Genomic DNA, 63673 nt, shown 5'->3' with positions numbered 1-63673 from the left:
GTACCAGATAAGGAGAAAGGTTAAATGTGAGCAAAGTATAATTGTTGGTACGAAAACAACTTTGTCTTTTTTTTTTTTAAGATATATTTATTTTATGTGTAAGTACTCTTATCTGCATGTACAACTTTGTGCCACAAGAGGGCATCAGGTACCACTAAGGTGGTTGTGAGTCACCATGTGGTTGCTGGGCCATCTCTCCAGGCCTAGAAACTCTAATCTCAAAAGAGGTGAGATAATTTATTCTGGAGTCAAATATGAGTGACTATGACCTGAGAACACAGATTCCAGATTCCCCAAATACTATGTTCCAACATGGTAATAGTACTGTGAAGATAAGACTTTTCAAATATGACATTGAAAACATTAGGTAGGTGGGTTATAGCAAAATGGAGAGAAATCTCTGTTTAGGCCTCAGATGCTATCTGATGACCTTATTCTTAGCCTTTGATTAATGGAGGTTACTGGTCTTTTAAATTTATATATTCCAAAAGGTTTCACCAGATAGCCACAAGGATGTTCAGACTCAGAGCCAGGCAAGGAATGACTATTGGGGTGCTAAAGGCAGCCCAGGAAAAATTGTGATTAGGTTCTGGACATTCCAAACCCTCTACAAACATTGACATTCTAGGTTGATAATTAGCCTTACAAAAGATTCAGTTTAAGGTTTGGTTTTGTAACCAGGCAGAAATGAAGATACTCTGAGGAGACATTTGTGCCTCTTGATCCACCAGACTCTTCAAACAATGGATCCCAAAGAAATAGGAATTTTCCCAGGAATCTCATGCTGGGAGAAGGAAAAGGTGCTAGCCACTGGGAGACCTTCCCTGCCAGAAAGAGATGTCATGAAATTCTGACACTTATCAAATCACCTTACAGGATGAGAATGAAACCTGGAGGATGGCTCAGTTGTTGGCAAGACCATACTTTGACCAGGACTGTTCAGATGTGCATATCCTTGGTGCTCTATAAACTTAAACCTCACTTCAATAGTCTGAACATGAACTTGGGTGTTCACTAGGTTTCTCTGTCCCTCTTCCCAATGTGGCCAAGTTGAGTATCTCTTTGTTTTGCTTTCCACTTTTAATTTGGCTATTTTAATAGACTGTTGATGACAGGTGACTGGGCCTGGCTTAGGACACAGGTTGTGACTGAATGAAAATGAGGACGTGTTAATCACACTGGGTAAGAGTAAGACCAGTACCACAATTTTGAGCCAAATTTGAAGCAAGCTTTAATTACATAATTAAAGGCAGGATGATGGATTCTGGCCAAGTCAATTCTAGAGTTTCCAGAAAATGGCCACAAGCTATGTTGGGCAGGTGCTTATAAAGGCAAACCCACAAGACTATGTACTTCCCACGTTCATCCAACCAAGGGCAAGCATACATTTTGATTTACTTTCTGCCTACATACCTCCTGCCTACATGTGATCAAGCACATCTGGTGTAGGTGGGTTAACCAAACAAGGAGCTTGTTATCTTACATAAACCACAGCCTCTAGCATCTCAGAAAGTGTCTGTCCTTAGGCAAGGGGTTTAGAGGCTAGAGACATTTTTGTTTTTTGGATCTCCTAGGCACATTAATTAAAACAACTCTGGCTCTCACACATGACCACTCCTAGGTAGGGTTGAGGAGAAGGGTTTTATTGTATATATGAAGAACACAGCCGGAGGCATCTGGAAAAATCCAGACTGAATATGGCCAACAGAACAGGCCCCAGGCCAGCCAGGAGCCAAGACAGCACGTAGGAACCAAGAGAGCCTGTAGCCAAAGTAGAGTTATATAGGGATTGAAAGTTAAGAGAAGGGAAGCAAGGGCTAACCTCTGGGATGAAGAGGTTTAGGGTTGTGGCAGAATGAGAAGGGCTAGGAGGAGTCACAGGTACTGAGTGAGACTTGTCACAGGTTTCTTTGGGACCTGACAGTGACATACACTCCCATCCCAAAATTTTGTAACAGTTTCTGTGAATTTTCATTCACAATATACTTGTATGAGATTGTCTAGCTAAAATATATACATAAACCACAAAGGTGGACAATGAATGGCTATTTGTCTTCAGACTTGCAGCACAATCAGAGAAATTTTTTAAAGACTTGTAGAATCTTTAACACAAGCATTTTTTTGGGGGGGAACCTTACTAACCAGCTGATCAAGCATCACATTTTGTGTTCTATGGCACTAGGAAGGCCCATTGTTTGGATTTTTATTTTTTAAAAAAATGCAGGCTTTAGGGCAGAAACCCTAAACCAAAACCTGAAAGACTCACTATCACAATTAACAAAGAATAAAGATAGCAGATGAAAGAAGCACATTTTAACCAGCTATACCCATGATCATTTTTAACTAATGTTTCCCAAGTGTCTATGTATCTTGAACTCTATGAAATATTTTGTTAGGGGTATTTAAATTATCTTTTTAGTTCTCTCTTTGCCACTTTGATTCAATTACTACCACTTCATATGTAGTAGTTAGGTTTTTTCCCCCTTTCATTGAAACTAGATACTTTTTTCTCATATACTATATCCTGATCACAATTTCCCCTCTCTCTACTCCCAGTTCCTCCACACTTCCCCTCCCATCAAAATCTACTTCCTTTCTGTATTTCCTTAGAAAAGAAAGAAGCTTTTAAGATAATATACTATAATGTTATACAAAACAATATATATAATTATATAATATAATACAATAAATATAACATGAAATGAAAACCACATTGGAATTGGACCAAACAAACAGAAGGAAAAAAGCCAAAAAAAAAAATAGGCACAAGAATCAAAGACCTGGGGGCTGGAGAGATGGCTCAGAGTTTAAGCGCACTGGCTGCTCTTCCAGGGGTCCTGAGTTCAATTCCCAGCAATCAAATGGTGGCTCACAACCATCTGTGATGAGATCTGGTGCCCTCTTTCTGACTTGCAGGCATACATGCAGACAGAACACTGTATATATAATAAATAAATCTTTAAAAAAATCAAAGATCCATTTGTTTGCATACTCAGAACCCCACAGGAACATTAAACTGGAAGCCATAACACATACTGCTAGCCCTGTGCTTGCTGCCTCAATCTCTGAGTCCATAGGAGCTTTGATCTTGCAGATTTAGAGGGCCTTGTTCTGGTGTCCTCCATTCCCTTTGGTGCTTATAGGTTTCTGAACCTTGAAGGGAGGGATTTTTGTGGAGACATCCCATTTAGGCTTGAGTGTTGCAAGGTCTCTCACTCTCTGCATAATATATCTATTTGTTCCCATCTTGCAGGAGGAAGCTTCTCTGCTGGTGGGTAAACAAGGCACTAATCTATGATTATAACAGAACAACATTAGGAGTCATGTTATTGCTACATTCTTTTAGTAGAACAGTAATCCTTGGTTTTTACCCTAGGTCTCTAGACTATCTAGTCTCTGTTCTTGGTCACTCTACCAATGTTACATATGGATTCTATCTTGTGGAGTGGGCCTTGAGTCAAATCAGATATTGGTTGGTTACCCCACCAGTTTTGTGCAACCACTACATTAGCATGTCTTGCAGTTAGGACACCATTATAGATCAAACTATTTGCAGCCAAGTTGGTTTTACGTTTCTCCATTGGTAGCATGCAGAGTACCTTCCTGTACTAAAGACACCAACTAGAACATAGGGTTGAAGACTTTGTAGGCACCAGCTTGACTTTTCCATATTCAATGAATTGTAAAGGTGTTATCTTCAGGAATGGGGCCTTTTTTTCAGCAACCTAGAGTCTTGGCAACAGCCTGGATTATCCAAAGGGACCCCTTTGGCCAACAAATTAATTATATGTAACCCAATCCCTAAACTGAAAGCTTCATTTGATATAAAGAGGTGGCCAGTTAGGGCTTTGTCTCTCCAATTATCTGGTGATTTCATTTAGATCACATTCATATATGTGTATATTTTAGGAAGTTTCTATTGTATTAGGTTTCCATACTACCCCTCAAATGGCCCTTAACTGTGTCTCTACATTTTCCTTCCCCTCCCCACTTGACACTCCAGCTCCATCCATCCATCCATCCATAACTATCTAGTCTATTTCTCTTTGCTAATGAGACTTAACTGTTCCCTGAGTCCCTTACTCTATACCTAACCTCTGTGATATAGACTGTAGCTTGGTTATCATTGACTTAAGAGCTAATATCCACATAAGCAAACACACACCACATTTCTCTTTCTGGTTCTGGGGTAACTCTCAGTGCCACAGTCTGACCAGCAGCTGGAGTTTAGGCCCTGAGACAGGGAAGGGGAATTGACAGAACAACTGTCCAATCACCCGATGAATTTCACATAAGTGGTTGACCCCGGGCTCAAGCCATCTTTATTTATACTTCAAAAATAAGCATGTTTTTTCTGACCTTCCAGGATTAACCTTAGGCAAAAAGAAATATATGAAATATGGGTTTTTCCCAATTTTTATTTCAAAACAGCTTTTAAACCAAAAACAACACTAAGAATTTTTCTAGCTTGGCTAAATATTAAGTCAGGCACAGCCTGTGCTTACAAACCTAAAAGATAAGCATAGGCACACATTCTCAAGAACAGTATCGTTCAAAATTTAACAAAGCATATTTACTTTAGTTTGTATTTCTCTGTTCTTTAGTCCCACAAAAGGGTTCTACATTATCCTCTCTATAAGAAACCTGAGAAGCATCAGTTCCCAAAGAATTTTAGGGGAAATTATTGGAGAAAAAAATGGGTTTCTGGGAATGATCAAATCTGTCCCATGCATGACTGACAAAGTGACACTAAAAACTACCAAGAGAATCAACATTATGAGAGAAAAGACTGTGCAGGCCATGCAGTCCCAGCAATATTCTACACTGTCCCAAGGTCTATTGATCCTTGTCCAGTGAGAGACCATCTCTGTGAGCTTTGCCTCATTGAGACCCATTGGACAAGTGTTTATATATGCTGATCTGAAACTTGGATACATGGGTCCCAACATCTAAGGATGATTTTATCTAGTTGCATCCATTTACCTGTGAATTTCATGATCTCACTTTTTTAAAGACTGAATGAATATTCTACCATTATGTTAATATACCACATTCTCTTTACCACACTTCAGGTAAGGGATATTTAGGAAATTGGTAAAGGGTTTCCAGTTTCTGGCTATTATGCCTGAAGCAGCAATGAACATGGATGAGAAAATGTCTCTTTTGGGATATATGCCCAAGTATGATTGAAAGGACCAGACCCTCACCCAGCCCCCTGAATAGAAGCCATGAAAAGATGCAGAAAAGACTCAGCAACTCGTGCTTGCTTGACCTTGCCCCTCCTCCCAGTCACTAGGAGGTCAGATACCCTCCAGGTGGCAAGGAACCAATCAGAAGTTAGCTGGAGGACTTTAGGTGCCCTTTACAAAGCTTGTAACAGTGCCTTGCAGAGCATAGCAACCACTCTGGGAGGGCCTCTAGGCCATAACAACCAGTTGACCAGTCAACACAGGACAGGTCACCTAATCCCAGAAGCACACCAATCCTGAGACTATTGCATACCCCTAGACACTTCCCTTGCTCTGCCCAATAAATTCCCCGCCAAGCGGCCCTTTGGATTCCTTCTCATTCTACCCACTGTGATGAATGGATGAAAGGCCTGAGTTAATAATAATAATTAACTCATTAATAAAAGACTCTTTGTGGCTCCTGCCCAACTCCCACCATCAACCCATTGGATCTCTCTAAGACCTGTGCCTGTCATAGAGTAGACACACTCAGACAAAGAGGATCTCCATGAGTCCAGAAACACCTCACTTTTCTTTCCCCCTCTGCCTTGACCTCTGCTGAGGGAGAATACCAGGAGAGGCAAGACCATTCAGAGTTGCAGACACTGAAGTCTTGACCCATGTCACCACTGGGTGACAAAAGGAGATAGAGAGACCCCCAACTGCACCCACTGGAAAAAGATAAGGGAAGAAGACAGAATAAAAACACAACAACAGAAAAACCAATATAACACCACCAAAATCTAGGGGCGACACACCAGCAAGATCTGAAGAGCACAACACAAGAAGAAGAAGAAGAAGAAGAAGAAGAAGAAGAAGAAGAAGAAGAAGAAGAAGAAGAAGAAGAAGAAGAAGAAGAAAAGACGATGATTTCTGGGCCTGGGCTGTGGAGGGCCCATTCGGCATTCAAGGCCCTGAGAGAGCCACAGTGTGTGTTTTTATGTCTGAGGCTCCTGATATCATTGCACGGTTAGCCCCGCCCCTCACTGACTGGAACACTAGGGAAAACTGTCCTGCCTTTCACTGGCTGAAGCACTCAGGAGAGAGTCCTACACCTACCCCATCTGCTGACCCTGTTCTGAGAGTCACGAGTGAGCTGGCCCTTAGGGCATGAGAATGAGAGAGCAGGTCGCACCATTTTGTGAGCCATGTGGAGGCATTGGTGAGGGAAAGAGTCCCCCCTCTCCTCATCCCTTGACACCTGCAGCAAGTTGGGGACCTGACCCAACCCCTCACCAGCTGCAGCACTAATATAGATTGTGTACTTCTTCCACTTAAATTGTGATAAACGTTATCTCCATTGTTATGCAGATAAAACAATCAGATTTAAATTTTTCTGCTTTTGTTTCCTTCTATTGAATAAGGGTCTCACTGTGTAGTCTTGTCTGGCTTGGAACTCTATGTAGATCAGACTAGCCTGGAAAGCAGAAAGATCCACCTCGCTCTCCCTCCGACGTGTTGCTATTAATGCAGTGCGCCACCATGCCCGACGCATTTTTTATACAGCGATGATTTTTAAAGGGACAAAGGGACTAGACTATCTCCACTCATCAGTACCTCCCGGTGACAGTCCATTGCAACAACTACACTTTCTCCTCCTGACCAGGAGACGGCGCGCTGTAGCCGGAGAGCAGCCCGAGACGCCTCTCCTTCTGCCTTTCTCTAGCCGCCCTCCTGACCTTCCTCCCGGAAGTGCTCTGCGGCCCGGGGTGCCGGCGTGACTTTGAGCGCTTCCGGCTCTGCTGCCGGTGCTGGAGCGGAGCAGAGCCGAGCCGGAGCCCTGGAAGTGGCTAATCCAGGCTTGCCATGCGACTGTTGAGGGTCGCCACGGCCCTGGGGCGTGGGCCCCTCCCGCGGGCCCCTGCGGTCCTGGGCAGGCAGGGGAAGCAGGTACTGGTGTCCGGCGACCCTTTCCCTTACCCGGGATCTTGAACGGCGCTGTCGGGAGCCCCGAAAGCCACTGGGTCCCCGCGCGCCAGCCCGGCCTTGAGAATTGCAGCCCTGCGCTGGGGTCCCCGGCTTCTTGATGGGTGTGCTCTACTTTAAAGAGAAGTGCCCCGAGTGAAGTCGGATGAAAAGTCAGTGGCCCCGGGGCTCAAGGAATTGGACTCGTTGTCCAGTGCTCTTCTGACTACTAAGTAGGGTTGGATGCTCTGAGAGGGCGCTGTATTCTTTGGTTGGCGCTCAGCTTCCCGGTGCTCTGCTCCAGTCACGTCTCCCACTTAGGTGTATAAATTAAACTCTGTAAGCCTTTGGAATGAGGTACTCCGGGCAGGGCAGCCACGGGTAGATGTGGTGCCTCACCTATCATGTAACAGGTGCCTTACCTCGTTTATTTTGTTATCACGTGTCTCTGTGGCTTAATCATCCAAACACTTGTCAATTGTCTACTTTTCCATGTTGTCAGTTTCCCTCTTCCCAGAAGTGGTTGCAAAGCGTTTGGGTGTGGAGTTTTGTTTTGATTCAATAAATACATCCTCTCTCCCCACTGTAAAGTTAGCAGGAACAACTGTCACCAGAAAAAAAAAAAAAAAAAAAAAAACTTCACTTTTTCGTGCAGATGAACTTGGGAACTTTTGGGGTTATCTTGGGCAGTTAATTGTGTATGTCCTTATATACCCTTGCTAGATGTGAACCACAGGAAGGGGGAAGACAGAAAACCCAAGGTGCATTTTAACCTAAAACTTGTATTTCTTATTAAAGGGGTCCTTGAGAGGTATCGTTCTGATTTTAAAACCAAGGTCTGGGGCAGACAAGATGTGCTCAGATGTAAGGGCAGTTGTCAAGCATGACAACTTGAGTATCGGTCTTGAGACTCACATATTGGAGGGGCCTCATCTGACTCCTTCAAATTGTCCTTTTGACCTACACGGAGCATACTTCACAGAGCAATAAAGCATACTTCCAGAGGAAGAGTTCAAGTCCCAGCTTTCACATGAGGCTCAGAATGGTCTATAACTCCAGTTCCAGGGATCCAAGGCTCTCTTCAGCTCTCCACCTGTACCAGGAATGCATGTGGTGTACAGAAAGACATGCAAGAAAAACAAAATAAATAGATCTAAGGAGTTTAAAACTAACATTTGACAATACCATTTCCCCCGCTTTTATTTTTTTGAGTATTATTGAGAATTAAGTCCAGGGTTCTGTATATAATACCCTTTGCATTGAGATTGAGAAAAAAAAATCCATAGTTCCCATTTGAACTTTAAAAACTGTTTTTCAGGCAAATTGGAAGGCCTACCGATGGTGTTCGTCAGGAATAATTCCCAATGAGAAAATACGAAATATTGGAATCTCAGCTCACATCGATTCTGGGAAGACGACATTAACAGAGCGTGTGCTATACTACACTGGCAGGATTGCTGCGATGCATGAGGTGTGTGGTCAGTGGTTGGTTCCAGAGTGACTAAGAACTTGATTTTTATTGTTTTGTAGTTACAGTTTTATAACTGTCACAAAACCTGGGTCATAGAGGATCGTTGGCCAAAGTCATATGTACAAAAAGGGGAGGTTAAGCTGGCTTTCTGTCACTGTGAATAATCTCCCTAGAAGAGAGAGGTCACCGTGAGTGTCCTGAGTAAATGTTGAGTCAGTGTCATGGACCCTTACACAGCTGTTAACAATAGCCTTAACTATGTAATGAAGGATACTTGCTTATAAAGTTACATGGGAAGTGAATTACAAAGGGTGCTGTCGACATTAAGAAACACAGCTTAATGGAAATACAAGTTTACTCTGGAGCCATTTTGAGTGAATGTGGCCCGGGGAACACAGATTTAATTTACCTTAAATTCTATGTTCTGACATGGAAACACTCTCATAATGTTTTAGTGTTAATGAACAAAGAAAGCTATAAATCAAGACAAGTTTAAAATGCACTGGTGGGTACCCCAGACAGGCAGGCTCGTGAGATGTAGGATACTCTCTGGTAACATTCTTTTTTTTTCGAGACAGGGTTTCTCTGTGTAACAGTCCTGGCTGTCCTGGAACTCACTTTGTAGACCACACTGGCCTTGAACTCATTGAAATCTGCCTGCCTCTGCCTCTGGAGTGCTGGGATTAAAGGTGTATGCCACCTCTGCCTGGCTCTGATAGCATTCTTAGCTTCAGAATTGGAAGAAGCTAGCTAGTGTCCTAAGTCAGTAGCTTCTGAGGGGTTTTATTTATTATTACAAGGTGTCAGGGCAGATACAGAGTGGGGCAACTGATGCCTGGATGTTCCAGAAGATTAAAGCTAGCCCAATGTAAGGTAAATAACTTCTGAACCTACAGAATTTCAGTCTCTCTACAGTAGTGAAATTCTGATTGGTTCAGTAGTCTCTGCAGGCACAGACTCCTTCAGCCACAGCCAGACACAGCTTCCCTTGGGGGATTTTTGTTCACAGTGTTGAGTAAAAGCTATATTAAAAACCCTGTCAGAAAAAGATTGTTTAAAATATTGACATTTGAAAGATACTGCCATACCATGGAGTGAGTTACCCCTCCAGTTTAAACTATTCTTCAGGTGAAGATCACCCAATAAAGCATACACTTAAAAGCTGAGCCCTAACTTTTTGTGCCTCAGAATCCATGTGGAACAGAGCTAAAAGGTCTGCTGCCTGAGTCTCTATTCAGAGATTCTGCAAAGCCCGCAGACAGCAGTCCAGAGGGAACCCGCCATCAGTTTATGAAATGATACGGTTAAACTATCGGGCTTACTTAACAGTAGTGTGTGTTAGCTTTGTTATCCAAATCCATTTCAGTAAAGATTTCTTCTTTGGGATAAAAGGAAACTCTGACTTTTTGTCTCATGTTTAGGTGAAAGGTAAAGACGGAGTTGGCGCTGTCATGGATTCAATGGAACTAGAGAGACAGAGAGGAATCACTATCCAGTCAGCAGCTACCTATACCATGTGGAAAGATATCAATATCAATATTATAGATACCCCTGGTAAGCGGCCCTTTGTTCCCTAGTTCCTTTGGGCAAAAGTATATGTAGTTCTTTCTTCTGCTATGACACAATCCATCTTCGAATATCACATTCTAAAAGTACAAAACTAGGATTCTTCTGTATGTTGCTTCTTTAAAAAATAACACAAGTAAGACAGGCTCTTGCCTTTAGCACATTCTAGCATTCCCTAATATCCTTTAGAAGCAGTCCTGTTGGGCCTTGAACCTGATGCTGGGTGCATAAAATTGGTGACATGAGGAGTCTGCATTACAATTTAAAGATGGGTAAAATGAGCATACATTAAAAACTTCGAATTGTGCCTGGTTAGTTTTTTGTCAATATGACACAAGCTAGAGTCAATAGGAAGATAAAATGCCACCATCAGATTGCCTCTAGGCATGTCTGTGGGGCCTTTTATCCATTGCTAGTTGATAGAGGGCCGAGCCCACTGGGCACACTCCCCAACCCCCTCCCCACATGTGCACAGGTGGGCTAAGCAAGCCAGTATACAGCCTCCATGATCTCTGCTTTAGTTCCTGTGTCCAGGTTCCTGCTCTGAGTTTCTGCATGGTTTCCCTCTTGGTGGTCTGCAACCTGTAAGCCAAATAAACCCTTTCCTCTCCAGGTTGCTTTTGATCATGGTGTTTTATCCAAAAAAAAAAAAAAAAAAAAAAAGGCGGTGGGGTTGGAACTGACTCATACAGATCTTGGGACAGGTTGTGGTTACTATTGTGACAGACCTGACCTGTTGTTTCCGAGAGAGGGTTGTGGGAGCACTGTGGAACTTTAAGCTGAGAAAGCCATTGAGTGGTTAGAACTAACGGGTTATTGTGGCTGCTTAGAAAGTAGGAATTCTAAAAGAGATGCTGATGAGTGCTTGTGAAGCTCCAGAAGGATACGAAGGCAGCATCAGGACCACTTATGGGATTTTTTGAACTAAGAATGCAGGGTCTGACAAAAAAAAAAAAAAAAAAAGAATACGGGGGGGGGGGGTCTGGTCAGCTGGGGATGAAGATTCAGTTGTGATTAAGACATATGACTGAGGTAAAACATTTGCTCTGCTGTGACAATCCATGCTGGTCAGCCGGAGGTTAGAACTTAGCAGTAATTGAGAAAAAGCCAGCATCCCTGAGGTGAAATCTGGGAGTATATCCCAGGGTCAGCACACAAAAGCTATAGTCCAGGGAGGACCAAGATTTCATGTCATGCTGGCACTGAACTTGCTAACGTGTAAGTCATCCAAGTAGAGCTGGTTTTGACAGCATGAAGGGGTATTGGAGAGCAGCTGGAACTTGGCTCTGTCAGAGACCATTGGTGTGAGTGCAGCTCCAGGTGCAGTAGAAGGCCCAAGATTGACAGGGTCATGGAGAGAGGTTGAGGCTTGGCGTCATGTGATAGGGTTAGCCCTGAAGAGATCCTTATGAGAGGCTGTGGGTGGGGATGCAGCCCAGTTTCAGTGGAGACCCCAGCATTTTGGAGGTGCCAATACTGCAGGATGACCCCAGGGACAGCAGGCATCTGTGGAGTGGAGCTGGCCTGAATCTAGGAGAGGAGCTGTGTGTGTTGTGGATGGTAGAGCCGGATAAGTGGAGCTGCCCAAGCTCTTTGGAACTTTTCTGCTCTTGAAGTTTGCTCTTGTTCTGACTTGATCGTGCTGTGTGCTGACTCTTCCCTCTTAGAATAAGAAAGTATTTGTGTTTTTATTTCACAGAACCCACAGTTAGGAGATGGTGGCTATCTTAGAGAGTCTTTAGACTTTTAAAGACTGGGACTTTTAAATTTGTAATGGTATGTCAGGTTGACAAGAGATCAGTTGTCTTGATTTGATTTTTTTTTTTTTTTTTTTTTTTTTTTTTTTTGGTCACATTGACATAAGCTAGAGTCAGATGGGAACAGAAACCTCATTTGTGAAAATACCTATGTCAGATTGCCTGTGGGAAATTCTATGGGGACATTTCTTAATTTCTGATGGAGAGGAAAGCCCTGGGGGAGGTCACCCCCTAGGCAGGTGATTTGGGGTCCTATAAGAAAGTGGGTGGAGCTAGCCACGAGGAGCAAGTGAGTAAGAAACCATGGTCTCAGCCTCCATTCCTGCCTTGACTTTCTACCTTGGCTCCCCGGGATGGTGGCCTATAATGTGTATGCCAGGTTAACCCTTTACTCTCCAGGTTATTTTTGCACAGTGTTTTATCACAGCAACAGGAAACCTAACCATGGCAAATAGTTTGTATATTAAGAATTCAAACTGTTCTTTAAAACCCTCCTCTTTTAGGCCATGTGGACTTCACAATAGAAGTGGAAAGGGCCCTGCGGGTGTTGGATGGTGCCATCCTTGTTCTCTGTGCTGTTGGTGGAGTACAGTGCCAGACCATGACTGTCAATCGTCAGATGAAGCGCTACAACGTTCCGTTTTTAACCTTCATTAACAAGCTGGACCGATTGGGCTCCAACCCAGCCAGGGCCCTTCAACAAATGAGGTACTGAAGCCTCCAGAGTGCTGATCTAGACAGCAAACCTCATATTCAGGACAATTAATTCAGTTATTCAGTTAAATCCTAAAGGTTTTTTTGTTTTGTTTTGTTTTGTTTTGTTTTGTTTTCTTGTTTCAGAAGTGTGTTTCTGTGTCTTAGTAAATGGAACAACCTCAGTGGTTTAATTTACCCTGTCCTTCGTCAGCTGCCTTCTCTGAGAAATGGGGAAAGCGTGTCATAGTTGATTCTGGGGTAGTTGATTCCAGAACACTCCAGCAGTTTCTGCTGCTATGCTCCAGCCAGGGAAGTTGTAGCTGCTAGAGGTACTTGCTTTATCTTTAGTTAAACCTGGGGAAGGTTTTGGTTTTAACAAATGTAGCAAACATTTTTACACAGTGGAGCTGACAGACCTAGCTGGAACTTCCGTGATGGCACATGGCTGAGAGTGGCACGTCTGATGACAAAAACCTGAGGGAGGGTGTATCTGCTAATGGGAAAGAGACATTTATATTCTCTAGGTGTTTGAAATATTTCCTTGGTAAAAATCTTTCTACCAGTTCTTTTTCTGTTTTTTGAGGAGCTTCTCCTTTCTTTCTACATTATTTAATTACTCTGGTCCTTTGACTTCTGTTTGTCTTTCTCATTTTGGAACTCTTGTGAAGCAGATTTGGGATGTAGATCTGGCCTTCATGTCTTGTCTTCTGTCATACTTTCTTACTTTCAAACATTTCCCTTTTATTATGCACTGGCTCATGGGAGACATTAGCGTGTGTATGTGGTGTGTGTGTGTATGTGGTGTGTGTGTGTATGTGGGGTGTGTGTGTGTGTGTGTGTGCCTGCGTGCGATGAGTGGGGGTGCCATGCCATTCACTACGCGGGCTCCAGTGTAATTGAATTCTGAGTTGTCAAGCTTTCATGGAGAGTATCTCTAGTAATTGAGCAACCTTACTGGCCTAAACAGAACTTTTGAGGTTAATTTTTTACTCATGAATTTGATAGTCATCTGTGACTTTTCTGTTACTTAGACTTTTGAAGATATCCAGCAGTTTTATAGCTAATTCCCATAAATTCTTCATTATTGTAGCATTATTTTTCTTAGAGGTACTTTACAGATCTCTAAGTTTGGTCTGGGGAAATAACTTAGTGGTAGAGCTCTTGCCTAGCATGTGTCAGGCCTTGGTTTAATCCCTAGTAAAAGGTTCAGGTTTTAAAGCTGACCGGCTCTACCTCTTTAAGAGACAGACCCCGCCCCCTGACAACAGTCAGGCACACACAGGCCATCAACAGCCATCAACACATCACTGGTCACGCATTAGGACTCTGTGCATGTGTGAAGCTTCAGTACGCATGCATGCGTGGTCTTCCCTTTAAAGTTCCAACTTCCCCCTGCCTCTCTCTCTCTGCCTCTTCTCTCTTCCTTCCTTCACTTCTCTCTGTACACACTCTCTCTTCTCTCTACTCTCTCTTCCCTGCTCTTCTTTTCTCCCACCTATGCACTCTCTCTCTCTATGGCGACTGGCCATGGTGGTCAGCCATTAACCCTGTTTCTCATCTCTCTTAGTTTCTCTACTCTGCCGGGCCTATAATAAACTGGTTAACATGTCTAATAAGTCTCATTTTGCGCTCTTTCTCTTCTTTATTTCTAATTTAAGCAAAAGAATAGCACCTAGCACTTCAAAAATCTTGATCTAAGTCTTATTTTCTTTCCTCTGGTAACTATCTTGGATATTAATGCATTTTAAAAAAATATATTTAGGTAGTTATTTTTATTTATGTGTCTGTGCAAGTGTATACCATGAGTGCCGGTGTCCAGGGAGGTGAGAAGGAGGTGTTAGACCTCCTGGAATTTGTTGTGGAGGTGTCCCCCCAGAATTCTCCTTGTCTCCTAGACCCACCTATCTTCCTGCCTCATTGGCGGAACAGTGTTTTATTCATCAACCAATAAGAGAAACATATATACAGAAGGACGACCCCCATCAGGAGCTGGAGTTACAGGCAGTTTTGAACTCGCTGGCAGATGCTGAGAAACCAGTTCAGGTCCTCTAGAAGAGCTTTTAACCACTAAGCCATCTTTTCAGCCCCAGATATTAGTACATGCCTTATGCTAACCCTTTTTCTGTAAGCTCCTGACCTCTTTCAACACTAGTCATGTCCTCTTAGCTCTGTCTTTAGTTACACATGGAGACCTAGCTTACACTAAATGGTGCCACCAGAATGTATTTCTTCTCAAGGTAGAGTCCCACTTGGTAACTGTGGTCACTTCAGTGCACATGGGCAGTAGTGGGCTGATGTTTGCCTCTGAGAACTCCCTCTCTGAATGGCTGAATGACTGTTTTCCTGTCTCTTGATTTAAGAGTGAGAACTAGGTTTCTATCCCACCATCTTTAGTTTCCTGGCTATTAGTTTTTGTGTCTTTCCCTTCTGCTCTGATTGAGCATATTCAGGGAGTCTGGGATAAAGGTTATTTTGGGTTCTTTGTTGTTGCGGGAGTGGGTGAGGCTCTTATTTTCTTTTTAGCCCCTGAGTTTAGCTGCCTGCTGCAGTTACTTTACTTTTGTTATTTCAAAATAATTTTGAGAGAAGAAGCAAACAAATACTTTTTTTTTTTTTTTTTTTTCAGATCCAAACTAAACCACAATGCAGCATTTGTGCAGATACCCATTGGTTTGGAGGGTGATTTTAAGGGTATTATAGACCTCATTGAGGAACGAGCTATATACTTTGATGGAGACTTCGGGTAAGTGCTAAAATACACTACTAAAATTTTATATTTTAAAAAACATCAAAAAAAAAAGGAAGACATAAGTTAAACACAGACTAATTATCTTTTTTACATGTGCCTGAATGTCATTCTTTAAGGTGATTTTAATGACCTAAAATTAATTTTTTAGTATTCATTTTAGAGAGTATATGTCACTTCTTTGGAATACACTCATAAAATACACTACTAAAATCTTATATTTTAAAAAAATAAAAAAAAGGAAGACATAAGTTAAACACAGACTAATTATCTTTTTTACATGTGCCTGAATGTCATTCTTTAAGGTGATTTTAATGACCTAAAATTAATTTTTTAGTATTCATTCTAGAGAGTATATGTCACTTTTTGGAATACACTCATATATTATATCGTGCATTCATGAGCCTCTACCCCTGTTTTTGGGGAGGTATTCCTACTTACCTCAGGCTTAGCTTGGGCTTACTATATTGGGCTAGGAATGTACCTCAGTGAGAGAGCACAGGCTAGACTTCAACTCATTATCCTCCTACCTCAGCTTCCCAAGTGCTGGGATTACAATCTGGAGTAAGAAATTAATCAAGCATAATGTATTCTTCAACCTTAACACCAGTTCTTGACTCATCTAGATCCATGGTTCTCAACCCTCTTAATGCTGCAACCCCTTAATACAGTTCCTCAGGTTTTGGTGACCCCCAATGATGAAATTATTTTGCTGCTACTTCATAACTGATTTTGCTACTATTATGAGTCATAATGTAAATATCTGATATGCAGGCTATTTGATATATGACCCTCTGAGCAAGTGGTCATGGCCCACAGGCTGGGAACTGCTGCTAGTCTAGGAGCTGAAAAGGAAAGTAATAAAACACACCAGCTGTAACAACTGGAAGGTCTAACATATTTGATTCTCAAAGTATTTCAAGCTATTTATTTTAAAATAGAAAGCTATACCTGATGGTAGAAGCCTATCAGCCTAGCCCTTAAGAGCTGAGACTGGAGCAAGCTTAGGCCAGCTTTGGCTGCACAAGCAAGATTCTGCCTCAGGACTATTTTTTACTGCCATCTAACTGGAAAACAGGCAAAGAAAAGAAAACACCATGTGTTTACTACCTGAATTATAACAGCATGAAACTGCTGCTGATACCATGAGAAAGTTTCTAACATCTGCACTTTAAATGAGAAAGCTGGTTTAAACACGCCAAGTCAATATCAGCCAGCTTTCAAGCTAACCTGTTTGAAACTTGTATAATATCAGGTTTTTAGAAATTCTATTAGCAAGGGACCTTAAGCTTTTGAAAATTCTATTAACAAGGGACCTAAGATTTGAAGGCTGAATTCTTTAAGATACTAAAGCCTTTTTGTCTATTCTGAACCGCTACAACCTGTCCTAATGGGGTGGGGTGGGCTCTGAGGCAGAATCTTGCTTGTGTTGCTCTTTTTGAGACAGGGTCTCTCCCGGCTGGCCTGGAACTTGTCATATATGTAGACCAGGCTGTTCTCAAACTCATAGAGATCTGACTGCCTCTGCCTCCTGAGTACTGGGACCAAAGGCATGTGCTACCACACTCAGTTCCCAAGTCACTGTTTTGACATCATGTTCTGTGGTTCATTTTAATCTCTGGAATAAGATAAGCCATTTGGTATTAAATTGGGAAGGGTTTATATTTCATCATGTGTCTATCATTCTGAAAAACTTGATATGCAGAAAAATAGGACATGATGCCTTATAACATCAAGGAGACTGCTTTGTTTCCCTCATAGTGGACAGTGTTGAGTTTAGGCTTTTCTGTTCCCTGCTAGTACATCCTTGAGCAAATGACTCGGTCCGTTAAAATGGTTTTGCCCACTGTTTTGTCTGAATTGTAAAGAAGTGGCTGACATCTTTGCTGTTGGAATGCCTCAGAGCTTTTGTCAGAACAGCAACAAAACACTTTAGCTGTTGACATACCTTTGATGTTTTATGTTTGACTGAACATTCCTAGAGTTACTACAGTAAAACATTCTTTTTCTTAGTCAGATTGTTCGATATGGCGAGATTCCAGCAGAATTGAGGGCTGCAGCAGCTGACCACCGGCAGGAACTAATTGAATGTGTTGCTAATTCAGATGAGCAGCTTGGTGAGCTGTTCCTGGAAGAAAAAATCCCCTCGGTTTCTGATTTAAAGGCAAGTAAGCTCAAAATAGATCTTTTAAAAAACATTTTTAAAAATGTATGTGGGCTTTTTTTTTTTCTTTTTATTTTTTTTTGCCTGCATGCAGTTCCTATGTAGGCCAGAGGAGGGCATTGTATTCCCCAGAACTGGAGTTGCAGATGATTGTAAATGGCTTTGTGGATGCTTGGAATTGAACTCTGGTACTTTGGAAGAATAGTCAGTGCTCTTAACCAATAGGCCATCTTTCCAGCTCCTTGAGTCTTATGTAATGAAAAGAGGTTGATGTGGGAGCAGGGGACATGATTCTTTTGTTAATGGGCTTTATTAATGAAATCTGATTTAAAAAATTAATATAATTGACTTCCATAAAAATGAAGATTCTTGCCAGAGACTTTTGAGTAAACATTTCCCCGAAGAAGATATTCAAGTGTTGGTGCATGAAAAGTTGTGACAGCTCCTGCAGATCTACCAAGGAAGCTCAGGCTGTCTGATGTAGACACTGGTAATCCCAGCCCTGGGAGACTGAGACAGGAAAACCCCAAGTTTGAGGTCAGCCTGGGCTGCATAGGTAGGCCATGGTTCAAAAAATCTAAACCAAACTGAACAAAATGAAAGTGAGAGAAACTCACTGCCCAAGATGACTTTTGGGGTCTACTCAGCATGTACTCAAGTTTTGGTCTCTCGAAGGAAAGCGTTTAACACCCACCATATTGTGCAGAGCATCAGCTGAGCAAACAACTGCTACCCACTCACAGTGATGCAGATCTTTCAGAGACCCGTGCAGGCCACGCTGTGGAGGGTGCAGGCCTGCATTTCCTCAGGTCTTGTGGGCATGTGTTAGCTTCTGTGCTGTGGCTATGGCTGGATGCTTACTGAGGTGTTGGAAAAGAGCAACTTTAAAGGTGAAAATGATTGTTATGAAAACAAGGGAAATCTTGGAAAATGGAGACTTTGTTAGACTGTTTTGTGGGATGGGTTTGATTTATCCTACTTTCCCCTTATTTACCACCCTCATATGATTCTGTGTTTTATGGGTGTAGACTAAGTGTCCTAATGGTACTGAGTCCCTATTTGCATATTAGAGAAATGGTGAGACATTATATGAAATGACTTGATAGCCTAATTGCTTGTCCCATAGTCATATCTGAGTACTAGAAACAGCACAAGTGTTGAAGTAATTTCAAGCAGCACCTGTTTACTCTATATATCTCTCCCTTTTTATATCCCTGTTCATGTGCTCAGTTCTTATCTGACTTTTATTATAGTGATATTTAAAAATTGTGGCTATGAATGTTTTGTTCTAAGGTTTTGTGCTCATTTGGGAGTGCATGGGTGTGCTCCGGTGTTTGGTAGTGGTTCTAAGTCTTGAACCACTTGGTGGTGCAGGCTTTTTATTGCCCTTGGGAACAGAGGCAGGCAGATCTCAATGAGTTTGAGGCCAGCCAGGAACATCTAATAAGACCTAGTCTCAAACAACAACAATAGCAGTTTAAGGGACAGAGTAGTTTATCTGCTGACAATTTCAGGTTATAGTCCCTTCTTACTGGGAAGTCAGCTGGAACTTGAGAGCGCTGGTTACAGTACATCCATTCAGAAGTGAGCAGTGGATCTCACAGTACATCCATTCAGAAGTGAGCAGTGGATCTCACAGTACATCCATTCAGAAGTGAGCAGTGGATCTCACAGTACATCCATTCAGAAGTGAGCAGTAGATTGCACAGTACATCCATTTAGAAGTGAGCAGTGGATCTCACAGTACATCCATTCAGAAGTGAGCAGTAGATCGCACAGTACATCCATTTAGAAGTGAGCAGTGGATCTCACAGTACATCCATTCAGAAGTGAGCAGTAGATCGCACAGTACATCCATTTAGAAGTGAGCAGTGGATCTCACAGTACATCCATTCAGAAGTGAGCAGTAGATCGCACAGCACATCCATTTAGGAAGTGAGCAGTGGATCGCACAGTACATCCATTCAGAAGTGAGCAGTAGATCGCACAGTACATCCATTTAGAAGTGAGCAGTGGATCACACAGTACATCCATTCAGAAGTGAGCAGTAGATCGCACAGTACATGCATTCAGAAGCAGAGAGAGCAGTGGATCGATGCATGCATGCCTATATTCAGCTCAGTTTTTCTTTTTCATTCAGTCCAGGACCCAGCCTATGAGATGGTGCCTCCCACATTCAGTGTGGGTCTTCCTGCCTCAATTAATGTTATCAAAATAATCCCCCAAAGACATTTTCGGGGGTGAGGTTTTACCCCTCCCGTGATTCTGAACTGTGTCAAGTTGACAATTAAAACTAGCCTTCACAAAGAAGGATGACAGTAAATTCTCCCTTATCCCATAAGACTATTTCTCTACCTTGTTCTAAAACATGTTTCTGATAAGTCCAGAGATTAGATTCTTGCTTTTGTTTGTTTTGTTTGTGAGACAGGGTCTTACTATGTAACCTTGACTGGATGGCTTTGTACTCATAGAGATCCACCTGCCTCTGCCTCCAAGTACTGGGATTAATGGCCTATGTTACCACACCCAGCTTTGTTTGTGTTTCTGTGTGTACACCTCTTTTAGTACCAAATAAAAAGGAACAATTTTAGGGCTGTCAAAAGTAATTATTCCATAAATCACTACTTGGCCCTAAGAAAAGCAATTTTCTCCCTGGTTTTCAATATGTTGACTGAGTTATTGAAATGTTACCTTATTCCTTCCCTGGAACCAGCACTCTGGAGTATCAATTCATTTTATTTATTTGTTTGTTCATAATTGACCTGAAGCATAAATTGTTATGTTAACATGAATCATTTTCTCTGTATTCTTAGATGGCAATCCGAAGAGCGACTCTGAGTCGATCCTTCACTCCTGTGTTCTTGGGAAGTGCTCTGAAGAACAAAGGAGTCCAGCCTCTTCTGGATGCTGTTTTAGAATACCTTCCCAATCCATCTGAAGTCCAGAACTATGCTATACTCAACCAGGAGTGAGTATGGCTTCCCAGACCTTGGTTTATGAAAAGATACTTTAACAGTTATACATTATGAAGAGGTTTAAGGATCGGTCTCTTATATATTCTTATGATTTTCTTTCCTCATTTACAAAAACACCATTTTAGTTGGATATCAATTTTGGTATACAGGAAAATATTTACAATATGAGTACCCATGTTATTTGTGACTTAGAAATATGATTTGTGGTCGGGCATTGGTGGCTCACGCCTTTAATCCCAGCATTTGGAAGGCAGAGGCAGGAGGATCTCTGTGAGTTTGAGGCCAGCCTGGTCTCCAGAGCGAGTGCCAGGATAGGCTCCAAAACTACACAGAGAAACCCTGTCTCGGGGAAAAAAAAAAAAAAAAAAGAAACAAATATGATTTGTGGACTGGAGAGATGGCTCAGAGGTTAAGAGCATTGACTGATCTTCTAGAGGTCCTAAATTCAATTTCCAGCAACCACATGGTGGCTCACAACCATCTATAATTAGGTCTGATGCCCTCTTCTGTTGTGCCGGCAGAACACTGTATACATAGTAAATACATCTTTTTTTTTTTAAAAAAAGTATGATTTGTTCTATTATCTCTCAAGGTTTATATTAACTTTTTTTTCCATTCTGCATTGATTTTCAGTTATAGAACTTTTTAACTTAAAAAAAATGAAACTCAGGCTGGTGAGATAGTGTATCAGATAAAGGTGTCTGCTGCCAGGCTTCATGACCTCAATTTGAGCCCCAGGGCCCACATGGTGGAAGGAGAGAACCAACTCACAGAAGTTGTCCTCTGAGCTCTACATAGATACACATAAAATAAAATAAATAAAATGTAAAGCAACAGCAAGGAGAGAAACCTTTTTTTAAGGCTTTCCTGAATTTACTCTGCATACTCTGGGTTGTTGAACCTACCGTGGTCCCATCTGTAGAGTTACAAACCTGTAGGACCCAGTCTTTTTTTTGTTTGTTTGTTTTTGTTTGTTTTTTTTTTGGTTTTTTGAGACAGGGTTTTTTTTTGTATTGTTTTGGAGTCTGTCCTGGAACTTGCTCTGTAGACCAGGCTGGTGTTGAACTCACAGAGATCTGCCTGCCTCTGCCTCCCGAGTGCTGGGATTAAAGGTGTGCACCACCAACGCCCAGCTAGTTCCCAGTCTTATTGAACCCTTTCAGTGAAACTCTGTACATCAGAAGCTGTTAGCAGACATGCACTTTTCCTCTTTGACAAGAGCACATTGGTAGGGATGAAATATTAAGGGGTAAGTAGATGGCTCAGCGGGTAAGGTGCTTTCTGCTGAAGTGAAGATACATAGGTAAGAAGCCGTGTTTGATGGCGTGTTTGCAAAGACCTGCGGTAGTATGGAAGGGGCAAGTGAAGACTGGAGGGTCATGCTAGCTGGCTGCCAGACTAGCGACAGGGTCTGTGAGAAACCCTGTCTCAGAAGAACACAACAGAGTGATGGAGCAGGATAACTGAAGTCATCTCCTGGCCCTCCATCCATGCACGCAGATACATGCATACATACACATGTATATATTACCACATGTACACAACACATGCAGAGACATGCTATGTATTATGTTTTATAGTTTTATATTTCTTTTATTTAAAGTGACTCAAAGGAGAAGACCAAAATCTTAATGAACTCCAAAAGAGACAATTCCCACCCATTTGTGGGCCTGGCTTTTAAACTTGAGGTAAGATGCTATCTAACATATTTACTCTATGTGTAGTTTTCTCTTACTGGGCTCTTAGCCCTATTATAAAATGACTCTGTGTGCCCGTGTGAAATACTTAGGGAAGTAGAAGACATAAAAATGGCCAGAACCTTTAATGGTAAATTGATAGTTCCTTGTTTTTAGATGCAGTTAACTCTTTGCAGTTTTAAAATGTAAAGTTTTACAGAAGCTGTACTCACATAATTTTACCTTGGTATTTCTATTTAAATTAGCTATAGAGACAATCCATGTTTCTGTAAATTGTTGGAAGATTTAATTTATTGTTTTGTGTTGGGTCTTGTATGTAGCCCAAATTCACAATCCTCTTGCTACAGCCTCTTGAGATGTGGGGTGACAGGAATGTGCCATCACGGCCAGCTTAGTTTAAACATTTTAAGTGGTATTATAAAGTTATATTAAGTAGCTGAGGGTGGTGACAAACACCTTAATCCCAGCACAGGGATTAAAATGCCAGGCAGAGACAGGCAGATTGCTAAATTTAAAGCCAGCCTAGTCTACATACATAAAGACTTCCAGGACAGCCAGGGTTACCCTGTCTCAAAAAACAAATACACAACAAGTATGTTAAGTAAATATGCCATAATTGGCTTAAAATTATCTAATTTGTGGACATTATTATTAACAAAAGTGGGTCCACTTTTAGAAAAAAATATTTGTCTTGAGTCACTTATGAATGGACTCAACCTAGCTCTGTTTTTAATACCAAAATCTATAGGTAGTTGTGACTGTATACGTATTGCTGTTTGTGTAAGTAAATTGCAGGGTATCTTTATAATGCAAATATTATTTAGACCTTAAAAATTAAGAAAATTATTTTAATGATTTATTTATTTTTAGTTTACATGTTTTGTATGCATAGTCTGTGTACCATCTTGTGTGCAGTGCCCATGGAGGTCGAAGAGGGTGTTGATCCTCTGGAGCGGGAGTTATAGACAGTTGTGAGTTGCCATGTGGGTACTGGGAACTGAACCCGGATCCTCTGCAAGAGCAGCAAGTGCTCTTCTCTGCTAAGCCATTGCTCCAGCCAAGATGCCGACCTATTTTTTGACATGGGAAGTTATTTATGAATTTTAAAAGAACATATTTTAGATTTTCAGAAAAATCATAAAGATTTGTACATTTCTTCTTAGTAAATATTATTACAACTAATGGAATAATATTAATTTACTATTAATAAAACTAATAGAATAATATTAATTTACTACTAATACCAAATATTTATGGTTATTTTGTTTATATCACCTTTTTGTAATACATTCAGCTAGCACATTAGATTAAGTTATCTTGTCTTCTTAAGCTCTTGTCCTAGCTAGTTTTATATCACTTTAACATAATCTAGAATCACTTTGGAAAAGGGAACTTCAACTGAGAAAATAATCCTACCAGCTTGGCCTGTAGTGCATTTTCTTGAATGATGGTTGATGTAGGCAGTGCCATCTTTGGGCAGTGATACTAGGTTCTATAAGAAAGCAAACTGAGCAAGCCATGGGGGACAAGCCAATAAGCAGCTCCCTTTCATGACCTCTGCATCAGCTCCTGCCTCCAGGTTCTGGCCCTGCTTGAATTCCTGTGGTGATGTCCCTCAGTGTTGGACTCTGCTGGAACTCTAAATGGAAGTAAACTCTTCCTCCCCAGCTGCTTCTGACCATGGTGTTTATCACACACAGCAATGGAAGCCAAAGACAGTTACTATAAAGCATCCTTAGATTTTTTTCTCTTGCTTCCCATGTCCTTGATGTTTTTGAGAAGGGCTAGTCCAGGATGTCTTTCATTTTGAGACTTCCTGATGTTTCTGTGAGGATTAGATTGGGGCAATGGGTGGCAGGAGTGTGACTGCAGAGGAACGTGTCATCCTCGACACATACCAAGTATGCAGCTTTTACTATTAGGGTGACCTTGTTCACCTGACTTAGGTAGGATTTGTCAGGTTTATTCCCCTATAAAATTGCTCTTTGTTTTCTTTCCCTTTCTTACTACACACTTTAAAAAGAAGTTGTTGTGTTTGGCTGTTAAATGACTTCTCAAGAGGAAAGAAACAAGTATCTATTCACCCAAATAGGGCATCAATGACTGACCAAACACATTTGTCCACCTAAGTCTATCTAGCTTGGTGAGCCAGTGAGTTTGCTGGGGCAGCCTACAGGAGCATGGGGGGCCCCTAGACAGCTTCAGCACTAAAAACTCCACCCCATGGTGATGCTTGCTGAAAACTATGTCCCTGGAATCTGCCCAGCTGGCAGGCTGCAGCACAGAGGCATCACCTCTTCTCCAGGTACTGTTTCTGCTTCTAACCACAGGGAGGCACTCATGATCTTAGAATGTTCTGAGCTCTCTGAGTCTTGCAAGGTTAATTAGTTTCCTGGGTTTCATGAGCTTGACTCTTCTCTCCAGGCAGGAATGTGGAGGAAATGCATCCGTTGGCAGGAAATGGCTGCTTTCTATATGTTTATAGTACAGTTATATTTTGTTTAGTTTTATTTTAATTAGTGTTTGTGTGTGAGAGTGTATGCAAAGGAATGCAGGTGCCCACAGCGGCTGGAAGAGGGAATCAGATTCCATAAAGCTAGAGTTATAGGCAGTGTAAGCTGACCAATGTGGGTGCTGGGAGCTGACCTTGGAGGAGCAATAGGTACCGCAGAGCCATTTCTTTTTTTGGTAAATTTAAAAATCTTTTATCCTTTTATTATGAAGGTCAAGGTGTTTTACTTATTTATGTAAACTTTTGCTACACATTTGGATTTTAAAAACAATTGGCTTTTAAATTTATAGTAAAGTATTTCATTTTTAAATTGGGGGCTCTCTTTGTATATATTTTGGTGATAGATACTTTTATTTCTGGTTTCATCTCTTCATTGTTAAGATAGCTGGAATTTGTTTAGATTTGTGAGATTGAATCTTTTCTCTTTTGTTCTTCTAAAAGTGCACTCTTGACTTGTAGGCAGGCCGTTTTGGACAGTTAACTTACGTCCGCAATTATCAGGGTGAACTAAAGAAGGGTGACACCATCTACAACACGAGGACAGGGAAGAAGGTTCGAGTGCAGCGGTTAGTTCGCATGCATGCCGACATGATGGAGGCAAGTATATCCCTGAGACTGCTGGCTTCTTTTTTTTTTTTTATTTTAATTAGAAAGAAAGTTGTTTTACATGTCAATCCCAGGTCCCTCTCCCTCCCCTCTCCCCTCCCCCCCCCCCCCAACTAACCCTACCTATCCCATACCCTTTCTGCTCCCAAGGGAGGGTGAGGTCTTCCGTAGGGGGTCTTCAAAGTCTGTCTTAATCTTTGGGATAGGGCCTAGGCCCACCCCCTTGTGTCTAGGATCAGGGAGTATCCCTCCATGTGGGATGGGCTCCCAAAGTCCATTCCTATGCTAGGGATAAGTACTGATCCATTAAAGGGTCCCCATAAATTTCTGAAGTCTCCTCATTGACACACACATTCAGGGATCAGTCCCATGCTGGTTTCCCAGCTATCAGTCTGGGGACCAAGAGCTCTCCCTTGTTCAGATCAGCTGTTTCTGTGGGTTTCTCCAGCCTGGTCTGGACCCCTTTGCTCATCAGTCCTCCTTCTCTGCAACTGGATTTCAGTTCAGTTCAAGGTTTAGCTGTGGGTGTCTGCTGCTACTTCCACCAGCTGCTGGATGAAGGCTATAGGATGGCATATGAATTAGTCATCAATTTCATTATCAGTGGAGGGCATTTAAGGTAGCCTCTCTTCTGTTGCTTAGATTGTTAGTTGGTGTCTTCTTTGTAGCTCTCCAGACATTTCCCTAGTGCCTGATTTCTCTTTAAACCTATAATGTCTCCCTCTATTATATTATCTCTTCTAAATTATATTATATTATTTCTTCTGTTCTTCCCCTAACTCAACCTCCCTGTCCCATCATGTCTTCCTCACTCCTCCTCTTCTCCCCTTCTCATTCTCCTAGTTCCCTCTCCCCTCCCCCCATGCTCCCAATTTGCTCAGGAGATCTTGTCCCTTTCCCCTTCTCCAAGGGACCATATATGTTTCTCCTGGAAGCCTCCTTGTTTACTAGCTTCTCTGGCAGTGTGGATTGTAGGCCAGTAATCCTTTACTCTATGTCTAAAATCCACATATGAGTGAGTACATACCATGTTTGTCTTTTTGTGATTGGGTTACCTCGATCAGAATGGTTTCTTGTAGTTCCACCTATTTGCCTGAGAATTTCAAGATTCCATTGTTTTTTTTTTTTTCCTCTGAGTAGTACTCCATTGTGTAAATGTACCACATTTTCTCTATCCATTCTTCAGTTGAGGGGCATCTAGGTTGTTTCCAGGTTCTGGCTATTACAAATAATGCTTCAATGACTATCATTGAACAATGTCCGTGTTGTATGAATGTGCTTCTTTTGGGTATATGCCTAAGAATGCAATTGCTAGATCTTGTGGTAGACTGGTTCCCATTTTCCTGAGGGATTGCCATACAGATTTCCAAAGTGGCTGTACGAGTTGGCACTCACAGGACTGCTGGTTTCTCTAATGGGCTAAGGCGGGTGTCCTTCTGGGTGTCTGAGCTCCAGCAGAGCGTCACCTCTGCTTGAACGTATGCTTTCCTGCTTCCTCTAGACTTGGCTGTGTGGTAACCGAGCTCGCACCTTGCCGTAAGTGATGTAAGTTGGTAGGTGTTAAGAACTTGGTTTATTCCCTGAGAAGGTAGCTCTATTTCTCAGAGGCCAAGGTTCAGTCCTAGTACTTCCTTGAGAGCAGTGAAGATGCCAGATGTGAAGGTATATGCATTCATGAATCAAGGGCAAAATCACCAGGCTAGCATTTCTGCATAAGGGACCCTGTTGGGAGAGAGAAAAGGCATTAGGAACATTTAGAAATGCAGTTCTTGAAGATAAATGAGTAATAAATAAAATTCACAGTTTTCTACCTGGTTTGATGAATTTGCTTTCTGAAATAAGGTTGCAGTGAACATACTGTTTAGTGTTAGAACCTATATCCCTGTTCAATAAGAGATTTAGTACTTGACTTGAGCTACAAAGATGCTGGCAGTGGAGGTGCTTGTTCAGGAAGCGAAGGCAGGATCACAGGGCCAGCATGGAATACATAATGCAAACTCTTGCAGGGCCACATTGCTTCCAGAATCCACCTGAAGATCTGTAACTTCTCAAGGTACAGTCTGGGTGTTTGATTTATATCTTGAATTGGCTCTGAGTATGCCATAGCCTTTTGAAGTCCATATAGACAGGCCGTGGCAGGAATGCTGGCTGAGTGCTGAAGCCACTCCTCTCTCTAGTCTAGCTCTGTGTTGTCAGCCTATTGGTTTAAGTAAGAACGGGAAGTTTTTTGGAAAACATACCTTTTGTCTCTTGGAAGATGAAATGGCAGTCACTAAACTTGATAGCTTTGCAAAATAGGCAGCAAGGGACAGGCTAAAGGGTTAGTAATTGTCACAGATATTTCTTGCCAACTTCAAGCAAATATGTGTCATCAAAGAAAGACGCTCACCCCACAGCTATTATGAATGAACTGTGAGTAGGGAAGGACAATAACTCGGAAGCTTGGAGGCAGCGGTGCTTTGTTCTAGCTTTCCTGTGTTTTTGTAATGCTTGCATCTGTGAGAAATTAAAAATATTTTTAGTACGGTGGCTTCCATTCTTCTACCTTTGTTTACCAAGCTTCCTTTGTAGTTTCCTTTGTATGTATGTCCTGCTGGGTCTCACTGTCCTGAGGCGGCAGAGTGTAACTCATGCTTTTAAAACAGAACAATTAAAGAAGCCATAGCACTGGAATTTTCCACTAAGTGTAAAATCGTGTCTGTTCAGACAGATAACATATTAAAGACCTGTTGAGGACATGTGTTAGCATGACTGGTTGTTGGTATTGGATTTGCTCATTGTAGAATTCAGGAAGAATTTCTGCATTGCTTATGTGCAGTGTGTTTCCAGTGCAGTTGCTTCATACTGTGCCTTGACTTATTTTATGTGCAAGTGTAATTTGCATTATGTCTTTATTTAGGATGTTGAAGAAGTATATGCTGGAGACATTTGTGCATTGTTTGGCATTGACTGTGCAAGTGGAGACACATTCACAAACAAAAATAACAGTGGCCTTTCCATGGTAAGCCATGTAACTGCAAAGCTACTAATCATTTGAATTTTAAGTATCTATTTTTATATAGTATATTTTATATTGCAGCAAAACAGCTACAAAGGTTTGCGTTGAATGCTACAGGCAAGTTTCATCATGACCTGTGTTGGTTGTAGCTCTCTGAATATCAGCTAAATAAGTGCATTGTGCGGGCTTATTTACCTACCTGGTTTTTCTTAGTAAAAACATTCCACAATCCTCCAAAGTTTAAATGTGGAAGAAAATTTCTACTAGATAAAACCTGGAAAATGTAGCTCCAGCTCTTCTCCCCTGAGGTCTGCTGCCCACTCTGGGTGCCACTTTAATTATTGTCACTATCAGGCTGTTCCCAGTGGAGTACTACTTGTCAAATCAGTGACTGGAGTATGACCTCTTCCAGTAAGCTAGGAAACTTTAAAGCCAGAGTATAATATTTGGAACAGACTTGGGATTAACAACATGTGTCTGCTTAGAAGGTAAGGTGTCTTATTGCCAGGTGTTCGTGGTGTACTCTTTTAATTCCAACATTCAGAAGGCAGAGGCAGGTGGATCTCTGAGATTGAGGCCAGCCAAGTCTACAGACTATGTTCCAGGATATTCAGGGCTGTTACACAGGGAAACCCTGTCTTGAGAAAACAAAAAACAACAGCAACAAATTATTCTCTGGGTTTAGCAGATTATTATAAGACCATTCAAAACCCATAAATCTGCAATTTTAAGATCTCAATAAGGACATTTTGTATTTTAGATTAGGCCTTATATAAGTGCTTGTCATGAATTGGAGAGTGATTTAGTGGGTAAAAGCTGTTTTCTTTTGCAGAGGAACCAGGTTGGGTTCCCAGCACCCATATGGTGCTACCTAACTCCAATTGCAGGGGATCCAACACTGTCTTCTGTCCTTTCCAGGCTCCTGCACAAGCTTGGTGCACATACATACATGTCCACAAAACACTCATAACTTACATACATAAGTAAATGCTGGGCACTGCATTATGAAGTGGCTAGTTGTTGTGGGAATTGTTCACTTGGACACTGAAGGAAGTAGGCCTTGGTTAGCCTCACTTCTGTCCAATACTGCTTGCATGGTCTTTGGCCAAGTTACTTTCCGTTCCTTTCAAGCCTTTAGTAACTTTCAAGCCTTTATAACATGAGGATAGTTTCTGCTTCTTAGAGATGTCATTGATCAAATAACATGTGTGTATAAAGACTCTGGATTCCCTTCTGTTTCCCTTATTATAACTAAAATACAGTAAATTATCAGAAGATTGCAACAGGAAATGTAGAACAAGCAATAAAAATATATCCCCAAGCCAGGCGTTGGTGGCGCACGCCTTTAATCCCAGCACTTGGGAGGCAGAGGTAGGCGAGGCCAGCCTGGTCTCCAGAGTGAGTGCCAGGATAGGCTCCAAAGCTACACAGAGAAACCCTGTCTTGAAAAAACAAAACAAAACAAAACAAAAAGAATATATCCCCACAAAAAAAGAATTCCATATGCCAACATCTAATTAACTTAATTGTAGTGATTATGTTAAATAGTTAGGTCAATAAATTAGATAAATTATTTTATTTTGGGAGACAGGAGTTCATGTAAATATACATATGTGTTTATTAATGTTACATTCTTATTTTAATACAAAACAGACGAAGACCCATATTGTCCAGCCTAAGATGTTGGCTAGCATTTGCTCTTTGTTTTGTTGTTAATGTAGTATACTAATTACTGAGTCTTAAAACTGACTTTTATTTTGTGTTTGCTTTAAAAATGTTTTTTTAGGAATCAATTCATGTTCCTGAACCTGTCATTTCAGTAGCAATGAAGCCTTCTAACAAGGTAGGAGTTGAAGCTTCAACAAATTGCTCTAAACTTGAGCTTTCTTTGGTCATTCTTCATGTTGCATATGGTGTCTTGCAGAAAGCAGCACTGAGCTGGTTTCTGTTCCTTTTGTTGGTACTGAAATGGACCTTTTCATTTAGTAGGCGGTCCTGATAAGTGCTCAATGTATTTGAAGGGATGGATGGCATTTAACAGTAGAGAATACTTTATAACTCTTCATCGTTAACATCATCTACCTTCTTGGAGTGTTAAATTTTTGAAAGGGGAGAAAAAGGTATTTGTCTCAAGTTGTAGTTGTTAGACCCCCGAAAACTCAAGTATCCCGGGTCCCAGGCCACGTTCGAGGTCACCCCAATCACCAGGCGGATTCGAGAGCTTGCTGCAAACTGTACGAGGCTTTATTGTAATTTAACGAGCTAACCCCATGTTAGCTGGGGTCTTTCATCCACCCGCCAAGGCGGATGGCTAGAAAAGACGGCTCCTAGGGGCTCCCGAAAGATCTTATAGGGCAGCGTAAGGGGAGTGTCTAGGGGTATGCACAGGCTCACGATTGGTGTGCCTCCAGCCTTGGAGGGCTTGCCCTGTGTTGATTGGTCAACTGGTTGTTATGGCCCATAGGCCCTCCCAGGGTGGTTGCTATGCTCTCTACGTCATTGCTGTGTGCTTGTCCGTAAAGCACACCCAGGGTCGTAAAGCCATAGGGCCACCAGCTAACTTCTGATTGGTTCCTTGTCATGAGGCAGGCATCTGGCTTCTAGTGACTAACTAACTTCTGATGGGTTCCTTGTCATGAGACAGGCATCTGACTTTCTAGTCACTAACTTCTGATTGGTTCCTTGTCATAAGGCAGGCGTCTGACCTCTAAGTGACCAAGGCAAGTTTATGGCAAGCACATGTTCAGCTGTTTTGGCTGCCGAAAGGGGAGCTGATCCCTTCAAAAGGATATCATGTGAACTAGGGGATTTTTGGTGTCCTTGTCTACTTATGCATTAAGTGTCTTCTCACAAGTGAGTTGATTTCAATGACGTCTCTCTCACTGTAAAGCCTTGAGCTTTGATAGTGAGCAGGGCCGATGCTTCTGCTGAGTGGGGAGTATCTGGCTGTGCAGAGAAAAATCAAGAGTGACTTGATTACACTAACCTAGAGACTGACTGCCCTCGTGTGTGTTGCCTGTGTGGCCTTGAGTTACTTAACCCCTACCTACGTATTTACATTACAGTTGAATTTGAGATAACATGCACAGTAGGCATTATAGCTCCAAGCATGTGATTAATGCTGCCACTGTTACTTCTCATGCAGGACCTTTTCATTCTTTATTGCTACCATAAGAAATTTCCAAAAATGTAGTAACCCAAAACAACACCAATGTATTTATTTTATAGTTCTGTAGATCAGAGACTGATATGATTCACTACAGTTTAAATTAATCAAGCAGGGATGTATTTGGGTGTGTGTCTGTCTGTCCCTTTTAGTGTGTGCAGGCATATGTTCACAAAGGTCAAAGGACACCTCATGTTTTGACCTCACCTTCCACCTAGTTTACAGGAGGTCTCTTGGTTGTTCACCCTTGTGTGTGCCTGCTACCTTCCAGTGGTTCTCATACCTCTGCCACTCATCTGGCCATGGGAGTCCTGGGATTGTGTAGCTGGATCCAGTGTTACATAGGTTCTGGGGATTTGGACTCAACTCCTCAGACTTGGGAAGCAAATGGTTTACCCTTTGAGTTGTCTCCCCAGCTCAGGGTTGTATTCTTCTTTGGAAGTTCTAAGGGAAAAACCATTTCATTGCTTACTCATGTTTGTGGGGAGAATCCAGCTCCTCTAAGAGCTGGATTGGGGTTTCCATTTCCTTTTCACTTCAGGGTCATTCCAGCTTCCAGAGGTTACACACCTTTTTTTGGCTTATGGCCTCCTCTATCTTTTTTTTTTTTTTTCTTAGATGTCATGGATTTATTTTTAATTATGTGCATGTGTGTCTATCTGTGTAGGGATATATTCATGTAGAAGTCAATGGCATTTGATCCCCTGGAGCTCTAGTTACAGATGGTGTGAGCCACCTGACATGGGTGCTGGGAACTAAACTCTGGTCCTCTGGAAGTTCTCCTAACCACTGAAACACCTCTCCAGTGTTCCCTTCCCTTCCCCACCATTTTTAATGCTGGCACCAATGGGTTGGGTCTTGTTCCTGCTTCTCTCTTGCCTTTCTTTCTTCATCGAATTGTCTTATGCTCCCATCTGCTTTCTTGAATTTGAAAAGGCCCTTGTGTTATATTGAGCCTACTCTGACAATTCATAGAATGCTCCCTGGCTTAACAGTTGGGAGTAGAGGGGGGAAGGACAGGTGGGGGGACAGGTGGGGGGAGAGAGGGAGAAGGGATTGACATGTAAAATTATAATTTTGCAAAAATTAAATAAAAAACAGAAAAAAATTCTAAAAAAAAAAAAAGAGCTGGGAGAAGTGGGTGACTTATTCTGCTTCCCGTGTGGAATTACATGAAAGTGCAAAGGTCTATCAGATAACCAAGGAGATTGTTTCAAAACAGAAACATCTTGATGTGCTATTTCCTTTGCTGTTGGTCTTAACAGAGTAGTAAATGCTCTTGACTCTACAGAAAAGTCTTGGTAAGCATGCTGACTATATTAAATAGAGGATCTCCAAAGTGTCAGGTGCTTCCTTTCACTCAGGCAGTTCCCACAGATGGATAGTTTGGTCAGTGTGATAGGAAATGACAACTAAGTCTTGGACCCTTGTTTTCTGTCTTGGTGTGAAGAGAAAAATCCTGTTCAGCTGGCTGGGCTCTGTCTGGTCTTGGCTGTGGTGGCCAAGGTTGTATTTTTTCCAAAAAAAAAAAAAAGGTCTGAGTAGAACTAGATATGGACCCTCTTTATTTCTTAAGTGCCAATGTATATGGTTTTATCCAGTAACATCTTCTCAAAAATGCAGTTGTTTTTCATGCTTAATCAATCCTATAATGACTTTTCCTCCTCTTTTAAAGAACGATCTAGAAAAATTTTCCAAAGGTATCGGCAGGTTTACACGGGAAGACCCCACATTTACAGTCCGCTTTGACACTGAGAGCAAGGAGACGATTGTGTCTGGAATGGGAGAGTTACATCTGGAAATCTATGCTCAGGTATGGCTCACAGAGCAGCTCCATGCAGCTGCCTTAGTTACTATGTGTGCTTTGTTAAAAAAATCAGTTAATAGAATATCACATCTGATTGTTGTCAGTTATTAAAATGATTTAAAATTTACTGTTCAGTTATTTACTATATTTCATTGAATGATTTTAAGGTATTTCTTTTTTATTTTACTTTATAAATACAAGCAATATTAATCCCCCCCTCACCTTCATTTTAGAGAATGGAGAGAGAATATGGCTGTCCTTGTATCACAGGAAAGCCCAAAGTGGCCTTTAGAGAGACCGTCACTGCCCCTGTGCCGTAAGTACACAATGCAATCAGACTCCATGGGACTGAAGTGGACTTTTTATTAGGGGATATACATAGTACTGTTACTGTTGGAAAGACATCTTTATGTAGTAACACTCTTTATTATTATGGAATCTATGCAGCTTGGAGCTGTAGCCAAGACAAACAAAGAGACACTGTGGGATTTACTTGGCTTATTAGGCTAGATGCCAATGAGGACAGTCATCCACATCATTAGGAACATGTTTCCATTTCATCTGGGTCTTAGGGTCTTTGTTTACTCTGCTCCTGCTTCCTTCGGGAGACGGCTATTGTGCTTTACTTTTGTGCCGTATTGTGGATGCCACAAAACTTGCATTTGCCAGGGAATAATCTCCTGCAAGTAAAGAAAGTTAATGCTGTTATGAAAGTAGAAAATAATAGAGTTTATATTGTTAGCAATATTTAAAATGGCTTCATCAGGAATAGCAGCAAACAAGTTCAGATGATACAAAAATGACACACTTCAGTCTGGTACCTGCTTGAATTATCACTAACTTTTGCTTCGAGTCAAAAGGAATAAGGTAACTGTGTGGCTACAAAAGAATTCTTGATTTTCAAAGTAGCATCAAATAAAGATAAGTCATATATGTTACCTGTGATGCAATGTCATGGAGTAGAATGGTATAGTCTAATTCAATGAAGTCATCATTTCTTGGCTATAACAAAAAAAAGTGTTTAAACAATATCATGACAAAATGACATCTTAATTTTTTGAATTAATGTTGATTTATAAAAAAAAGAATTTGAAGTTCATAACTGACTTCAACTTAGCCTGATAGAAAACTATTTTCTTACATTGAAGAAACAAATACTCTTTCAAACAATATTTTAAAAAATCACGATTTTGTATTTGTTACTCTAAAAATTGCTTTTCTGTGTTTTCACTTTCCAATTTGTGGCATCTATTTAAGAGCATTACTATATGTAGCTTTTTATTTACGAGCTCTTAGTGTCAACGATGGCAATAGGAAATTCATATGAAAAGAAACCAATTATATAATTCTTTAGAAAACGGACAGTAGTAAAATGTAATGACTAAGTCATCTGATTTTATAATAAAGCTTTGGTTTGTACTGTTTGTTACTTTAGGAATAAAAAGCATGTATGCAGTGAGCTACACAGAACTACTCCATCTGTGTAGGTTAAAATCATCTTCAGAAATGTACTGTGCCATGAGGCTGAGGCTTCTCAAGGCTTGTCCTTACTGTATTGAGGCAGCATACTTGTGGGCTCCTCCATGTAGCAGTGCTTAGAGATGTAACCCGAGAATCACCATTTTCATTTTTAAAATCATGTAATGAAGAGTCACAGGTTTTTGTTGTTGTTGTTTTTAGTAAGCATAAAACCACTGCTTTTAAGCATGAAATCACTGGCTGGACATAGCTTGAGAATTCATAAGTATGGTTTTATGGGCTATACCTGGCCTGGCTTGATAGTTTAGTCCCCTCAAAGGAGTGTTGTAGTCAAGGTTGGTTTTTGGGAAATGCATTTGGAAAGCAGACTCTGTTTCTCAAAATACTGCAGCATTTAATAGGTTTGTGGCCTCTCACTCGGAGTGTTATAACTGCTGTCCTACCAGCCATTATAGGTGTCTAGTAAGCAGTTACAAAGGTCCCTTAAGACACACAGTGCTCCAGCTGTTCTGTAGTGTGTTGCCTGCACACCGAAAGAAGCAGCAGGAAGCCCTTTTCGCTTGGGTTATGGAAACTATCTTTTGTGGTTCTTAGTATTCTTTCTTGTTTCCCATCAGATACTAGTTAACTATCCCCCCATTTTACCTCCAAGAGGAAAAAAAAAAAACCTAAAGAATCTCTTCATATATATTTCTGGTCTAGGGAGATGCATTTCTACATACCCATGGTATTATGCTTAAGAAAGCATGAGGCTAGTAATACAATGTGAGGTCGTAAACCATGACTAAAGAGATTAGAGAAAAGAATCACGCATGCGCCGAGGAACGGCTAGAACTACTTCAAGCTTACAAAGACCACAGTGCTATGATTCTCTCTGGCAGAAATGCCAGTCCTGTCTCTAGGTAGCCAAGGAACCCCATTCAGTAGAGAAAAAATGCAGTTAGTTCAGAAGTACTTGACAATAGCAATTCAAATACACTGTTTAGATTGTTAAAAAGGAAATATTCTGTATTAAACTGAATGCCAAAAAAATTTAAAAAGTCAAATTTTAACTCAGAACTTCACAGTTTTGAAGTGCAGCTTTGTGAGTGTGGTAAAAAATAGCCCTTAGGACATTTGTAAAGCAAATTAAAGACAGAATGATTCATTAAAAATGTATACTGTGCCTGAGTCTTTGTCTAGTGTATACTAATAAAGCTTCAACCCTTTTTGCTCTGGAAAAGCATCATAAATAACCAAATCTGATTTGCTTGGCATGAAAATGCATTCTAGAAACTGCTCATTAGAAGATGTTTCCTAGAAAATCCTTAGCTTTGCCTTTTGGTAATATTTGCTGCCTGTGATGTGTGACCAGGGAAAGCAAACTCAGCAGACACAATGGTTAGGAAGATAGATGTTAGGCAGAGAGGACTGTGTCTGGACTCTCTGCTAATAAGCCAAGTGACTCTGGGGACCAGTGCTGTTGCTTTGGGTGCTTACCTTCAACTTGCCTTTCATTAGTGCCTTCACACTACCAGGTTCACTAGTTTTAATACAAAATGGCAATAGGAACACTATCCAGTTGTAGACACCAGTACTAAGTCAGTATTAACTGTTAAGAGCATATTTTGTAGAGAGAAATTACATACCACTTGCTTGACGGTTTGAATTTGTGCCATTTTATACCACGTATCTTCAGTAGAATTCTGCCACATTATATAACTGCAGGCCACCCAGGCTAAGTGGCGAACTGGCTTCATTTGTGGAGACACATTTCCATGACTGTCTGTTAGAGGAAACATTTATATGCTAAATGTAATATTAACCTTCTAGATTAAAAAATCAAAATTCTTAGTCATGCTTCCTAGTGTTCTAATGTGTGTGAAAACTAAATTAAGCCATGGATGTTTACATTTCCAAATCTTTTTTATTGCTGGATTAGATTAGAAATAATTATTTTGGCAAAAGTTAGTTTATTTCCAACATAGTTAACATCAAACAATTTTGAGCATGGGTAATAGAGATACATCTCAAGTTTGAAGAACAGATTTCCCATGCTTTATGTGTGTACCTGGAATGTTTTGTGCTTGTAGTGGTTCCTTCATAGACATAAGTCTTTGATAAAATGTGTTATCTTCTTCATCTGGGTTCTTGCCAATTTCTCCTTCAAATGTGAAGTTGACCTCTGGTGCAGTCCCTTGTCCCATTTGAGGGTAAAGAACTTCGGCTGTGCAGTTCACTGTAACTTGCTGTTAGAAACATTTTTACAGAAGATCAATCTTACAGATGGCCATTCATGATCGTAAATGACTAGTTCTGAGGATGTTAGGAATACTAACCCTAAGGACTGCTTATACTTCACTGTTAGTGGGTGTTGGTTTGCCATGTCAACTTTTAGTTTGACTACACACCAACACAGGACTGGTCCCTTCTAAGTTTGCTCCTTACTCTTTCTCTCTACTTCTGAAACCACTCTTTTCCAAATGCAGACACAACAGTGTCTCCCTACTATAAAAGTAAGGGATAGGTCTAGCAGCTCAAATGCCTTTTAGAGCATTTCTTCTTGCAAGTATCTTGAGTTATACTCAGGGAGAGGGTGAACTTTTCCACAGTTTCAAGATGGCTGTGGCACAAACTGTAGCTCTTCCTTTTAAATTTATTCCATTAACATTTTGACAGGCATAAAATCTTTTCAAACTTTCCTGCCTCATTACTGAGAGATTATTGGAATCACAGTTGGTCATTCTATTGCTCCTGAATTTCTAAAGGTACTTAATTTGAATACCCAATTAAAGGGCAGGCATAATAAAAAAAAAAAAAGTAAAAAAAGCAGGCATAAAAAAGCAATCATGACTGGAGAGTAAATTACTACATTCAATCATGCAAGGTGTAAGTTCAAGCTGCTCAGAATGTGTGATTTTTTTAAGGGTAATTTATTTGAACTGAAATAACTAACCGTCTCTAAATAATTCAATAGAAAGAACTGAGGCAATACACACTGGCTCACGTGGCTTTGCCTGCAGAGGGCTGCCATTTATACTCAGAGACTTGTCAGCAGCAATAGGAAAAGCCCAAGATCAAACCCTTCAGCAAAAGTGATTAGAATATGCTGAATCAAAATTTATTCACTAGACAGGGCATTTAACTTACTTTTTGGATAATTTCTTCCACAGAAAATTTAAGGTGATACTTGTGTCCTCTTCCCGGAATATCCTAAAATTAGGAAAAATGTAGTGGAGAAAAGAAGATACTGTAATAAGTCAAATCTTTTTACTTAGGGCATTCTTATTATTACATGGCTGGTGTGAGGAAATACATGTAAGCTTTGCATCTTTTTACACATCACATGATGGGTTTCATTCTCTGTATATTGCTGTACCTCATCACCCCTCCCCCAAGCCTTACTTCTTCAGAAGGCCCTGCCGCCAATTATTTAGCATCTAGTTTGGCAGTCTCTATTGAATTTATTTTAATTAGAGTAGAAGATGGATAGAAGCATACAAAATATACAGATTCAAAGACAATAGGATACACCTTTGGAAAAGCTTATCTTAAAGCCCAGGGTACCAGAGCATCCAGTGACTCAATTATTAGAGGCAGATTACTGACAAGTGATCGAGACAGTATGTGTATATGCTGTTTGTGCTTGTGTCTCTTGATCTGCCAAACCATACTTAAACAAATCTTATGAATTGATAGATATAGTTATTCCACTTTTCAATGAGGAGATAAGTTTGAAGTTTATACCTAATTATCGTATCTAGTAAGCTTCAAAATTAAAAACCTTTTTTCTATAAGCCAAAAAGATTTTTGAGCAGTTGTGTCAGATTATGGGTGTGTGTGTGTGGGGGGGGGGCACTCAGTAGGTGAGGCCTTAAACATTGGCCCAGCTTCAGCCCGGGAAACGCGTATCTCAGGCAGGATGTGGTGGCCAGTGCCTGGCAGCAGCACACAGTGCTTTTGTCCTCTTACAAGGGGCTAGTTTCCCATGGTTTCTCGTCCTTTTGGGTAAAGGTCCAAAGAGTTGCCTTTAAAGTTTAGGGAGTTGTTTGGAGGCCGTGAGCTTCTGTTGGCCAAGTCAGCCAGTCAGCAGATGAAAAACAGTAACAGCTTCCATGGTATTGAGAATGCCTTCCCTCTAGACCCAGTCTCACCACGGGAAAGGGAAAGATGCCCCCACCTTGTGCATCTCCCAATTCCTTGAACTAATATGCACAAAATCTGTGTCTGCGTGGGTTCTCTGCGGGACGGTGAAAGCAAATGGTTCTGGGCTGAGTCCCCTACCAGGGACCTGGAGGAATGCTAGGGAGGAATGCTAGTTTCGGAGGCAGAGCCGCGGGCTGCGGCGGTTGAAGGGTTGAAAATGAGTGGATCCCAGATCCCAGCCCGGTCCCGAGACTCACCTCCTTGCTGGCCTGCTGGACCGTCTGCACTTGGAACACCTTGTGGGGGGTCCCCTGCTGATAGTTGATGCAGTTCTCTGCCACCGAGGCAGCCCTGGAGGCTGCATAGTGGGTCGCTGGGATCTCCATCTTTGGGGACCAGGGAGTGCGGATTGCCCTGGTTTAAGGAGGGGTCGCAGTGGATGCGGTGGGTGGCGGCCGGCGGCTGGGTCGTCTCCTGTGCGGTGGAGAAGCCCGCAGTTGGGCTGGGTGTGTGTAAGCCTCAGCGTCTTCCTTCCCTCTTCCTCCTTCGCGCAGGAAACTGTTTGGGCTGTGGCTCCGCCGCTAGGAGCCCGGCCCCGCCCCGGGGTAGGCGGGTGCCTCCTGGAGAAAAGCCCGGGCATTCCCTCTGGCTCCTGCAGACTCTGGCAGGTGTGGGAAGGAAAGGGAAAATTCAGGAGGCAAGGTAGGGTCTTTCAGGCCTTGCTTCAGTGGGTCCTTTAGAAGCCATCAGCTGCTTCTGGCTTTTCACATGCAGATTGGAATACCTTTCCTGAAATGGGCCTCAAGGGGGCAAGGTGCAAAGTGCTCCAGGTGTGATTCACCCCTACTTTCCCAGCTGTGAGCCTCCAGGAACTGGCTTGCTCACCCAGCTTTCCTTGGAGTGTGATCTAGAGTGGAGAGGCAGAAAAACCATGCTATAAAGTTGGGGGACTAATTGGAATTAGAGGAAAAAATTTAAAATGTACGTGCAGACCTCCCTTACTGCACTGATCTTAGAAATATGAGGCTTAGTGACTCTTAAAATTTTAATTTTATGCTTTTTAATTATGTGTATGTGTATGCACACGTGTGTGCAGGCACATCAGATCCCCCTGGAGTTGAAGTTCTGTGCAGTTGTGAGCCACATAGTGTGGGTGCTGGAAACCAAACTGAAGTCCTCTGCCCTGCTCTCAATTGCTGAGCGATCTCTCCAGCCCCATCTCTCTTTTAAAGGGTAGATTACTGAAGGCTTTTTGCGTAGACTACTACGTATGTTGTAGTGACGCTCTAAAAAGAAGGGGACTGTGTTGTATGTGCTACTGAAATTTTCCTATAAATGAGGACTTCCTTTGGACTAAGTGGGTTCTTAAGAAATAATATGCAATATAGCATTTCCCACCCTTTCCCATTACTTTAGCCAATACAAAGTAACTAGGGGTTAACAAGATTATATTTTCCCTAAGGGGTGTGTGTGTGTGTGTGTGTGTGTGTGTGTGTGTGTGTGTGTGTGTGAGCTCCATGGATAGTGTCCAGGAAGGAGTGGCTGTGTCTTGGGTCAGAAGGCACTCTGCAGAGCATGTGGTATCATAAGCTACTAGATGTATGTCCTGCAACAACTGCAGACTTCTAGTCTCAACAGTTAGGGCTACAGTGTGGGCTTCCCAAGTCAGCATTTTGGGTATCAAGTTCTGCATCTAATAGCTAGCATACATTATGTTATAAAGGTACTTACAATATTTATACCAACTTAGGATCTCTTAAAATTATAATTATTAATTTAAGGGGGAAATTTACTTTGGTTTAGATGTGAAATTAGCTGAATTGCAAGAATATCATTCCTATATTTGTGCTTTTTTTTTAATGTTTTTAGAATATTTGCCTGCAAGTTATGTATGTGTACCAGGTGTATGCCTGGTATCCAAGGAGGTCAGAAAAAGATGTCAAATCCCCTGGAACTGGAGTTAGGGATGGTTGTGAACCACCATGTTGTTGCTGAGAACCAAACCCAGGTCCTCTGCAAGAGCAGCCAGAGCTCTCAATCGCTGACCCATCTCTTCAGCCCCACTTGAGTCTTTAAGTCTTAGTTACCTACTGTAATTTCATCAATGGTAAATATTCAGTCTGTTATACTCAGATTTGAATAATGTATAGATTGTCTTCAAGAAAACAACAGTTATTATGAGTCTCCAGGATCAGGTAATTTACACTATTGATTTTATATTACAATATGAACATTGAACAAGATAAAAAAAAATACTGTGGCTTGTAACTTGAGTATGATTATAAAGTCAAAATGGCCAGACATAGTGGCTCATGCTTTTAATCCCAGTACTTGAAAGGTAGAGACAGGCAATCTCTTGAGAGTTCCAGACTACCCAAGGCAACATATTGAGACCCTGTCTCAAAAAATGAAAAATAAAGTAGGTAAAAATGAGTCTATGAATTAGAGATAAGCAAGAAACCCAGCAGGGTTCTCATTAGCATTACATTTAATATGACATGGTGTTTTGACAAAGCTGCCTCTCACTGGTTGCCAGCAGTGTGACTCTGGGCTAGAGGTTCTTTGGCCTTTGGCATGGCAGCCAACCAGCGTCCTCTTTATCAAATATTGTAAAATTCTGTTTTCATGCAGTGCCCACTGGTGACCCTGCAGGTGCTACGGTGAACATATCAGTTGGGTCCAGTTGGTTTACATTTTCTTACTAGCATTCTAGGAAAATGTTTGGTTAAGGGTGTTGCTTTTGATGCAAATCCTGGTTATGGTGTTAGGTAGCAGTGACATTTGTCTAGTTACTTTGCTTCTCTGATCCTCAGGTCTTGCACCTATGAAGTGATGACTGGAAACAGTGATGCTTTCTGAGTTTAGTTCATGCAAAGTGTTTAACATAAACCTGGCACTTACATGTTCTGTCACTTGACCTCCTCTCATTTGTAAATGGCATTGTCCCTAAAACTGTGTGGAATTACTTGGATGTGAGCTGATTCTTAAAACATTGGTGCCTGAAGAATTCAGTGGTGCTGGATTAACTCGTGCTTGTGCACAACTTAAGTGGTTGAATTTTCCAGTTTGTTTAAATAACTGTGATTAGCTAATCTATATAGTTAAACTGTATTGTACAGATACAGACTATTTTTCATTAAAAGTTCACATACTTTATTTTGTTTTGTATGGGTGCAGGAGTATGTGGTGTGGAGGTCAGAGGGCAACTTGTGGGATGAGGTTCTCTGCTTCCACCATGTGGTCCCAGTGGTTGAACTCAGGTCATCAGACTTGACAACAAGCTCACTTCCCTGCTGAGCCATCTCTTCAGCCTCTGCTATTTTAGAGAGATATTGTTAGACTGAAAACAAAATGCCCCATCTTCAGAATGTTGAGTATCTGACAGGACCTTGGTTTTTGCACCTGGAAACCCCTCCAACTGTGCTTTTGTGGTGACTTTGCCCTTGTTTCACCCTCTGCTTCCCTTCCCTTGCTTCTTATAGATGTTTTTCCCTCCCTGGGAAATTAAGTGTTCACTCTCTGGGGTTTCCCAGCCCATCCTGAAGCTCTTGGCCACTGGAAGGTTATTAGAAGGCAGTTAGTCGTACACTCCCACTTAGGCTCTTTAGGAAGTCTGCCCTTCCAGGCGTGCATTTCCTGTCATTATTTACATTTACTTCTTCTCAGCCACTTACAGACTTACCCACTAATATCTATAGACTCACCTGCAGATGTCGTAAATACTTTGGAAAGTGATTGTCCTCAGGTTTCAGGTTGAAGGAAGGAGCAGCTAAAGGAAGAAGCGGCTGGCAAACAGTATATACACATCAAATGTTTTTCCTATGAAATAGCCCTGCCTGTATGCTTGTGTCTTCATGTTTGATATTAGTGTTTGACTTACACACTAACTTGTGTTCATTTCCTTTTGAAAGCCTTTTTTTTAATGCTTGTCGTAGTATTTTGTCATTAATCATTTTCAGGTCTTAATTATTATATCTGATGCTTCCTTTAAGTCATCAATGTCCATAATGCTAAATAGTAAAATCAAATAGAAACTGCCTAAATAGCTATAGCCATCAGAGTTCTTATTTTAAGTAACCATCCTTGTTTACTACATTGTGTGACATGGAAGGGCAGTGTTCCAGAATTGGATGAGCTCTTTGGAATGGAGGTTTTTAGAAGCCTCAGATCGATCCTATTAGAAGAATGAAAAAACTTGATTGCTTAGGTGATATGGCCCCTCGTTCACCCTGAGTAAGAACAGAAAAGAATTTCTTCTAAATAACTTCTATAATAAATTCCATAGTATGACTGTCATCGTCAAAGGAAAAGTTTGTGTGTGTGTGTGTGTGTATAAACATATATATGAGCTGTGGATTTTGTGTAAATTAGTGGGCGTTTATTTCATTTTCCTAATTACTTATGCTCTGTTCGTTTTCTCTTCCTAAATCATTTGCAGGTTTGATTTTACACATAAAAAGCAGTCAGGTGGTGCTGGCCAGTTTGGAAAAGTAATAGGTGTGCTGGAGCCCCTCGCCCCGGAGGACTACACTAAATTGGAGTTTTCTGATGAAACATTTGGGGCCAATGTTCCAAAGCAGTTTGTGCCTGCAGTTGAAAAGGTAATGTTTAACAAAGCTCTGTAGCATTTGTCTCTATTTGAAAGGAGGTTATATGCTATTAAATCATAGTGTTCTGTTCTGTCATGTTTGTGTCTATTGAGGTTGCTTTTAGTTAAACATCCTTTTTTGTGGACTGTCACACTTTCCATATTCGAACCTCCAGTCCAGTTGAGGGGCTGTAAACACATGCTGTGACAATGGTGACAAGTTGCTCTGTTCATAGTATGTATAATTGGTCTTTGTGAATTGATGCTATTGCATTGATTATAATCATTCATCAAAGTTTATGGTAGTAATTTTAGGGGATTATGAGAGTTTTGTGTGTGTGATGTAGGAATGCTTGTTTGTTAAGACTCTTGGCACCTGGGTACTTCTCTACCATATTTTTGCTGCTGGTGAATGTGCTCTTGGTAAACGAAGAACTACTTTGTTTTGTTTGTTTGTATTCTATATGTAGCCCAGAATGGCTTGGAATTCGAAGAGTTCTACTTGCCTCTGCTTCCTGAGCACTTTGCTTAAAGGTGTGTGCCACTTCATCCAGGCAGAACTAGTTAAATTGGGAGTAAACTACTTGCCTGTCCCCTTCAAAACTGTTGAGGGGGTTCTGTGTGTGAGATGGCAAAGAGCTGTGCACAGTGACAAAGTGTCAATACTTGCTTTGCTTTCCCAGTTACTTACTCTGTACTCTAGACAATTGTTTAGTTTGTGGACAGCAGGTTATAATTTTGGTTTCAGTGGTAATCACATTTTTTTGTTGTTGGTAATGTATTTCACTCTTACTTTAAGATAATCCTTTGCCATTCACACACTTCTAAATACCAGGTGTCTCAAATTCACAGAAGAGAAGAAGACTTTACATATTTTTCAGCATACATAGTTTACAGTTTTGAAATGTCAGAAATATAATCTGTTGTGTGTGTAGCTATGTGACTGAATTAGAGGAGTTCTAGAAGTATTTAAGTGACTGAAAAGGAGTTGCAAACTTGTCAACTGTTCTTTAAACATACAATTTGTTGTATGTAAATTATACCTTAATAAAGCTGAGTTTTAAAAAGAGAGTTGCATTTGGAAAAATGAAATTTCCTTCAGTACTAGTTCTCAGCAATATCATGCAACTTTACACAGTGATTTTTGTTATGATATACCAGTACAGCAAAGTAGTAATGGATCTGTAATAGGGCTCAAGCCACAGCTACTGCCTACACGTATATATTGGTTGAGTTGGTGACCTTAGTTTGCCTTTCCTCCCTTCCCTCACTGTGTTTCTGTAAGGGAGTGAGTATTAAGTCATTCCTGAAATTGAGGTTGTGGGGCAGTGGTGATGCCCTTAGCCTCATTTTCCAGCCATCTCACACCTTCATGTACTGTCCTTTTCCACGGGATTGTTCATCTAAATGCTCAACTTAGAAAAATTTTGAGAGCTGAAAGACAGCTTATTTCTTAAGAACACTACATTTCTGATCAATAGCGTGTTTTAGAATTTTGGGCAATGCTCTGCAAGTGAAATCTCATTGCAATTATATTCATTCGTTGTTAGGGGTTTTTGGATGCCTGCGAAAAGGGCCCTCTTTCCGGTCACAAGCTTTCTGGGCTACGGTTTGTTCTGCAAGATGGTGCACATCACATGGTTGATTCTAATGAAATCTCTTTCATCCGAGCTGGAGAAGGTGCTCTTAAACAAGGTATGCTGTGTCACAGTGCCCTCTGTATTGGTCTTCCCTGGGAGACCGTCATAGTGAGAAGCAGCACTGTTTGTATTCTCTTTCATCCAGAATTTGGAATATGGGAGGTAAGGGACGGATACAGATTGAAGTGATAGGGGACAATTGTATTCTTTATTGCAAAAATCAAAGCCTAACCCTGTTCTAAGTTTTCTGAAGTTCTGGTTTTAATAGAGAAGACAAATGTTCAGAACTCTTTTTTAAAGTATTTTAAAGACAAATTAACTAGTCATGTTATTTTTACTCATTTATTTTAAGTGTCAAGGAGTTCATAAATTTGTAAGTAATTTTTTCATATATCACATTTTAAGCAGATAGGCATTATTATGAGAATGGAAAAGTGTTTGAAAGAATTCAGTAAACTTTATGCATAATACAGTCTTCCCACTAAACTGTTAAAATTGTCAACCTTACATGAGATAATACCTTTACTAAAACTGTGAACTATAACTGTGAACAGTTGCAGACAGGCATATGTGATTCTTTCTTATTTTTTTTAAATGCAGGTGAGTGCTCTACTTTCATAGTAGGTGGTTGTGAGCCACTGTGGGGTTGCTGGGAATTAAACTCAGAGCCTCTGGAAGAGCAGCCAGTGCTCTTAACCACTGAGCCATCTCTCCAACCCCCAGATTCTTTGCTTTTAATTCAGGGCAGTAGGAAACAAATGACAACAAAGCTATTTTACATCAGAATTATCCAGCAAAGAATTTCATAGTTATCCTGAAGCCAGAAAATTCATTTTCTTTGCCTCCTCATCCATATCTGGTATTTGTCAATTTCTTAGTAATATACATAAGTGCCCTTACATAATGAAATTATGATTCATAAAACATTTCAAAGGTATTTCAATCAAAGAGCTAAACAGACAGTTTAGAAATATTAGAGAATTAATATTTCTTAATTATTATTTCCTAAGCATTCCATAAGTCAGAATTCTGTTGATTCTATATGCATTTTGAGCTTTCTGAATTCCTTTTGGTCTCAGTTTTTTGCATCTGTGATTAATGTTAGGCAGTGTCTTGGAGGGCTGCTGTTTTCTAGACTAAGTTGCTAATTTTTTATTTTATTTAAAATTAGTAATTATCGTCTAGTTTTCAGCTGTAGAAAGGAAGAGTGATCATCCACTTCAGCTGTGTATTGAACAGGCTGTGCAGTCTGTGATACAGGAATTTGCTCAGTCTGAAGAAAGGAAATGATGTGGATGTTATTGGTGGAGCTCAGATTAGGCAGCCCACCTTCTGACCTTGAAATGTCCACTCCTTTAATACATCTTAAGTGCTAAGTCACTTTAATACTTCTTAGAAATACAATTGGATAAAAAGCACCAATTGTTTTATGCTGGTTCTTGAGTAGAAGTTTGTAACTTTCATGGAAATAGAGGTTAGGTAAAGCGAAGATAAATTATTTGCACATTAATTAACATATAGCTTCAGCCTTTTTAACTCTTCCTATATTTAAATATAAGTAAGTATAGATGCATATAATTTACATATATACCAATGAAAAAGTGAATGAAACGAATAATCACCCAGTGAATGTATGGAGGAAAACTTCTGGATTATAATTAAAACGGGAAGTTTTTTTTGTTTTTGTTTTTTTGTTTTTTTTGTTTTGTTTTTTTTTTTGTGTGTGTGTGTGTGTTTGTATGTTCTTAACCAAGTCGTGTGGACAAGCATGGTGCTGGCATGAAAAACAATTGATTTGGGGTTTTTCCATGTGATTCTCTTTTCTTTATGATTAAAGACAAAAAAATATATGAAGCTACATTGTTTTCCATAAATAAATGCAAATAATTGCCAAAATAGAATGCCGTTTTAAGAAGAAAAGGCATTAAATTTGGAATAAAAAACATGATTGATTTTTTTAAAGTCCTTAAAAAAAAAGTAAGTTTTTAAATGGTAAAATTTGATGCATTTAACCCCAGCAGGTGGATATATGAGTTCAAGGCCAGACTGATCTATAAAGCAAGTCAGGACAGCCAGGGCTACCCAGAGAAATCTAAACAAACAAAATTAATTACTTAATTTAATTAAATAAAACCAAGGACAGGAAGTTCTCACCAAACAGTAAAAGAATTGATGCACATATGTCACTGATTGCCATTTGAGGGCATTAGAGTAAGACTGATGCTTGCTAAATGAGATCAGTATTAGAGTAGCCTATGCTTAGGCTAGTGTGTCTATCATGCAATATAGTAAAATACATGATATAGTATCAAGATTAGAGGACAGTTTAGATTTTCATGTATACCAGTGTAAACAAAATTTTGAACTTGCCTCAGCGATCAGTGATGTAACTTAAAACTGGAATATGAAACCAAATGTGCTTGGCCTGCTTTGGCTCTATGGATGTGAGTGTTGCTGTAACCTCCATAACTAGTTTTTAGTTATTCTCCCAAACACTGGCCTTCCAGCCATTCTAAACATAGCCAGAATTGTCGTTAGCTCATTAAACCTGGCGGGGTGTTCTTCGGGATCTCTTGCCAGTCTGTGACAGGCTCTGAGTTGAAGTCTTCCTTTCTCTCCTCCTTAACTGTGTAGAGGTAGGCCCATCACTTAAACTTTCCCAGGCTGCCTAGGAGCATTACTTGGAATAATACTTAAAAATGTACCTAATATATATGTTTGTGCACACAAGTGTGTGTGTGTGTACAGTTAGGCATACTGAATATAATTCTTCCTGTTATATTGCCTTTGACTTAGCATTGTGCCATGCCACTTATTTCCCAGCATGTTTGCCTTGGTTGTTGCTCGTAACATTTATTGATTCCTTGGGTATGCTGTTGAGTACATGAGAGTGCTTATCTTCACAGTGACTTTAGAACTGAGAGTGCTGAGGTTCGGAGCAATTGGTTTCATAACCCAGGCTCACATATTAGTTTGGAGGAGCTTAAAGTTAAACCTAGACTATCCTTCATTCGGCCACTTAAGCTGATGCTAGAGTTTTCATTAGTGGATTGAAATAGGGAATCACCAGTGTTATTAACAGAAACTATTACATAGCCTTATAGTGAATTGGGTATTGGGATCTATAGGTAATTTTAAGAGTGCTATATGCAAATTCTAAGACATTATATACATGGCATAGAAACTTGAGCATCTTGAGTTTGGTACCTAGTTGAGGTCCTGGTACCAACCCCCTACTGGTACTGAGGAGTGTATTAACACTCTAACAGTTACTGCGCTTAAGACTAGTGTCTTTAGAAGGACTTATATAAATATACAAGAGAGGTTGCTAATTAATTCCTTACAAACAGATAGGTGCCTCTGGAAAAACTATGGTGGTTTACAAAAAAAATAGCTTTTTACTGTCTTTTTTGTGTTTTGCTTAAAAGCCTTTTTGAGGATAGTGCAGCTGGTCTGAGGCTAAACAGTGTGCTCCAGCAAGCTACTAAATTAAGTATAGACATTTGACTGGATTCTTCAAACACCCTCTCCTGCCCTGTGATAAGTGATTGTAATATACAATATACAATGCATGCATGCATGCATGCATATGTGCCAAGGACCAGTAAGAAAGAGTAGGTTTCTGTTGGGTTCGCTTCAGAGCTTGTCTGTATGTGAAGATGGCAGAGAGTCAAGTAGCACAGCTGGATAAGTTTGCACAGTGCAGGGTGCGCTTGATGCTTCATGTTTTCTGTGCTCTGCAGTTTAATGAGATTTAAGGATTTTTTTGTAAAGTATGCTAACCAAAATAATAACTCCAGAATGAAACATTATCTCTTGGAATTTCCACAAAGATAACTATTACCATTACTATATCAAAAACAAGCAAACAAAAACCAAAAACCAGTGAGTCTGGGGGAAATTGGAAGCATGCTGCTTGTGTACCTTTGGGAAGGTGCCACCTGTCTCATGGAGACCTGGAGAGAGTTCCAGTTTAATGACTAATATATTTTTCTTTTTGTTGTTGTTTTTTATTTTTAAACCTAGCCTTGGCAAATGCCACATTATGTATTATTGAGCCTATTATGTCTGTGGAAGTTGTAGCTCCAAATGAATTTCAGGGAACAGTAATAGCAGGAATTAACCGGCGCCATGGAGTAATCACAGGGCAAGATGGAATCGAGGACTATTTCACACTGTATGCAGAGGTAAGTATGGTCATTGATTGTCTACTGGGTTTCTTTGTTTCATTTTTTGAGATACATTCTCACACTAGCTCAGGCTAGCCTGGAACTCACAGCAATCCTGATGCCTCAGCCTCATGAGATAATCCCTTTGGGTTTACACATTTGTCTTGCTTTTGTTAGTCACAGAAAGAAACCAGTTGGCTTTGGTTTGGGAAATTGTAGAGCAAAATGAAGCGTTGCTTTGAGTTTGCAGCTTCTATTTTGTGGCAATTTGTATAATTTTCTGTGAGAGCAACTCTTTAGTGCAAAAGTGGAAAATAGGATTCTTTATATCTTGGCTATGCATTTTTGGTGAATTTGTTTTTTCTTTGATGTATAGTTTTTTTGTTTGTTTTTTCCTGTTAACCTTATTTGTGTAGCTGCTTTATTGGGTTATAAGACTAGTATTTACTTCCCTGATCGGTACCCTGTCTTAACTTCAATCTCAGGGTGCAGAGATTATCAGTTACATTGTAGATCACTCCAGAAGGATCTTGCTGTCAGTGTATCATGTCAGTACCCAAAGGAGGGCTTGGTGCAGCTCAGTGGGAGCTCACATGCCAATCTGCCTCTGCAGAGGAAGGCATCGGTGGGATACATTGTGAAATCAAAGATTTGTTCTAACTGTGCCTGTCAAATAACTTTAAAATAGGGTTTCCTGTCTGGGATACGACAGAGCGACTCTGCCTTTTGATTCTTTTAAACCTAAAGTTGTCAGTAGAAAACTAATTGTAAGGTACTAAATTGACTAATGCATCCCTATATTTTCCTCAAATGTTTTTCAACAAGTGGTGCTAAAATATTTCTTATGTTTTCAGGTCCCTCTAAATAATATGTTTGGCTATTCCACTGAACTGAGGTCTTGCACAGAGGTAAGCAACATTAAAGTAGAGGGAAATCTCACTTCAGGACTCTTCAGGAGAGCACCTGCAAAGCAACCACGTTTGTGAAATCTAGACTCTGCATACTTGAGAATTGTAAGCAAACAAATCTCTCTCTCTCTCCTAGGGGAAAGGAGAGTACACAATGGAGTACTGCAGATACCAGCCCTGTTCACCATCCACACAAGAAGAGCTCATTAATAAGTATTTGGAAGCTACAGGTCAACTTCCTGTAAAAAAAGGAAAAGCCAAGAACTGACTCTCCTCACTTTGAACATAGTGACTGTTTGACTACAAGATTTAGAGATGATGGATTCCAGTGGAGTGAATTCAGATGGCTGAATCAAGTTTTAGGAGCCCTTGCTGTTTCACATTCAGAAGCTTCTATGTATGTGCAAAGATAATTATATGTATATTATATTTAAACTATGGACTATTTTGTTGTTTAATGAAAGACCTTAAATAAAATTAGAGTATTACTGAAATATATTTTAATATTTATTTAAGGGAGGAAGATAATAATTTCAGCTTAGAATATACTTAAATTTACTTCACAATTTTTTTTTTTGACAAGGTCTGTGTGTGTAGTCCAGATTGACCTCAAAACTTACAATCCTCTTGCCAAGTGCTAGGACTGTGGGTATCCAGCACCATGCCCCACCCACCCCAAGTGCTAAGACTGTGGGTATACAACACTATACCCCCACACACACCCTGTGCTAGGGCTGTGGCTCTAACTCTCCCCCCCCCCCCCGCTCCCACATGCAAGTGTATGTACCTTTGTGGGTTTGTGTGTGAATGTACATGACAGAGGTTCCTTATTGTCTTTCAACTCAGTTTTGAAATAACATCTCTCACTAAGCCCCAAGGATTCTCCTGCCCCAGCTTCCCTCCAGTATGACTGATCTGCAGCTCCGGGGGGGACAACCTCTCCCTCCCTCCTCCCTCCCCCTGCCTCCTGCCTGCTTCCCTCCAATATGACTGACGAGCAGCCCGGGGATCTTCCTACCTGCTTCCCCAGCACTAAGATTGCAGGCCCATGCCATGCCCTCTGATTTTATATGGTTCTGTAGGATTGAACTTGGGTCCTCATGCTTGCTTGAGCAGCATTTTACAGACTGAGCCATCTCTCCAGCTACCTAAATATTTTTATCACGAGAGTTTCCAACATGCAGAAAAGTTGGAAAAACAGTATAAAATACCCATATAGCTTCTTCCATTTATAGTCAAGAGTAACACTTTTCAGTGGTTTACTTTTTTAAAAAAATTTTAGAAGCACTCTTATTTACATATCCATCCCCCCACCCCACCTCCACCCCTGTTCCCTCGCCCTACCATCCTCCGATGCTCCCCACCAATTCACCCCCTCCTATCAAAGTCTGTCATTCTGGGGAGGGCCTGGGCCCTCCTTGCTGAATCTGGGCTGAAATAGTATCCCTCCATAGGGAATGGGCTCCCAAAGCCCATTTGTGCTCTAGGGACAAACACTGGCTCCACTGTTAAAGGTCCCATAGACTGTCTTGGCCTACTAGCTGACACCTGCATTCCCAAGGATTTGGTTCGGAACAATGCTGGTTTCCCAGCTTTACTACTAGGGTCTCCATGCTCTCACTAGGTCAAGTCAACTGTTTCTGCCGGTTTCTCCAGCACTGTCTTGGTTCCTCTGCTCATCCCTCCTCCCTCTCTGCGACTGGATTCCAGGAGTATGGATCAGTGTTTAGCTGTGGGTACCTGTTTTTGCTTCAATCAACTACTGGATGAAGGCTCTCAGGTAGAGGGTGGAAAACACAAAGATTTTTTTTTTTTAGGAAGATAATTATTTTACATGTCAATCCCAGGTCCCTCTCCCTCTCCTCCTCCCTTGCCCCCTCAACTAACACCCTACCTATCCCATACCCTTTCTGCTCCCAAGGGAGGGTGAGGCCTTCCATGGCGCGGGGGGGTTGGGGGGGTCCTTCAAAGTCTGTTTTATTCTTTGGGATAGGGCCCAGGCCAACCTCCTTGTGTCTTGGCTCAGGGAGTATCCCTCCATGGGTTCCCAAAGTCCATTCCTATGCTAGAGATAAGTACTGATCCACTACAAGAGGTCCCATAGATTTCCAAGGTTTCCTCACTGACACCCACATTCAAGGGGTCTGGATCAGTCTCATGCTCATTTCCAAGCTATCAGTCTGGGGACCAAGAGCTCTCCCTTGTTCAGGTCAGTTGTTTCTGTGAGTTTCACCAGCCTGGTCTGGACCCCTTTGCTCATCTGTCCTCCTCTGCAACTGGATTTCAGTTCAGTTCAAGGTTTAGCTGTGGGTGTCTGCTGCTACTTCCACCAGCTGCTGGATGAAGGCTATAGGATGGCATATGAATTAGTCATCAATTTCATTATCAGTGGAGGGCATTTAAGGTAGCCTCTCTTCTGTTGCTTAGATTGTTAGTTGGTGTCTTCTTTGTAGCTCTCCAGACATTTCCCTAGTGCCTGATTTCTCTTTAAACCTATAATGTCTCCCTCTATTATATTATCTCTTATCTTGTTCTCTTCCGTTCTTCCCCTAACTCAACCTCCCTGCCCCATCATGTCTTCCTCACCCCTCCTCCCCTTCTCATTCTCCTAGTTCCCTCTCCCCTCCCCCATGCTCCCAATTTGCTTAGGAGATCTTGTCCCTTTCCTCTTCTCTAGGGGACTATGTATTTCTCTCTTAGGGTCCTCCTTGTTTACCAACCTCTCCGGCAGCATGGTCTGCAGGCTGGCAATCCTTTACTGTATGTCTAAAATCCACATATGAGTGAGTGCATACCATGCCTGTCTTTTTGTGACTGGGTTACCTCACTGAGTATGGTTTCTTCTAGTTCCATCCGTTTGCCTGTGAATTTCAAGATTCTATTACTCTCCCCCACCCCCCCGCCCCTGAGTAAATTGTGTAAATGTACTACATTTTCTCTATCCATTCTTCAATTGAGGGGCATCTACGTTGTTTCCAGGTTCTGGCTATTACAAATAATGCTGCGATGAACATAGCTATTCATTGAGATTGAGAAAAAACAATTAAACTTTTATTTCCAGAATAAGTTGGCTTTATATACTTTTAAGAAATTTTCACCCCAAAACCTCTGATGCTACATACATACCTTAGTCTGTTATCCTTACACCATAAAAGTAGTTAATAGAAATAAAATACATTGTTTTTATTTCTTGTAGGAGTTTTGGACAGGTTTTCATGTCTAGCCTTGAACTCTTGCTCTCCACCCACCCCACCTCCTACCTCTCCTGCCCTCTGATATACTGGTGTTACAGATCTGCAACACAACACCTTCTGCATCTTTTTCGACTTTATCTCTAGACTTTATAATTTTAGAATTCTAGGATAAAAAGAATTAATTTGCCTGCCTGCTTTTAGATTAGATGCATTATCTACTTTAATTTTTGTAACCCTGTGAAAGTAAATACTGAGTCTTTGTAACAAGAGAAACCATACAGAGAGGAGATTTTTTGAAGAACATGCAGCTCGTTAAATTTTCAAATGCATACTGTGGTTACAATTATTCACTAGCTCTATTTCCTCATGAATGTGTGTTTCTGTACCATATCATCTAACCTGTGAAGTAGTTTGCTTTTGGTACTATGGGTACGTTCTCAATAAGGAAACACTGCCACTGAATTTAGGACAGTCTCCAGATATTGAGAGTAATCAGAAAAATGGAAAAAACTGAGTGTTTTTAATTTGTTAAATATTCTGGTTATACCATCAGGAGGCAGAGGCAAGTACATCTCTGGGAGTTGAAGGCCAGCTTGGTATACATAGTAAGTTCCAGAACAGCCAAGGCTACGTAGTGAGACCTGTCTCAAAAGAGGAGGGGGGAGGAAGGAAGAGGACAGGAAAGAGAAGAGGAGGAGGGCAGGGGAGGAAAGGGAAGAGGTTATAATAACTATCCTGGATATCTAATCCATCAGCACCATTTCACAGGCAATGGCATGGGTCTCCATGGGAGTGTGAATGGACCAGGCTCCCATAGGACAGGAACACAGCCCTATCTGTTGCTAACTCGTTAGATTAGTGATGAGTGGGTGGTAACGACCAAACAAAGCCTGTAGCTTGGAAAAGATTAATGTGGATATTAATAAATGAAGATTTTTACACTACTATTATGAGGTTTAGATAAAGAAAGTGTTAGCTTGTCTTTGGAGAGGCCTGACTATCGGCTGCTGCATGGCTGCCCTCTCCTGACTCATTTAAAAATTCCCTGGAGCTTAAGTGAGGACCCAGTTTCATCTCTAGGTATTGGGGCTCCCTAAACATTTCCAGTTGATTCTAGTATGCATTTGATGTTATAGACTACTGCAATGTCACATGCACATAGGCCCAAGACATGAAGTTAAAGATTCTTTTGCAATTCTAATGGATAACATCAGTATTCGTTTGTGTGATATCACAGTTGGGCTATTGCTCCTTCAGCTAATAACTGATGACGTTAAAGAAATACAGTTGAGTTTTCTGTTATTTTTTTTCCTCCTTGCTTAATTGTATTATTTGTGAATCAACAAAATTTAGTGTTTTGAAAATTAGGAATTTTTATATTTTTAACATATTCTTAAATTTGGCAGCCACCAGAAAGGAGTGAATTGTGACATGTTGGGACTATCCCATTGAAGAAGGTAGCTCCTCGCATTGTTGAAACTATGCATTGTTGAGCGAGAATTTGAAGTCTTCAGCTAACTTAGCAGAGCTTCACTGAAGACACCTACTTGTGCTTCTAGAGAATGGGCTGGTTCACTTACCCATTCATATGTAGGCTAGGGAAGGTCACAGAACTGACCAGAATTTTCTAAACTGAGAAAAGTCAATGTGATAAACTATGATGTCTTGAAGGACTAACATTCAAGTCCAAAAATAGACATTTCAAATGACCTTCAAACAAACTGTCTTAGTGTTCTTTTGCTGTGAAGAGACACCATGACCAAGGCAACTCATAAAATAAGCATTTAATTGGAGGCTGGTTTACAGTTTCAATGGTTTGGTCCCTTATCATGGTGGAGAGCATGGCAGCACAGACAGAAAAGATGCTGGAGAAGTAACTGAGGGTTGTACATCTGGATTCGCAGGCAGCAAATAAAGGGAGACACTGGGCCTGGCTTGGGCTCTTGAAATCTCAACGCTCACCTCCAGTGACACTTTTTCCAAGGCATAAGTCCAAATCCTTTCAAATAGTGCCACTCCCTGGTGACCAAGCATTCAATCCATGGAGCCTGTGGGGACATTCTCATTCAAACCACCACGTGTACTATCTAAAAAAAAAAAAAAGATCATTCAAGTAGGAAAAATTGAAACTGAGTAGAATGGAATGAATTGCCAACAAAATCCCGGTGCTACTTTGGTATAGCTTGAAATTCTGAAAGTTTTAGAGGAGCTAGGTGAATGTGATGGTAAATAAAACTGTCACTGACTCGGTGACTTAGAATTTACACTGCTAATGGAAAGAGAGCTTGGGGAATTTAGTTTTTCATTTTATGCCAAGGCAAATGAAGCACTTGCTCTGCTGTTAGCCAGTGAAATCGATGTTAATTAAATCAAGCTCACGATCTCTGAGCTCGTGTTAGAAAAAGATGTTCTGATGATGACACTGAGACATGTTTAGTTGCTTTTACTTTGTGGCTTTTGCATACAATTCCTCTCCATACTTTATAGCAAAATCAGTCTGCTTAGGGGCTACATTGTTTGTTGCTCGATGGCTGAGTTATGGTCACCTGTAAGCTAAATGGAAAAATCTGTGGAAAGTAAGATCTTGGAGAAAGTTGAAATGTCATTTAGAAGGATATTAAAGAATGGTTAGAGATCATAGGATGGCAGTGTGTTAAAGTCTACGTAATGCTCATGGGATCTATTTTGAAAGATTGTTTAGGGAACTTCAGTTAGAAAACTTTTTATCTGTTTGCTTGATTTTGGCTCCATGTAATCATTACATCTTGCTTCTGGGGTGTTTTGAAAAAGTTCTTTGTCTTCGTTATTACATAGGTGGGAAAGCTCCTGTTTCCCTTAAAAGATCATGCAGAGTTTAGGACTTTAAAAGGAGTGGATATATGGGAGACAAATATTTGGGGTTTTAAATAGAAAAAAGAATACACAATTAGATCTGCTTCTGGCTATCTTGTTAAGCATCCCTGTCTAAAACTTTTCTCTGAAATGTATACTTCCCATTATTTAATAGTACAGACCAAGTAATACACTCCATTTTTAGTAGTTGACTTGACACTGATTCGAAAATGACATTCTTTCTGGAAAACCATATGGACAATTTTGGTCTTAGCTAGGAATAGACCGTATGAGATCCTGGAAGTCTGGGACAGTGGAAGCAGGACACAGCTGTGGATTTCCAGCACTGCAGACAACCTCACCCATCATGAGGGTGCTTCAGCGTCCTTTTTTACTGGGAAGCTGATGCCCCCTAATCAGTTACTGGCCAAGGAACCTGGCTCAAGGGTTTAATGGAACCTGACATAAGGGTTCCATTAAATTTTAATAATTGTGAGAGGCAGCTGATGGCAACATTTCCTGGATTAGTTCTTCCTGCCTTGAGGAGGTACTTCACTGAATTTGATTATTACAGATTATGTTTGCCATTATAGATTACTTACACCAACACTGGATCCGAATTGGCCTGATACATAAAAATTACATATCTGGTGTACTCTGAGTTAGATCAGTGTTTCGTTAACTGTGTTTGCAGCTTTCTCATGTGAGACCCTGTGTGCTGTTTATAAGATTCGAATCAGGCAGTATTGGGAGTCGACATAGTTCTAGGTTAGCCTAATTTTTTCAGTGCATACAGAAGCTTGCAAACACACTTTATTATTTAGAAATACAAACTTTTATTTGAAAGTTAAAAGGGAATGCTTGCCTGAAATTAGCAGTTAATATTCCCATGCAATTTGCTTTCATTGAAAAAAAAAATGCTTGTTGTTGACATAATTAGGAATGATTTAGCAACATAAAATAGCTCATGTCCAAAATGATGAAAAACACAAATTCAGAGATGAAACCTTTCCCCCAAAGCAATTGTTCATCCACCTGCCCAACCCTCAGCGATTTGCTCTGACTATAAGCTCTGAGAAGATAGACAGGCACCTACTCTCAGAGTTAAACACCAAGGCCAATCAGGTGGGACACATTTGCCTGTAACCACAGGGCTGCCTCAGTGCTAGGATGCCCGGACCTTTGCTTTTATACAGCAGTGATGAAGTAAGCCAGTGGAGTCGTCTTGTTTGGAGTACAGTAGAAGCAAGTCTTTTTCTCTTTAGAAATTACTGAGCTCTGTTGGTGCCATGGCTGACGCTTCATCAGTTCCGGAGGCTTCTTCTGGGCTCTGCAGCTCTTGACAGTGGTACTGTACTTTTAATGGTTTGCCAGGGTACCAGAACAAGTGGATCCTACAGGGAATGATTTCCTAGGAAATAAAAGCCTAAAGATTATAGCTTGAAAAACTTGAAATAAAAACAGTTGGACACAATGTTGCTTTTTTACCTGTGTTGAAAATTCATGAAGTAGAACAGTGAAATCAAAGTCAATGCCATCATCATTAGTTTTCTAGAGGAGGGAAAACAGAGTTAGCATAACAGACACCAGGGGTTTTGTAAGCTCAGGATTTGCTAGGCTGTGTCCTGTGTTTCTGTAGGTGGTGACTTAACTTCTGCTGAAACACCAGGGCAGTGTTCCGTAAGTTCCAGGTCAAGCTCGAGAAGTCATGGATGCGGTTTAGGTTTTGTCAACCAGTTCTACAGAACTCTGGTTGAATGTCCTTATGGCTTTTCCTGTCTAATCGCCGGGTGTTGGTGGTGCACGCCTTTAAACCCAGCACTCGGGAGGCAGAGGCAGATGGATCTCTGTAAGTTCGAGACCAGCCTGGTCTACAAGAGCTAGTTCCAGGACAGGCTCCAAAGCCACAGAGAAACCCTGGCTCAAAAAAAAAAAAAAAAAAAAAAAAAAAAAAAAAAAAAAAAAAAAAAAAAAAAAAAAGCTTTTCTTGTCTGGCATTTCTGGTATTTGTTGAAGGCTGAAGTCTGTGAGGATAAGGAGAATCTTCTAGCAACATCAGTGATGTATGTGTGCTTCTGACATGTTCGCCCTGCTCCCCTCTAACAGACAAGAGAAACACACAACATTTCTCCAGTGCCTATCATGGGCCAGATGTTACTCCCAGCAGTGGATACAGGTTCTCATGTGATTCTCCTGTCTTACAGGATTAAAACTGAGGTTTGACCCCAGCCTCCACACCCTTCATAATGCTGCATTAACGTGCTCACACAATGTCAATAACCATTATGTCAAAACCAATGTGTTAGGTATGTTCTGGTGGGCGAGCATTCATCCTCACACCCTTTACTACAAATTTTAGTAAGTCAATTTTCTAGTTCCTTTTTTATATTTCTTATTTTTATATATCAAAGGTACTCTCTCTCTCTCTCTCTCTCTCTCTCTCTCTCTCTCTCTCTCTCTCTCTCTCTCTCTCTCGACAAGGCTTCTCTGTATTGTTTTGGAGCCTGTCCTGGACCTCACTCCTTAGACCAGGCTGGCCTCAAACTCACAGAGATCTACCTGCCTCTGCCTCTGCCTCCCGAGTGCTAGGATTAAAGGCGTGTGCCACCAAGGTAACTTTTCCCTTTAATAATAAAAATAGGATTGATTTTAAAACCTTTAGTGTTTGGAGTATAACTTTAGTCTACCAGTTTTTAGTGAAACTACTAAAGAATATGTAAGCATGGATGGGCAGGGGACACTGAAAAGGAACTTGGCTTTAGGCTTTGTCTTTGCTTTTCTCAGGTGGATGGAGATTTTCACATGGGCAGAAGGTGAGGGCGGGGATGTAGACAATGCACGAGGGGCAGAGGAACCAGAAACAGACTGATCTTGTATGGTGACTTTCTTGCGTTATTGGGTAGGTTTCTCTCCAGTTTGGCAGTACTCGAAGGAGTGTTCAAACATCCAAGGCACAAGCCACAAAATTAGAATTCACCAGGAAGCCTGCACTTCCTATCAGTTTCCCATCTGATCTGTAGGCTCTGTTACCCATGTGTGCAACCAACTATTAATAGAAAATACAATGTGTGGTAATGTTATCATTGCTATTCCCTAAACAAAACAGACTTTAACAATAGTTAATATAGCCTTTACTTTGTACACAGGCAACCTAGAGATAACGTATGTGGGAGAATGTGTGGGACTTAAAAACAAACACTGTGGTGTGAGGTTTGAGCCAGTCCCCCACAGATCCAAGGGGACAACTCTGCCAATCTGGTATTCATTTGGAGGTGTGCATTTGGCCTTACCCTGGCCCTCATTTTGGTGTCTTTACCTTGCAAGGAAATGCCGACCTTTCCCAAATTGTTGCTCATCAGTGAACCCCTGTTGACTGTCTTGGACTTTGTTGCCCCCGTACTGTTTCTTGAGGCCTGGCTTTACAATGTAGTCTTAAATTTTTTAGATTGATTTTACTTACAGACATCCTTTCAAGGCAGTGCTTTTTTATTCTGCTTTTGGAAATAGCATAGTTTTAGTGTGTATATTTTTGAGATAGAGTCTTCTGTAGCCCACACTAGCCTGGAACTGTGTAGCTGAGGCAGGTCTTGAACACCTAACCTTCCACCTCCTAAGTGCTGAGATTACAAGCAAGAGCTACCATGCCTGGCTTTCAAAGCAGCATTTTTGAATGAAATTATGGTAGTTTTCAAGTTTTAGGTAAAAGGGGGGCTGAGCTTTACATAAACAGTAGAACACCAGTTTCATTCAATAAACTGTTTTGCTCAAACCACAGAGTAGGGCTTAGACTCTATGTAGTTCAATGGTAGAGCGCCTGCCTCTCATGTGTGAAGCATTCCTCAGCAGTGACAAAAAGAAAGGTATTACCCATGTTAAATGTGTAGGTTGAATTATAACCCCCCCCCCCATGCTTCCTTCAGGAAACAGACCTTTGAAACCAAACCCAAAGCACAGCCTGTTACAGAGCTGCAGAGGTAAACAGTACACCTCACAGTCTGCCCTCACCAAGTCAAGTCCTGCCAAGAAGTCATTGTTTTTAGTATCATTCAGAAATAACCTCTTTGGCATCTGTTCAAATCATCATAAATGCCAAGCACTTATATACCAGATGGATGGTGATTTATTATTATTATTTTTATTTTTATAACTTAGAACTTTAATCTTCCTGGAAACCATAGGGAAGGAAACCTTGTTTAACCCCATTTTTTTTTGTAACCCGCCATCTCCTAAAGGGAGACACTAAGCCCTAATAGAACCAATGTGGTATTAGTAAAGTAAATAGGCTTATGCTATTATTATAAGTGATCGAAAAGAATAGATATGGCTGGTGAGGTCATTTCTGTAATGTATCTTGGGCTAGTGAAGACCTTAAACTGGGGTAAAGTCTGGAACTGAATAATAGCAGTGGTGGTCTAATAGGTACATATTTTATGAGAGTGGCTACACGATTTAGCACTGGTGGATTGGGATTGGAATAATATGTAGTTTTACTTTTGTCAATTCATATTAAAGCCTGGGGGCACATTGAAAGTCTTTATTCCCATTTTTTTCTTAGCTGATATATTCCCCTGTCCTTGGCATAGTGTATAGTATTGGGAATGCCATTTGTCCTTCAGTTTTAAAGAAATAATTATGGCTGGATGATGACTCTATTTCAGCCCTTCCTTTCTTTGTTCACTCCTCTGTTGGGCCTTGTTCATGTGGGACTGTGAGTTTATATGTTTGCATCTCCTTATACTCTCACATTAGCAGGTAAGTTTAACTTTGAGTATTCAGATAATAATTCCCACCCAGAAGGCTTTTGGAAGTGAGAAGCCCTTCAACACTTCCTGTCTCCATTGCTCTGTTAGAAGGAGTGAAGGACACATAGCAAAACAAGTGGGGCCATACTCTGACTGGTTACCAAGCAGCAATCAATTTTAGGATTTTTTTTAAAAAAAAAAAAAAAAAACCACTCTATAGAAGATCAGTGGAGAAAAAAAAAACCCTCGGTTCTATTTGATGTCTTTTTTTCAATGATCTTTGGAAAGCAAATTATTATTGGCATTAAAAAAAAACTGACTGTGTGGGTGGTGGTGGCACATGCCTTTAATCCCAACACTTGGGAGGCAAAGGCAGGCAAATCTCAGTGAGTTCAAGGCCAGCCTGGTCTATAGAGTGAGTTCCAGGACAGGCTTCAAAGCTACAGAGAAACCCTGTGTCAAAAAAAAAAAAAAAAAACAAAACAAAAAAAAACAAACAAAATAAAACAAAAATAATGACTGTTTGGCAAGTTCCACAGAAGGTACTGATGATCCACCCATGGGTAAATTGTGAACATGTGTCTCATTAGTGTAAGTACTAATGTACACTAGGCTCAGCTTTTACTCTGAAAACCCCGCTCTCCCTACATCACATTTACTTGAGAAGAATTCCACCCTGGCTAACAGTGCTATTTGCCAACTTCCCCCTGCTAAGAGCAACAAACTGCTGCTGCAGTGTCCTGTCTAAACTCCCCTTCTGTTGCTCTTAGGGCCTTTTGGCCTCTGCCCCATGTCACTCTACTTCTAGTAGCCTCACTTTGAGTAGCCTCACTTTGTCTATCAGGGTCCTGTGTTTCCTCCTCCCCACTTCCTTTTTAACTCTGTAGCACTTCCCACCACTGTTGGACCCATATTCGTTGGTTTATTAGCTTCTTTCCAGAACTGGGTCTCACTGAAGTCAACAAATGTGGTTTTGTTTACTGCTCCCTCTTCAATCCCTAAAACAATACCCGAGCCATTGCAGTAGCTCAAATATTTGCTGAATGAATGAAATTTAATTAAAACCCTTGCCATGAAGGTAAGGCAGGAGCACCGTGTCCACTGGGACTCCGCTGATCCAGCTAATTTTCAGCTTCTTACCAACTGCTTCACGCTACTGATCTGGATCAAGTAGTAGTTCAGAAACTGTGTTGTCTTTTCCCACATCACATAGGAGCTGCCGAGAAAAGCCAGGTCCCAGAGGGGTCTCAGTGAGGGATCAATCTGTCCATGACTATCTGAGAAGGAGAAAATAAAGCACATTTGTACTAAGGCATTTTAAAGAGGAAATCTGAGAAATTTCAGTAATGAAATGAGGGATGTGGTACTAGATCATCTCACAGCAGTGTCTTGATCTGGACAGCAGGTCAAGATGGAGATTCTATGCTTCAGTTTTCTATAAACTGACTTAATGGCAATTTGTAACACTATACACATACGCTACAACAGCTACGGTACTAAACATGAGTCTAGACATTGTTGGTTGAAAATTCCACTTCCCATCTTCTTACCCACTGACTTAGCTTGAAAGTCAGTGCCATTGTGTCCTTCAACCACTGGCTTTAAAGCCAACCAATAAGCAGCTTCCCGGTCAATTTTTGAACACATGAAAAAACTAGATGGATTTTTCCTGTGCTGTTTGTTTTTGAACCATTTATTTATTTGTTTGTTTATTTATTTATGTAGTTAGTTAGTTAGTTAGTTTTAATGCAACACACACTTAAAACCCACTCAATATGAGTCTTCAAGAGATAGGGATACAATGGTTAATTGCTTTTAGAAAGTCAAACTTCAGTGAATAGTTTCTAGGATACCGTCACAGATCACCATTGTGTACAGTTTGGTGGAGAAACAAACCCCTGTTGTGGCCCACTAGCAGTGCAGTAGTTATTAGGATACATTCTTTAGGTAAAGTAGATTTTAGCATACATCCTGTTGGTTGGTAAAACAGAGTTGCCTTGTCTTTTGGGCTACACCTTCAGAGCTTATCCCCTGATGGCTGTGGGGCCTGTGGGTGTCATAGAAGCACAGTTGACACATTCCTAGAGACAGCCAAAGGACAAGCAGGCAGGGGCATAGTTTTTTTAGCTGGAGAGTTTGGGGGAAGGTTCCACAGGAATGAGATTGTTTTCAGGGCTTTGAATTCCAGTCTTGTAGGTGGGAGTGCTGTGAGGGGAGGAGTGAGCTAAGCAGGACACAGGCAGGCTCAGCCTCCATGACTGGTCTTGAAGGAATATGCATATATGGCATCATACTATGAATTCTCTTGTGTGCAGAACCAAGTGGACATGGACTCTGAATTAAGTCTGTACAAGACAGACAGGAGGACACTGAAATGTAAGACCTGGGAGGAACTGTTGCAGTAGTCCTGTGGAAAAGGACCACAAGAGTGGTTGACTGAATTTGGAGACAGCAGAATGGGTCCCAGATAATTTGTGGAGGTCAGCTTCATAGGATGTGACAATTTGCCAAATGTTAGGAGATGGGGGTGGCGATGACAAAATGTTCTAGTAAACCCTAGGACATTAATACAATTAAAGGGCAGAATATACAAACCTTGTTGGGAGAGAGGGGGATATTGAGGCTTGTATTAAATGTATGAAGTATGAGGTTAAGAAAAACTGCAGGAGTGGATGATGTAAAATGCTATAGACATATTAAGA

The 63673-nt window shown here is 40.9% G+C and overlaps 3 protein-coding genes across 3 annotated transcripts in view; 1 reads left to right on the top strand and 2 right to left on the bottom strand.

The window, feature by feature from the left end:
- The first annotated feature begins 6930 nt into the window (after window positions 1-6930).
- Window positions 6931-50697, top strand: Gfm1 (G elongation factor mitochondrial 1). The gene is made up of 18 exons (XM_027391756.2): window positions 6931-7118; window positions 8452-8604; window positions 10026-10158; window positions 12431-12635; window positions 15250-15366; window positions 17383-17533; window positions 20347-20501; window positions 22112-22196; window positions 25177-25314; window positions 28223-28324; window positions 30108-30164; window positions 33163-33300; window positions 33528-33610; window positions 43337-43499; window positions 45037-45181; window positions 49153-49313; window positions 50150-50203; window positions 50340-50697. Exons 1-18 carry the CDS (start codon window positions 7035-7037, stop codon window positions 50469-50471), a joined length of 2256 nt encoding a protein of 751 aa, XP_027247557.1. The 5' UTR covers window positions 6931-7034; the 3' UTR covers window positions 50472-50697.
- Window positions 33638-39284, bottom strand: Lxn (latexin). Its single transcript, XM_027391757.2, has 6 exons — window positions 39156-39284; window positions 37903-37965; window positions 36824-37001; window positions 36402-36538; window positions 34234-34296; window positions 33638-33974 (listed from the first exon to the last, which is right to left on the bottom strand). Exons 1-6 carry the CDS (start codon window positions 39282-39284, stop codon window positions 33876-33878), a joined length of 669 nt encoding a protein of 222 aa, XP_027247558.1. The 3' UTR covers window positions 33638-33875.
- Window positions 50698-57410: 6713 nt separating the features above from the next.
- The window catches only part of Rarres1 (retinoic acid receptor responder 1), a 34875-nt gene continuing 28612 nt past the window's right edge, over window positions 57411-63673 (bottom strand). Inside the window, exons 4-6 of the mRNA XM_027391758.2 lie at window positions 62112-62248; window positions 57718-57780; window positions 57411-57640 (exon numbers count right to left, since the gene is read on the bottom strand). Of these exons, the coding sequence (XP_027247559.1) occupies window positions 57491-57640; window positions 57718-57780; window positions 62112-62248 (350 nt within the window). The 3' untranslated portion in view covers window positions 57411-57490. The remainder of the gene's footprint in view (window positions 57641-57717; window positions 57781-62111; window positions 62249-63673) is intronic.

This window comes from Cricetulus griseus (genome assembly GCF_003668045.3).
Source record: "Cricetulus griseus strain 17A/GY chromosome 1 unlocalized genomic scaffold, alternate assembly CriGri-PICRH-1.0 chr1_0, whole genome shotgun sequence".
NCBI lineage: Eukaryota > Metazoa > Chordata > Mammalia > Rodentia > Cricetidae > Cricetulus > Cricetulus griseus.
Note: the sequence above shows the minus strand (reverse complement) of the source record. Positions and strands in the feature narration are given on the sequence as shown.

Bases quoted from the DNA above. Each gene is read 5' to 3' on its own strand.
- Lxn (XM_027391757.2), bottom strand. From the start codon at position 39,284: ATGGAGATCCCAGCGACCCACTATGCAGCCTCCAGGGCTGCCTCGGTG. The intron at 37,966-39,155 runs GTGAGTCTCGGG...TCCTAATTTTAG, and splicing joins TCCAGCAGGCCAGCAAGGAG to GATATTCCGGGAAGAGGACA. The intron at 36,539-36,823 runs GTACACACATAA...TTCCTCTAACAG, and splicing joins ACAAGCACAAAACATTCCAG to ACAGTCATGGAAATGTGTCT.
- Gfm1 (XM_027391756.2), top strand. From the start codon at position 7,035: ATGCGACTGTTGAGGGTCGCCACGGCCCTGGGGCGTGGGCCCCTCCCG. The intron at 15,367-17,382 runs GTAAGTGCTAAA...TCTTTTTCTTAG, and splicing joins TACTTTGATGGAGACTTCGG to TCAGATTGTTCGATATGGCG. The intron at 28,325-30,107 runs GTAAGCCATGTA...ATGTTTTTTTAG, and splicing joins ATAACAGTGGCCTTTCCATG to GAATCAATTCATGTTCCTGA.